Raw genomic sequence first — 72089 nt, 5'->3', positions numbered from 1 at the left:
GATTTCATCCGAGGGCAAGGATGAAGAAAAATTTTCATTGGATGGAAAGGCAAAGAAGGGAAAAGGGAAGAAATCCCAATCCAAACTAGAATCCATAAAGGGGGCAAGAAGAAATATTTGTCAAAAATTAAATGCTTCCATCGTCATGAAGTGGGGCACAATGCCATGAAGTGTCCACACAAGAAGGAAAGTAAGAAGATCTCAAGATGAGAAATAGGTGAAGCCTTGGCTTCATAGCTCGAGCTCGACTTTACCCTCATTTCATGCATGGCCAACATAGTGATGGGGAGCATGTGGTACTCGGACTCAGGTGCATCACTCCACATGATGGGAAATAGATATTGTTTTAGTGACCTAGAGTTGAAATATTTGCAAATGCATATCGAGATGGGGGATGACAAAAGGTAAATCACGACCGCGATTGGCACAATCACCTTTAAAAGGGAGTTAGGCTCCGCCCTCAGGCTCAAGGATGTCATGCTCATTCTGGGCCTAAATAAAAGTATTGTCTTTGTTGCAGTTTTGGAAGACATTGGTTATGATGTGATCTTCAACAAAGGAAAGGAATTCCTAAGAAACATAGCCATGAGACAGGTGAAGAAGATATTCGTGTGAAAACCTATATAAGCTAGATGTGGAGGATTGTGTTTCCTTGAGCACAAAGGTAGAGAAGGTGTAGAGCTACGATGTCGGTGAAATTGGCATAGAAGACTTGGCGATTTGCATCGTGACACTTTGAAGATCATGCAGTAATAACAACAGGCCTCCCAAAGGAGCACTTGAGCAACATGATGTATGCAAAGGATGTACTTTGGGGAAGTACACAAAAGCCACATTCCATTATGGGGACAACAAAGCACATGCAATGCTTGAAAATAGCCACTTTGATGTCAATGGTCCTTTCTCAACAACCTGTGACTGCTAGGAAAAAATATTTTGTCATTTTTATTGATGACTTCTCACAGAAGTGATAGATCTTCTTCATGCGGAAGAAGGAAGGGTCATTTTCCAATTTCATAGAATTCAAGGCACTGGTTGAGAAAGAAATAAGAAATGAGGTGAAGGATCTTAGGAGCGATGATGGAAATGAGTATGTGTCGAATGAATTTAAAAATTTCTATGCAAAAGAAGGCATTCGATGAGAGTTGAAAACACCCCACAACCCACAACAGAATGGGGTGGTTGAGAGGAAGAACCATAATAGTTTGGGAGTAGTGAGGGAGATGTTGCGTGATCGAGGCCTACCTATGCATTTGTGGGCCGAGGCATGAAGCACAACAATCTATTTGTAGAACTAGAGTCCTCATAAGATTCTTGTCTTGATTACACTAGAGGAGGCTTTCTCGGGAAGAAAGCCAGATGTGTTTCACTTCATGATTTTTTGAGCCCCTGTTTACTTCCATGCCTCCAAAGAATCAAGGAAGAAGCTAGAGCCAAAAAGATAATTGGAGTTATTTGTGGGTTACATATAAATTCCCCACAAATACCATGTGTACCTTCCATCCATCAGAATGACAATCATGTGAAGGGATGTAAAATTTGATGAAGACAAAGCCATGTAATGCTCTCTTGAGAGGGAGCTTCAGATCCCACCAGAAGAGGATATTTTAGCTCCAAAAGAGGAACCTCAAGAAGTTGTGGAGGAGCCACAAGTTAAGGAGCAAAGAGTGGAGTCATCCACTCAAGTAGAACCATCTAGAGAAGGCAGAAAAAGGACTAGGGAAGTTGAGAGACTCATGGAGGATGTGAGGGAGAATGTGGACGCTCCTTCAAATCAACGCAGGAAGAGAAGGTCACCATATTAGTTCGCTAGCTACATGGATCTAATGAATGATATTATAGAGACTGAGCCATCCTATTTTGAAAAAGTAGTAGAGAAACCTATATGGGTTGATGTAATGGTTGAGGAATATGAGTCCATTGTAAAGAATAGTGTTTGGGAAGTGGTCCCAAGACTAATAGATAAATCAATTGTGGGTTTGAGATGGATCTTATAGGTAAAGCATGCAGTAGACAGAAGCGTAGTAAAGTGCAAGGACTAATTTGTGGCCAAGTGGTACTCTCAAGTTGAGGGGATTAACTATGAGGATACCTTTGCTCCTGTAGTGAGGTACTCATCCATCATATTAATTCTTTCTCTGGTTGCACAGATGGGGTGGAAGATCCACCAAATGGACGTGAAAACAACATTCCTCAATGGATTTATTGAGGAGGAGCTGGATATCGAGTAATCATAAGGCTTTGAGAATTTTGATTGGGATCCTCATGTGTGTAGACTCAAGCGAGTGTTGTACGGTCTCAAGCAATCACCATGTGCTTGGTACACCAAGATCGATAACTATCTCACTAGTTTGGGCTTCACCAAAAATGAAGTGGATGCAAAAATCTATCATAACGTGGTAGAAGGTAAATTTTTTATTATTGTCTTATATGTTGATGAATTGATTTTAACTGGTGATGAGAAGCTGATAAGATCATGCAAGGAGGACCTTGCAAGATAGTTTGAAATGAAGGACATGGGTCTCATGCCCTACTTCCTTAAATTGGAAGTATGGAAAGTTGATGGGGAACTGTTTGTCTCTCAGGGAAAGTATGCCAACGAGATACTTCAGAGGTTCTATATGGACAATTACAAACCCAGGGACACACCTCTAGCGACCAACTAGAGGAAAGAGGATGACACTTCAGGTGAGGAAGCGGATGCTACTATTTACTGGTAGTTGGTGGGTTCACTAATGTATCTTGTGAATACACGACCATATATGTGCTATACAATCAACCAACGGAGCCAAGCTATGGTTAGTGTGGTAGTTGTGGAGCACCTGGAAGGTATGCTTTTTGATAAGTAATCTAGTGGTTTTTCAATACTATTTCTAATCTTTTCTGCATATTGAGCCTAAAAACATAAGGGTTTTGGTAAATTGTGTGAAAATGGACAAACGAAGCTCAATCACTAATAATCGATGTTTTCTATGCAGAAGGAGCGGAAATAGGGGATTATCGAGTAAAAACGAGAAGCGCAAGGAAAGTAACTGCTGCCCCGTCGACAGGGAACCGGATGCGGACAAGATCAAGCAAAATTGGAGCCGAATAATCCAGGAAAAGAACGCAGGATATCATGACGGAGAACGCAAGAAGGAAAGAGGAGACCCGAACGATTAGCGAATCCCTCAGGATCTTCGATCCTGAGGGATCGCTGCTTTAAGTTTATCTTTTGTATCTAGACATCTCCGTCATTTATGTTATATAAAGGTACCACGCCATCGAGCGTGGGGGGATGAATGTTATTATAATTAAAAACTCAGAACGATTTTGATCACTGAGCTTTTGTAAGATCTGATTTTGTATACTTTTGTTAATGCAATCAATATAAAGGACTTGGTGTTCACTTCGTCTCTGTATCTGAAGTAACTCTAAGCAGTGTACCATCGTAGCCAAGGGCCCAGCTCCGACGGTCACTCGCTGTTGTATCATACGGTGATTTGTGTGGTTTGCTTATTTCTTTCATTACAGTAATCCGATATATCTTTGCTATGATAGACTATGCTTCTTAATTAATATTTGAATCTGAATAAGTTCTTTAATTCATGTCTCTGTATTACACAAACTGAATCTATTCGAATTGCATTCATTTCTACAGCAAGTTATGGGTATGAATGTTATCATTATTGGATTCATATGAAATAAGTACTTGTGAGACTTGAAGATAATATCACTTTGTTCAGAAACATAGTCGCATCATACATTGCTCTCGGATCGCTACAGTAGTATAGACCGTGTACATACTTCGGGGTTGCTGTTCCATTTGGATTTGCTGTTCCATTTGGAGTTGCTGTTCCATTTGGATTTGCTGTTCCTTTTGGGTTTGCTGTTCCATTTGGGTTTGCTGTTCCATTTGGGTTTGCTGTTCCATTTTATATGATTGACGTTTCCTGTTTATGATAGTTTGTTGTTCCATTTCTTTACTGCTGTTCCATTTCATTACTGCTGTTCCATTTTAAGAATTGCTGTTCCAGTTTACTTTCACCAATCTGCCTTTATTGCTTTCGCGTGATAGCAGGCCTAAGGCTGTCGTGAGCCCAGCAAGACGCTGCCTAGCTCCCTGACCTATAAGCCCATGCTTTGGTTTTCTTTCTTTATCAGTTTCTAAAGGGAAGGGTTATTGGTTCCGTACCCTTGACTGATCATTTGCCTTGTGTGATTTCATTTCTTGAATTGGTTTATTTACAGCTTAGTGTTTGTTTCCTTTCAAGTCATTAGAACGCTATACTACCGAGCACTACTTGGACAGAACAACCTCTGATTGAGTTACTCCTTGAAAGAACAAAACGATCCCGGATTGACTTAATAATGTGGAATAATTGGTGGTGTGAGAGACCCTAGTTATAGCTCTACATTTTGGCGCCGTTGCCGGGGAAGGGGTAATAGCCATTTGTCCTTTATAAGAGTAGTGCGCAAATCTGCTAGGAGGGAGTTGGATTTTAAAAAAGGAAGGTAAGAACCTGCGTACGGAGCATGTAAAAGCCCTGCTCCACCGTTCGCTCTCTTAGTAGAATTGCTGGTTAAATAGGATTTAGCAGTTTAATTGGAGTGCATGACTAAGCAGAAAAAGTTAGAAAAAGATCAAAAGCCTCCATCCAAAGCCAAGGGGCCGGTGACCCTTGGACGAACGACCTTTATAGACGAAATCTACAAGAAAGCCGACTCTCAGCCATCAGTAGGATATAAGAAAGCTAATTCTAAGCAGCCTACTAGTTCCCTTCAGGCCTCGGGATCACCATCCGAAGCTTTTGCTGAGGTGCACAGTCGAACAGAGGAGCAGGATTTTCAAGAAATTGAAAATTTGACTCCTGGACCATTGCACGAAGGGACTCAAAGTAACCTTTGTGAAGGAGAAGGAGAAACAGGGGAAATTGAGGAACCTAGATCTCCTATTGTATTAAACCAGCCTTTGAATAGCCCGGACAAGGGAAGTGCTGTGAAAATCCTTGTTGAAGGAATTCATTCACCGCAGACAGTTGGGGCCATTATCATCCCTGATCAAGGGAGTGGTGTCAAGACAATCCCTGTTAAGACTACCCCTCCTCAACCAAGGAACACTCTCTTGGAAATTCCTGAAGATTACTGGCATATATTTGATCCCATGGCGCAGAATCAGCCAAACACCCAGACCTCCACATTGCAATATCCGATAGTAGATTCTGCAGCAAATGCGCCCATGAAAGCCATCCCTCTCTAGCATATTCCCACATTTCATGGCCTCACATCAGAAGATCCGGACGCCTTCTTGTTCGAATTTGATGTATTATGTAGAGGATACGACTACACCACCGATCCCCAGAAACTGAAACTGTTCCCCTCTACATTAAAAGGGGCTGCGTTGAGATGGTTTATGGGCTTAGGTGGTGGGGTTATTAACAATTGGGATCAAATGAAAGAAGCCTTTTTAAAGAAATACCAAGATTATTGTAGGTCAAGGGAACTAAAAGATGAAATCTTTCAAATGTCAGCTAGACCAAACGAAACCTTAGAAGAATATGTGGAACGTTTCCAATATAACTTGCAAAGATCCCCTTATGCATCACTACCTCTGCCAGATAACGTGTTGAAAACTGCATTAATTAGAGGTATGAGAGAGCAATGGATCGAAACGTTAAACATCATGGGGAAAGGAGACATTTATCAGGAAAATTTTGCTAATATCATTGATCTGTGTATCAGGAGCTCAAGAGGCAGCACGAGGATAAAACCAGCGGAATATGATCGCTTCCCCAGAGATAACAAAACATTAACAGAGGGAGTAACACGGGTAGAACTTGGAAATTTGCTAGAAAATTTTAAAACTGATATCCTGGGAACACTAACTACACAACTTGACATTGTGCAGGCTAAACAAAAGCAAGCCGAGGCAGAGCAGAATCTAGCCATCTTTTGCCCACGATGCAGGAAGAAACACAGCCACAAAGAATGCCCGCTGGATACAGTCCAAACATGTGCTATCTGTACCAAGGACCACCTGACCGAAAGCTGCCCTTCACTGCCTGGTTTGAAGGCAGTATACAAAGAAGCAGAAGAGGAGTCAGAACCAGCATATTTTGTTAACCAGCGTCGTCAATGGCAGCCTAGGCAACCAGGTATGTTTTCAGACCCCTCCTCTTCTTTTCAACCCACGCAGTTCAGTACTCAGCAACAGAACATGTGGCAAAATCAGTCCCAACCCCCGTTTTCAAATTGGTCACCTCAAATGTTTCCTACTCCAAATCCTTGGATGTCCCAATTTGGTTGGCCAAACTGCCCTTATCCTCCACCATATTGGCAGAATAGTTCCTATCCTCCACAGTGGACCCCTTCCACTTCGCAAAGCTCATCCTGGCAGACAAGCTGGCCAAGATCGACATATCAGCCAGCAGGATCAATACCACTCCCTCAACCAACTCTGCCAGCTTTACCACAAAATCCCCAGTCTAATCTGAGACCGCAACTCCCAACCCAACCCAATCCCAACCCTAATAATAGGCCAGTCCAATCTATTCAAATCATAGACACATCAGAGATTGAGTCTGACCTAAGGGAGTGCAACGATCTTCAGTTAAGATCGGGACGAATAGTAGAAACAGAGGGAGACAAAATGGTTCATATTGAAAATCAGTTACCTGTAGAACAACCCCCACAACGGGAGGATGAAAACAAAGAACAAAATAATAAACAAGCAAGCACATCCTCCCCTCCTTTCCCAGAACGATTAGTCATATCTCGACCTATACAACCTCCAGACTTTGACATTCTGGGAGAATTACAAAATCTGTATATAAAGATTCCATTCCTCCAAGCTATACAAGATATTCCTATATATGCGAAAACCATAAAGGAATTATGTATCAAGAAATCAAGGAGGAATACAAATACTAACCCTAGAGTCCAAGTAGTTGGTACTTTATCCGACCTATTATCAAGAAAGGAGACACCTATCAAATATGAAGATCCCGGGAACCCAATTGTGACCGTTCAAATCTATGGCCAAACCCTGACTAACGCTCTAGTCGACCTGGGAGCTGCAATCAACATTTTGACAACCTCCACTTGCCAAAAGCTTGGCATTACGTCAGTAGAACCTACCTCTACTCTGTTAGAATTGGCAGATTGATCTGTAGTTCGACCAGAAGGTACTCTGAATGATGTCATGGTTTCCGTAGATTCATGGGAGTATCCCACAGATTTCCTGATAATTAATCCTAAAACCCGACTAGATGGACATCCGTTAATCCTAGGCAGACCCTGGCTTGCTACTGCCGATGCCTACATTGGCTGCTGGCAGGGAAACATGACTATAGCTAAAGGACCCGATGTCAAAAATTTAATTTTGTACCCTCCAGCTCAGCCAAGCCTGCCAATGATTAAAACTAACCCTTATCCTGTATCATATCTCGCTAACAACATCAGATCTCCATTAACCATACAGAAGGCGTTAGACTTCAAGGATCAAACAGAAGATGACGCCATTAACAATTTTATTAGTCAAACTGAAGCTAGAAAACATATGCAGTGTCTTATGATAGAGGCAGCATTTGACAATGAGCTAGAAGAAGATCCCTTAAAAGATCCGCATGATCAGACAATACCAGTAACTGCTGTTGCTAATACTAAAGTAGTGGAAATTGAACCTGGTAAAACTCTGAATATTAACGCCAATCTTACACCAGATCAAGAGATAAAACTTGTTAATCTGTTACAAAAATACAAATATGCATTTGCGTGGGATTACCCCGACATGAAGGGGATTGATCCTCAATTATACACCCATCACATCTATATAGAGAAAGACGCAAGACCTGTCCGTCAGCCACAAAGGAGACTCAACCCGCACCTAAAAGAGATAGTGAAAGATGAACTTCAGAAGCTCTTAGATGTTAACTTTATTTACCCTATCTCTGACAGTAAATGGGTCTCTCCCCTTGTGGTGGTACCAAAGAAAAACGGAAAATGGAGGATTTGCGTCGATTACAGGGAGCTAAACAAGGCTACACAAAAGGATCACTTTCCCCTCCCATTTATAGATCAAGTATTGGACACGTTAGCAGGGAAGAAATTTTTCTCCTTTTTGGATGGCTTCAGTGGATATAACCAAATCCAAATTGCCCCTGAAGACCAGGATAAAACTACCTTTACGTGCCCTTGGGGAACGTTTGCCTATCGTGTATTACCCTTCGGCCTATGTAACACCCCTGCTACATTTCAAAGGGCTATTCTCAGTATTTTTGCAGATCTAATAAACGATGGACTTGAGGTGTATATGGACGACTTCACACCGTATAGGGATGAATTTGATCCAGCTCTGGATACCCTGGAAAAAGTTTTACAACGCTGCATTGCTACCAGACTCTGCCTGAGCCACGAGAAGTGCTACATGATGATGACGGAAGGAATCATCCTAGGGCACTACATTTCAGCAGCTGGTATCCAGGTAGACCCTGCTAAAATTCAGATTCTTTTGCTCATCCCTACCCCCACTACTCAAACAGAGGTACGTAGTTTCCTTGGATTTTCCGGATATTACAGACGCTTTATAGAACATTATTCACGAATTGCAGCACCTCTATATGCTTTGACAGGTAATGTCGATTTTTTGTGGACAGATAAATGCGACCAGGCTTTTAGAGAATTGAAAAAGTTGTTGTCAATAGCGCCAGTCCTTCGAGGACCAAACTGGAATCTGCCATTCCAGATCTCATCGGACGCCTCGGATACAGCAATCGGTGCAGTCCTAGGACAAGAAGAGGATAAGAAGCCATACGCTATTTACTATATTAGCAAGAATTTATCCTCTGCCGAACTCAATTATACTGTTACTGAAAAGGAATTTCTGGCTGTAATTCATGCTGTTAATAAATTTAGGCATTATATTACAGGTTACCCTGTTGTGTTATATACAGATCATTCTGCTATTAAATATCTAGCAAACAAACCTGTCACGAATGCTAGAGTAACTCGATGGTTGATCCTGTTGCAGGAGTTTGACATCACAATTAAGGATCGACCCGGCAAGGAGAACCCTGTAGCCGACTTCCTCTCAAGAATACCCAAATCAAGCGAAGCAGCAGCCGTGGAAGATCAATTCCCTGATGAACATCTGTTTGCCATTGCCCTTCGCACACCCTGGTATGCTGACGTTGCCAATTACCTTGCAGTGGGTAAGTTACCAAAACACCTAACCCCTCAGGAACGAAAACAAATTGTTCAAAAAAGCACACGATTTTCGTGGATTGGAGACCATTTATTCCATACAGGGGCAGACATGCAAATCAGAAGGTGTATTCGAGAGGATGAGATCCTAGACATCTTAAAGGCTTGTCACAGTGGACCAGGCGGGGGGCACTTTGCCGACAAGAGAACAGCACATAAGATACTACAGGCAGGGTACTATTGGCCTACAATCTTTAAGGACGCGAAAAAATTTGTGCAGGCCTGTGATAGCTGCCAGCGAGCAGGAAAACCTGGTCAAGCTGATGAAATGCCTCTGAGACCACAACTGGTTATTGAGCCATTTGAACGATGGGCTCTCGATTTTGTCGGACCCATTAATCCACCTTCAAACCAAAGGACATACATCTTGGTAGCAACAGACTATGTTACTAAATGGGTTGAGGCTGAATCATTAAATAGGGCTACAGAAGATTCGGTAATACAATTTTTGTTCCATTTGTTTGTACGTTATGGACTTCCAAGAGAAGTGAATACAGATGGTGGACCACAATTTGTTGGAAACAAACTAGCTGCAACACTTAACAATTATCATATCCAACATAAGATTACTACCCCCTACCATCCGCAGGCAAATGGACAAGTAGAAAACAGTAACAAGATAATTGAGTCAATCTTAACAAAGACCATCACATCACACAGGCGTGATTGGGCTGCTCGGCTACCTGAAGCACTGTGGGCTTATAGAACCACATGGAGAAGTACGACAGGCTATTCACCTTATCAATTGGTGTTTGGGAAACAACCAATCTTTCCTATCGAATTTGAGATCCAAACACTACGAACTGCACAAGAGGTCGGCCTAGATCTGAATGAGGCACAGATCAATCGACTACGACAAATCAACGAATTGGATGAGATTAGGCTCTCTGCATTACAAAACACAGCATTAATCCAACAGCAGCGAGCTAAGTGGCACGATGCACTTATAAAGAATAAAGTCTTCCATGAAGGAGACTGGGCTCTGTTATACGATTCTCGATTCCAGGACTTCCCGGGGAAACTCCAGACTCGCTGGCTAGGACCATATGAGATCCAGAAGGTGCACGACAATGGGACCCTCACTCTGATCACGATTGACGGTTCTGGACATACGTTCAAAGTAAATGGCCACCGAGTTCGTCTCTATCGAAGACCCCTTACTCGGGAATCCTTTTGTCAACAGCTTCAGCAAGATACTGATTTGGAGATCCTAGGAGAGGAAGTGAAATCTTCCTCACCCATAACTTAAGCAATTTGTTTTTCGTAATTTGTACATAACATCCTGTATATATGTTCTTTTCATCTTTCGTTTGCAGTATTTTGATTACCTTATTTCGCACAGCACTGGTTTGATTTTGCTGTTCCTTTTTAAAAGGAACAGCACCCGTTTGATTTTGCTGTTCCTTTTTAAAAGGAACAGCACTTTTGGTGTTTTGCTGGTCCTTTGTAAAAAGGAACAGCACTTGTTGTTTTTGATGTTCCTTTGCGAAAAGGAACAGCACTTTTTGCTTTGTTGTTCCTTTGCGAAAAGGAACAACACTTTTTATTTTGCCGTTCCTTTGCGAAAAGGAACAGCACGTTTGTCTTTTCGAATTTTTGCTGTTCCTTTGTGAAAAGGAACAGCACGTTTGTGTTTTGGAATTTTTGCTGTTCCTTTGCAAAAAGGAACAGCACTTTGGCGTTTTGGAATTTTTTGTTGTTCCTTTGCGAAAAGGAACAACACTTTTTGTTCTGCTGTTCCTTTGCGAAAAGGAACAGCACTTTTTGGCTTTGTTGTTCCTTTGCGAAAAGGAACAGCCCGTGTGGATTGTTGCTGTTCCTTTGCGAAAAGGAACAGCCCGTGTGAATTTTTGTTGTTCCTTTGCGAAAAGGAACAGCCCGTGTGGATTTTTGCTGTTCCTTTGCGAAAAGGAACAGCCCGTGTGGATTTTTGCTGTTCCTTTGCGAAAAGGAACAACCCGTGTTGATTTTTGCTGTTCCTTTGCGAAAAGGAACAGCCTGTGTGGATTTTTGCTGTTCCTTTGCGAAAAGGAACAGCACTCTTTGTGCTTTGCTGTTCCTTTGCGAAAAGGAACAACACTCGCATATTTCTTTTTTCAAGATGCAGAATGTGGTTAATTCTGCTATTTTCCGCAAGACGAGTCATCCACATGCTCAGTGTAGAGAAGACACCATCAGAACCTTTCTGCTTCTATTTGGACGTTTTGCGATTATGCTCTCCTAAATCCTTTAGATATAGCAATGACATTATGCAATGAACATAAAAGCATGTTATACCGAAACCTGCATATCATAAATCGCTATTGTTTTAAACAGTCAGCAGATATAAGAAGACAAGAGGAGCGACATTAACTTTCGTCTTTACTGTCATTATCTTGTTCCCGAACCATGGTTTGGCAATTTTTATCATGTCGATTTCCCTAAAAACTTTCTTGATCATCAATGAGGAATATGAGCAAACATTTATATCTGTCTGTTGGGATTGTAAGACTTCTTCCACCATTCCCCGCTCTTAAGGAGTGCGGAACCACCCTTATGTGTAATTGAACAAAGAAAAAAGAAGTGTGCTGCAAAAGAAGAACAAAAGAAAAAAATAAAAATAAAGATATGAAATCGTCAAATGCAGGATAGGGGGTCTCATTCAGAGCCAGCCTACCATGATCATAAGGATGGAAGCGAAGTGGCATACCCATTACGGCCACCACACCAGGGATATGGTCCAAAGGTAAAATAACAAGCAAACCTTGGAACAGGAGGTCTCATCACGAGCCGGCCTGACCACGTTTCGTGCCTACCTTGTGAATGGCATTATGGTTATCTCGTCACCAAGCCAGCATAATGGCCTGCATTTTGACAAAGCACTCTTCAGTAGATACACAAAGGATAATGGTTCCGGAGGGTGAGATAAACAACTTTGCCAAGGTTATGAACACCTGTTGGCAGCAGAGCTCTGTTAATGGCATTGGAGTCGTAATATTTACACCAACAGGTATGATATTAAGTCTGTTTGTCTTTTATTTCCTTCGCATGTATCATATGTCACACCCTGATATAATTATCGCATGAGCATTATCACCAATCATGGCAACGGAATTGACAATGACTACTGGAGACTTGGTACAGTTGACAGACGTCCAACCCTCGGTTCCTCATTATATCACACTGGCTTATCTTAAAAGCGATCCATTTTTCTGCCTCAGTTTCGGTACTTCATTGTCCTTTACAACATGGCATAATTTCCACCTACTGTACTTTATGATTTGACTCCCGACTGGCTGCTGCTCCTCTCTTTGACGGCTGGGGGCAGCCTATCAGATCGCGGGGGGGGAGGTGACCTCATTACTCCAATGGTTACGTGGCTGCACATCATTCGGGCAAAATAATAACACGATTTAACGGTATGATGATCTCATTCTACGGACTGCCATCCACGATCTTTCTCTTTGCTGCATGCTCTGCGAAAATCCTTCCTAAAATAGCATCGAGTATCCTCTCTATTCGGTAAATACTGCGGACAGTTGTTGTTCCATTCCCGAGTTCATTTCTGAGAATAAGCTATGGGCGGGAAAACAATCCGAAGTGAACCGCACAAGCTGATTGCGTCTGATGCTGCCCGCGAAATTCTGGAAAATGCAGGATGGTTGAATTACTTCAACCGCCTGCAAGAATCGAACAAGGCTGTAGCGTTGGAATTCCTGCAAAATCTGCAAGAAAACCACTCTATAGTCGGAGGGAAGCAGATAGAAGTCACGGAGGACATCATTGCAGAAACCTCAGGATTACCAGCTGTTGGACCCAGATGGGAGCTGAAGAAGGAAAGACTGCAGAAAGCAATGGAAATTTTCCAAAGCGAAGGCCAAAGTTTGACAGTCAAAGGGAAAGGAGTTCTGCCGACGACACTGGGGGAACCCTGGACCGAGCTGGAAAAAATAGTGCAGAGCTATATCACCTGCGAGGGGAGAAAAGATGTGGTAAGGGCTCGTCACTTAAAACTTCTAGCTGTTTTGAAGGGAAAATGCTCTGTAAATCTCCCTGCCTTTTTAAATTCATTATTACATGATGCGGCCCGAAGTTTGAAGAAGGCTCAGCACACAGAGACGGTTGTTAGCCACCACGGACTGATTCGGCTAATAATAAGCCACAGTCTTGCCCAACAGCAAGACACCTGGGAGGAATTGGTCGAAACAGTCAAAATGGGACTGGCTTTACCTCGAACCTCCAGCACACCGGAACGTTCAGAAGAACACAAGGAGCCAGCAGCAGAAAAGCAGGCTGTTTCAAAACGAAAACAGTCCTCTAGCACGCCGGAACAATCAGAGAAACGTAAGAAGTCGGCGGCAGAAAAACATGCTGTGTCGAAACGAAAGCAATCCTCCGATACGCCGGAACGACCAGAGGAACCTAGAGAACCTGTTGGCACTCCCAACCTGCCTGAAAGACCCAGGAAGTCAGCTCGATTGGTTTGAATACGGGGAAGGTTGGAAAAGATTCAGAAAACTGCGACCCAACCAATCGAAATCGAGGATGAACCTTCGGAAGAGGAAGGTGAATTACCCGAAGGAAATGCTGAGCAACTAGAGGTTGGAACTAACCAGCCAGAAGAAGGAATTGAAGAAGAAAATGCACAATCCATGGGTAGCCCGTTGCAAGACCATCCAGGAGAAGAGGAATTGGCAGCAGTTCTGGCCAATATGGGAGAATACGGCCAAGCCTCCAGTCCAGGAGGCATCCCTGATGGTCCCGCAGAAGAAGAATTACCTGGGGAAGGGCATGCAGAAGAAGCAGGGGAAGCAAACCTGCCTGGTAATGAAGCAGAAGACATCAATTCAGGACAATCTGTCCCCAGGGCACCGGAAGATGTTCCAGGAGAGGAAGAAGAAGTAAAATTAAAGGCCAAACCCTCTGCCGAGGCTAGGGAAATTGCATAATTGAAGAAGAAGCACCAGAGGATGCTGGACACGATAGCCAGACTTCGGCAACAAATCAGAATGTTGAAAGCCAGTCTGAGAATACAAAAAACTGCAAGGCAAAAGAAAAGGACCATGGCAGCGAGGACCCCGAGGGTTAAGGTTCGTTTTGAAGGACGAAACCCCATCAGGAGACCTACTGTTGAGGAACAGTCCGCTGTTCCGAATGTTAATGAGGAACAGGGTGCTGTTCCAATGGAAACTGCTGTTCCATTTGGCCCGGAGGAACGAATGGACATTCCAATGGAACAGCAAGAGGCTCCGGTGGTAGGAAGACCACACCAACCCTTTGTTCGCATCAAAAAGGAGACGGATAGCAAAGAGGTTCAAACGGAAACACCCCCCTCGGGTGTAATTCGGGTCCTAAATTCCAAGCAACGCAATAGGAAGGTCCAGGTTAAACTTCCAGCTTCTACGGCTCTTTGGAAGAAAGACCCGAAGACCAGGACCTTGCATAAAATGATGAAGGAAGCCCAGCAGGAGGCCGAGCAGTTGCGAGAACAGACGGTCCCCAAGGAAAGATACGAGGAGCTCCAACAGCAACTTCGAAACATCAGTCAGTCTGAGAGCCAGGCCTTTGAAGGATGGCAGAAGGAGCAGGAAAAGGTTGCTAAGGTAACTCGTCGACTAGATAGTGTTGTTAAGCAGATGGACACCTTGTGTTCCTTATATACTGATGTTTTGACTTGTAGAGCTCCTGCTAAAAATTATGCTTTGTTTTTGCTTGAACGTTATTTGAGATTAAAAATAAAAGTTGTTAGGGCAGGAGCACCTATCCATATCAACACTGTTAATGATTTTATAGATTGCTGCAAGCACTATGGAGTTAAAGTTCAAAGATTGTTATGTGAATTCTACTTGCACAATCTTGTCTTAGACCAGGAAACTGATTTGAATCCTGGCCCTTTCGTTGGCGATATACAATTTCAAGCCTTTATCTCATTTGGGGTGAATCAGTTAAAATGGTTTAAAGCTTACAACATCTTTCAGAGGCAAGAAAATAGTTTAGACCTTTGGGTACGAGCTGAACCTAGGGCCCAGCAGCATTATGGAGAGAGCAAAGGAGTATGATGAGGATCCCAAGTGTCATGAAGATATTAGGTCCCATGCATGGAGACTTGATCCGAAATGGTCTGGAGTATTTCCTGACTATTAAAGACCAAGCCTTCCATGCTGCAAAGTTTCGATACCGAACCTCTAACCCAAACATCCAGCTCAGGGAACCCTTTAACTTTGAGAATTTTGAATTGGCTGCCAGTCGATTGAGTCTCTATGGGGAACGGATTCTGCGAGCAGGCCCATTTTGGTTGGGGTATCGGTTTCGCAGCCCAATTGTTTGGCATCCTGCACCTGGATATCAGGCTCTATATGAGATGCCTGCAGATCAGTTAGACCAGTTCTTTGGCCATCTAGTTGCTAATCATGGTTGTCGGCCTCTTCGAGAGATCCCTTCTCCGGCCTACTCTCTCACAGCCCTGCATGTCAATTACAACGTTTTCATGAGGACATGAAACAGGGTAAGCAGGGGGGTGTGTGGAGCACCTGGAAGGTATGCTTTTTGATAAGTAATCTAGTGGTTTTTCAATACTATTTCTAATCTTTTCTGCATATTGAGCCTAAAAACATAAGGGTTTTGGTAAATTGTGTGAAAATGGACAAACGAAGCTCAATCACTAATAATCGATGTTTTCTATGCAGAAGGACGCGGAAATAGGGGATTATCGAGTAAAAACGAGAAGCGCAAGGAAAGTAACTGCTGCCCCGTCGACAGGGAACCGGATGCGGACAAGATCAAGCAAAATTGGAGCCGAATAATCCAGGAAAAGAACGCAGGATATCGTGACGGAGAACGCAAGAAGGAAAGAGGAGACCCGAACGATTAGCGAATCCCTCAGGATCTTCGATCCTGAGGGATCGCTGCTTTAAGTTTATCTTTTGTATCTAGACATCTTCGTCATTTATGTTATATAAAGGTACCACGCCATCGAGCGTGGGGGGATGACTGTTATTATAATTAAAAACTCAGAACGATTTTGATCACTGAGCTTTTGTAAGATCTGATTTTGTATACTTTTGTTAATGCAATCAATATAAAGGACTTGGTGTTCACTTCGTCTCTGTATCTGAAGTAACTCTAAGCAGTGTACCATCGTAGCCAAGGGCCCAGCTCCGACGGTCACTCGCTGTTGTATCATACGGTGATTTGTGTGGTTTGCTTATTTCTTTCATTACAGTAATCCGATATATCTTTGCTATGATAGACTATGCTTCTTAATTAATATTTGAATCTGAATAAGTTCTTTAATTCACGTCTCTGTATTACACAAACTGAATCTATTCGAATTGCATTCATTTCTACAGCAAGTTATGGGTATGAATGTTATCATTATTGGATTCATATGAAATAAGTACTTGTGAGACTTGAAGATAATATCACTTTGTTCAGAAACATAGTCGCATCATACATTGCTCTCGGATCGCTACAGTAGTATAGACCGTGTACATACTTCGGGGTTGCTGTTCCATTTGGATTTGCTGTTCCATTTGGAGTTGCTGTTCCATTTGGGTTTGCTGTTCCTTTTGGGTTTGCTGTTCCATTTGGGTTTGCTGTTCCATTTGGGTTGTTGTTCCATTTGGGTTTGCAGTTCCATTTTATATGATTGACGTTTCCTGTTTATGATAGTTTGCTGTTCCATTTCTTTACTGCTGTTCCATTTCATTACTGTTGTTCCATTTTAAGAATTGTTGTTCCAGTTTACTTTCGCCAATCTGCCTTTATTGCTTTCGCGTGATAGCAGGCCTAAGGCTGTCGTGAGCCCAGCAAGACGCTACCTAGCTCCCTGACCTATAAGCCCATGCTTTGGTTTTCTTTCTTTATCAGTTTCTAAAGGGAAGGGTTATTGGTTCCGTACCCTTGACTGATCATTTGCCTTGTGTGATTTCATTTCCTGAATTGGTTTATTTACAGCTTAGTGTTTGTTTCCTTTCAAGTCATTAGAACGCTATACTACCGAGCACTACTTGGACAGAACAGCCTCGGATTGGGTTACTCCTTGAAAGAACAAAACGATCCCGGATTGACTTAATAATGTGGAATAATTGGTGGTGCGAGAGACCCTAGTTATAGCTCTACAATAGTTTTTTTGTTGCAATGGTGTACCAAAAGAAACCTCCTTAACAATTGATTGTTCCCTGCAAAGTATCACAGACATGGTGTTGTTAGTGGAAAAACTAAGATAAACAAAGCATTGTAAATAGTGAAAGTAATGCATACACAAAAATAAACTAAAATAACGAGGTAAATACGCAAACAATGTTCAATGGAGAAAATAAGTCAACAAAATAATGGAAAAATATCCCTTTAAAGATTGTTGGTAGTAGAAGTTGAATGCAATAGATGAATCTTAGACACTTGAAGAGAATTGTTTGAGCTATGGTATTCAAAAATCCTCAGCAAGGGTGGTTCTTTTCCTTAATCTCTTTGCAAGTTTCTCCTCTCTCTCAAAGAAGTATGAAGACTCTCCAATGGTGGATTCCTCTTCTCTCACTAAGATAATGGATTTCATAGAAGAAATATGGCCAACATGCTAGTGCTCTTAATTTCTTTGGCTTCAATAATGGAATGTTGGTGTTCTCTAATAGCAATTTGGCCAACATAACAATGTCTCATATTTTGGTTCTCCCCTGGCCTATTTATATAGAATTTTTTGAATTTGTCTTCCCTCTCTTGGTTCACGCATGACAATGAATCATGAGTAGGACAAGATGATTCCATTGAGGGCTACATATCTGTAGGGTGACTCAAATTCGGTTGTCCTGGACTGAGATCCTATCATGGAATTGGCTCCAAGTGTGTGGTGATGTCCTAAATTCGCTGAGTCATCTATTTCTTCAACCGTGTAAATTTCGAAGGATATTCCGTGCACACATGACTATCGAAGAAATAGACACAACATTCTCAATTTTTTATCCTTATAAACTTTGGACCTTATGAGAAATTAATTTTTTTAAATTTCATGATGGCTTTAGCTAGAAAATTTTCACTTGTGCATTCTGCTGGATGTCTTTTAGCATCTTCTAGATTGTTAAAACCCGTGTACGATTTTCTGGTGTTAACATATTCCCCTTGATGTATGAGGTTAGGAGAAAATGTATAGTCAAAATACATCATATTTTCTATTTTGATGGAGAATTTGATCAACTCTTTTCGAGAGAGAGGATAACTTGTTATGGAGATGAGTAGGAAACCCCTTGACTGAGTATAAAGGATAACAATGCTTTGAATAAAACCTAAAGAGTTAAAATGTCTATACAAGGTGGGCATGTCCCATGCTTGTAATGATGATTAGTGATGAATTATTACAATCATATAGGGAATAGTCCTTCCCATTCAATGTTAGGGTGGATGATGTGTTGATGGCTGATGATGATAACTACTGACAACCTCAAGGGTGCTTATTGAACAAATAGAATGAATTTGGTTCCCCCATGCATAACAAAGGTGAAGCAATTCTGAATGTGGTGCTGAGGTATGCATGGGTCTTTGAGTTTGGGTACCTCCCCCGTATCATGATGTGAGAAATGTTGAATGAGGTGTTTAGTGATGTGGGGGTCTTTAAATAAATGAAAGAACTGCAATGGTCATTAAGTATGGTACCACCTTGACATGAAAACTTATGTTGGTGTCGAATTTCTAGTGGGTAGATGACATCAGTGGGCAATAGTGATTCCCACTGTGCCACCCAAGGATATCCCTTAAAGGGGGGATTATCCAAGGTACTGCCTCCATCCTGGAATATGAGTGTTGAAGGTTACAGGAAAGAAGAATCAACTGCCCGACATGATATTTCGGGGAATGGATATAAGGTGTAACCATACTGTAATAGTGTGGGTCAGATAAGGCATGATAATGAGAACTAACGATATGAGTGGATATGGACAGCTGACCCGAGGTCGGAGATGGTATGCAAATGGTGATAGTCAAAACACATTTGTTGATAGGGATGGACCTAGAGTTGGTAGGATTTCTAGGGTGGGTGTAAGTATGTTCTGACTGATGTGAAGATTGTAAATGATTGTGGGTGATGTGTGAGCTCCGACTGAGGGTGACTAGAAACTGTCACCGGGTAAAAGACATGATAATATGGATGGGATTATTTTTCCAAAAAAAAAAACCCTTTGTACACATGCCAAAAGAATATGAAGGTGATTTGGATGTACAAACACAAAGATAGGTGCCCCATGATAATGGTGTCCCGTATGGAGGTGTGATGCTTTTGTTGAGGGCGGGGCCCCATTGGTTGGTCTCTGTGTTGGTTTGGTGAGGCGGATGAAGTGATGCAGATGGTCTATGTAATATGGGTGGATGATAGGCCAAATGTACGACGTGGTGGTGAATCTGTATAAATCTGCCATAAAGTATCAAGGATGGACTGGGAATGAGGTGGATGGGTGATGAATGCAACAGAATGATGCTAATCTTCAAGTCATGTAAGTGGAGTGATTCTTGGGCCTGAGTCGGTGGTCATGGCTCCTGATAGTGAATAGGGGTATATAAACATGAAGTGAGCTATGAGTGGGAGGCTCTATCGACCATCGTGGATTTTTGTCATATGCAAGATGAGGTGGTGATAAATATGGTCAAGATGATGGACTTTATGGTGCATTTTGGAGAAATTATGTCAGGATATGCAAATCATAAGAGGAAGCCTATCATGCTAAGTGGTGAATGATACCTTCTCTATTATTTTCCTATTGGGGTATTGGTCGAAGCAGGTTGTTCATGATGTACCTACCATATCCATGACCAAGACCCCAAGTGAAAGCATCTTTATAAAAAATATACATAATTTATGATAGACTAAATCATATGAATTAAAGTGCAAGAGAATGTGCACCTGAAATGATTTTTTGAGCATGCAGCATGTCCAAAAAATGAGTTTTGGAATTCACTAGAACATAGAGTTCCATGATGGAGATGGTGTGGTACTCATTCGTGTGTCTCTCTTGCAACATTGATTTTCCAAATGGTTGGGTTTATCACATAAAGCACATGTGAGGGGTGATCTTTTTTTCTAGGTGGCTTTAGATCATTTTTTGCCCGATCTAGATTGATGATGGCGAGGGCAGTCATGATGATGGGGGCCTTGCTACACTGTTGGCGACCGTTTCTTCTCAAACACACATAAAATGGGCCTAGATGCTTCATTCCCTGATGGCGGGGTATGATTTGATGGTTCGGTATCTGATTTGACTAAATACGAATTCTCAGTGATAAATCACCGCATGAATCCTAACAATGAATGAAATTGAGAAAGGTAGTGACAATGTCACACATGATGATTTCTTGCACAAATATGGCAAGTGTGACATTTGTGCCTGGGTCTGGTGCTCTGAGCAGCATGAGGAACTGGATATAATCGGTTAAAGGCCCTTAATTCATGGCATTGGCTGATCAAATGATCTGGTATGTCGCATAAAGTGAAAGTGGGTGCTAGTAGGGGTGTTTTTGGTTTAGTTTTCCTCTGATCATGGTAGGAGGTTGATGGACCCGACAAGGGATAGGAGCAAGAAGCTTCTTCCCTTATGATGTAAAAAATGCTTTTTGATCCATGCTCTGTTGGGAGTACTGGGTATTGGCTTAGGTGAGTGCACCTAACCCATCTCGATATCGAGGGATTTCGGGGAAATCATGAGTGTAATGCTCGTACTCTGTGCATATGGCACATGCGTAGTTGGTGCGCAATGCCTTATGACATGTAGATGTGTTCTTTTCACCGGTAGGGAGAGGAGGGTTCACTGGCACTTTTTGGGCATGAAAAAGAAATTTGAGCTTGTTTAAATCAGGGCATCTATTGGTGGGGCGCCCCATAGTTTTACATAATGTACAAGGTTAAGGGAACCTAGAGGAGGAATTGTTTGAAACTTCCACCTTTTTACCTTTTATCTTATCCCTTGTTCTTGCACCAACTAGTGTTAATGCATGCACTTCTTGTGGTGTAGGTGGTACCTGAGTAAGCGTTGCTTGTAGTGTCATGCTATCCTGAGGAGGAGTAGGACTGATGCCTATTGCAATGATTCATATGCTTATTGACATGGCCTGAGGTGCTTCCATTTGCGCATAGATTTAGCAGTAGCTTTAGAGAGATAAAGGAATACCAAAAAGGTTGATAGCATGTGGATTTTGCCTCACTCCTCCCTTTAGGGACCATGGTTTGAGGAAAAAAAATCCTATTCATCCTTGAAAAGATAGAATTATGATTTCTTATGAAATTTAGGGTTTTCTGCTAATTAGGCCAGCATGCTTTCAATTTCCAAGAATAGGTTTTAGTTGTTATTTCTGATATATCCAGCTTTGTATTATATATGATGGTGTTTAACAATATGCTGCAAATATTCCCACACATGAACTAGGCAACTAAATGATGGAATTTTGTTTTCTTATGTTGATTATAAATCTTTCTTGTTTTAGAGAAAGATTTCGGCGAAAATCACATGGAATGACATTTGTCGACGTGTTTCGAACCAACCAGTGTGGTTCATCGTCAGGACAACACTGGTTGGTTCGAAACGCGTCGACAAATGTCATTCCATGTGATTTTCGCCGAAATCTTTCTCTAAATTAATATGGATCACAGAAGCCTAAACTCTAAATCTTTCTTGTTTTGACATGATTCATGGGTAAATGCCAATGATGTGTGTATTGCAGGAGTTTCAATAGTGCAAGAACATCTCATGTCAGTAGCCCTAGCCTAACCTCGTCCATCCATGATCACCAAAAACCATTAAGTCCATCAATCGATTTATCATTCCATAAGAAAAGCTTTCCATGTTTGTTGATCAAATCCAACCATCTTACAAAGTTTGGTTTGATTTCTTAGGAAGTCTTAGCCAGTCCCTTCCCTTATTTCTTCCATCATTCACCTTCCCTAAGCCATATACCACCTTCCAAATCCCTCCTTATGCTTTCGGCCGGATCCTGTAGGAATACACAACATCCTGTAGGAGCATTAGGAAATCCTGTAGGTGCATTAGGACATCCTGTAGAATGATCTGTAGTGGCCTGTTTTGAGGTCAATGTGTGGAAAATGCATCCAGAAAGATAGGATAATACCACTGCTTGCCTCCCAAGGCATTGGACCCTTCACAACAATCTCTCTCCACACTTAACCCACTTGCCATTCAACCAAGAAGAATTAGCATTCATATTTTCACAAAAAAGCCAAAAAGGAAAAAAATGTAATTGTGTTCATTCCTATGCACAACAGTAAAGTGTTTGATTATCTCAGATTACATGCCTAGGATAGTTAGGATTACACATATGTTAGCTTAGAATTATTTTGAAGCAATATCTCTTAACAAATAGTTAGATGAGTGGTGTGTTTAAAGCATTTATTTCAGTCTTTCATTCCTGCAGTAGACACCATTTCAATTCTCTCAATTAGGGTAAAATTCCCCTTTGTCCATTGGTAATCAAACTTCTTCTAAATCAATAGAACGTTGATTTGAGAAACCCTAGTGGTCTATCGCTAGTTGAGCAGTGACAAAGAGTGGGCCCATTGCATCTACTTCTGTATACAACACTATCACCTCCAAGTTTGTACGAACCTCGGGTTGATAAAGTAAAGTTGGTAGCCCCAGGAGTTGCAGCATTCTTTCTGCAATACTGGTGCTCATCAGAGCCATTCTTGCAATATTCTATATCCCTAAAATTTTGATTTGATGCCTGGAACTATCTCTTGAAGGTTTCAGACCCCAAACCTCCAAACTGGGAGTTTCCACTAAAATGGGCCTTGCAATCCAAGTAATCCATTTTTTCCCCTCAAAACATATCAACATAGATAAAAAAAAATATACAATGGTCCATTCCAGATAAATTATTAAGAAATTATGGATTATACCACCATATATAAGTGTACTCCCATGTTATCAAGAAGGGGCATTGTGATCATTGTTTCTTATTGGAACATGAATATAAAAGAGTGAATAACATGAACATGAAAAAGGTATGCAAGTGAGAATCCGCAACTATGTGGGAAGAATTGAGAAGTGACTTGGCACACAATGAGGTTGACTCATTAAAAAATTTCCTACATCTATAGAGAGATAGTAGCGAAGAGAAAAACCAGAATGTGTTATGGGGAATTTTATGATGTTCTAACGTCACAAGTAAGATAAAAAAAATGGGATCTTGTATATTAAGAATATTGGTATGGGAGTGATTTTCTAACATATATAATAACAAATTCTTAGTTGATTGTTGTAGTGTGTCTTCCAAGTGTGCAAGAATTGTGCTCTTTTGTTTCTAGTGCATACACTAAGAGAGAGTAATGATGAGTGAGTTGTGGAGGTTCTATGCTTGTGAGAGTGCACATTGGCCTTGTTTGTCCATATAATCAACTCAAGGTTGACAATTGAACGTGGAATGCACATAGTTTTGGAAAACCAATCCTCCATAGCAAATCCATATGTTTGAAAATTCCTTGAAAATAACATGTTGTACTTCATTTATAGTTATAAATACTTACAAGTTGTACCTTTAAGTTCTTATGCTCTCAAAAAATATTTATTCAACAATTACCTCTATATTGTTAATCTATAATTCTAAGTTAATACGCTTTTAAATTACATTCCTAGCTATACTTTCTAGGTGTACAAGGGCATGCTAGTGAAATAAGGGTGAACATTATGAATTCATGGAAAAAAATGATCAATAAATTTCTAAGAAACACTTCTGCGTATATAATTTCAACTAATTAGAGAAACGTAGTTACAAATCAAATGAGGACTTGACCGAGTTCTCAATTTTTTAGAGGCAACAAAAAATCATCCGATTTTGAAAACCGTTGATTCAAAATACTCCTTTCTTTTTGGAGCATATTTTCGAGACTTTAAATTTTCTTTATGCACTTTTTTTTAAATGTTAGTGATTTTCATGAAAATTTTGAAAAGTGTTAAGGAAACATCAACCCTTTTTTTTGGGGCTTAATTTTGACACTTCAAATTTTTTGATATATTAACTATAGATAAAAAAAATTAAATGATAGTGATTTTCATGCAGATTTTGAAAAGTATTGACTTATTTTTAGGCATATTTTTGACACTTTAAATTTTCTTATGTCCTAGGTATGTACAATTTGTTTTTTAAATGTTGATTATTCAACCATTTTTCAAGTTTTCTTATTCATTTTCTTGTTTTTCATCCAAAAATATTTATTTTTTAAGGGTTTTCCAAACTTGTGCTTTTGATTTCTTTGCAATATTTTTTTATAATGAAAATTTTAATTTCTTTTGCAAAGTTAAAAAAATAATAAAATTAATATTTTGAAGTTGGGATTTTTATATATTTATATATCGTTAATTAATACTTTAGTACACAAAAAATACTTGTCACTAAAAAATAATAATTTTAAACTCTGGACAAAAAATCCACATTTTGCATATAGAAGTAACTAAAAAAATAAGTATTTCCAAACCTTTTCTCTAAAAATGTCAAGTTAAATAAAATATTTTTATGAAAATTTTGAATAAAAAAAGCTGGAAAATTAGCAAATTATATAATTTTTATTTTTATTTTTTTTTAAATAGGAAAAAAAACAATTCCTCGAGAGCATTGGAAGGTCACTGTAAAGTCGACAAACTTGCATTGAACGTCGCTACACCGGCCTTGCGACGACATTTTCACCCCAGTTAAGAGCCGAAAGGCTGATGAAGTGGCTTTGAATTTTATTTTAATAATTTTTTTTTTCTAATATTTTATTTTAATTTTATTTTAATGTGATTTTTTAATTTTTGTTTTAAATTTTTTATTTTAATGTTTTAATTTTAATTTTAAATTTTTTTGGTTAAATTCATATATATATTAATTTATTTTAATTTGCTTTCTCTAATTATCTAATTTGTTTTTTATTTTTTGCTCTTAAACTTTTAAAATTTTCTTAAAAATATGTTTTGCTTATTTTTTTTCATTTATTTTTTTAATATTTATATTTTTTATTTTTTTATCTTTTATGAGTTAATTTTAGTTTTTTTGATTTTTTTTAATGTTTTAATATATATATTTTTTATTAAGTATTTATTATTATTATTATATTTGTGGTAGGCATGGTATTACTCATTCAATTTTGCTTTTGAAAAAATATTATGCTGCTTATCCATAGTTTAACTTTGGGAATTCATTTTGTTATTTTTATTATTATTTAAATTGATTTATTTGTAAGGTGATTGGTTGAGGTCTTTTTATGGACAATTTAGTAACTTCCATTTCTATTATCTACTAATTTTTTATTTTTAGTTCTATTTCTTTTTTATTTAACCTTTTGATTTTTTTTTCCTTTTCTCTATTATTTCGATTTTCATGAATTATAGTTTTTATCCATATTTTCAATTTAAGATGACAAATTTTAAAGAGGAAAAAATAATTAATTAATTTTTTTCAAATAATTAGTTATATTACTTTTTCTTTTATTTTTTATGGTTTTTTTTATTTTTTCCTGTTGTCTTTTTTTTAAAATGACAACTTTTAAAGAGGAAAAAATAATTAAAAAAATATTCTCTCTCTCTCTCTCTCTCTCTCTCTCTCTCTCTCTATATATATATATATATATATAAGTTTTATCACTTTTTAATTTGACTTTTACTTTCTTTTTTTTCTATTTTTTTTCTATCTTCAATTCCAATTACATTATTCATTTAAAAAAAAAAAACTTGTTACACATAGTTTTTATAATTAATAACTATTATGATAATTAGTTATTAGTTTTTAGTTTTTAGAATCTTGAGTATTTCCTTTCTAATTTTATTAAGAAAGATTTATTGATTTATAGTTACTAAGTTATAGGATCACGTGCATTTTTTTCCTAAGTATATCAAGAATTCAAGAAATTGATCTCATAACAAGGAATGAAATTCAAGAATTCAAGATTTTTTTTTTATCCTTTCATGTGTTTGTGATTAATGTTTGTTGTTCTTGCATGTCAAAGGATTTGAAACTCTTGCTAGGTATTACTAGGATCCCACTTTGAAGTTCCATATTGTGCTTCAAGTCGCTGGAGATTGCTCAAAATTTATTGGGAGATTAGCCTTCAATTTGTGATGTATTTCAATTGGTTTGTTAAATTTGTTTTATTTTCTTTCCTTGAACCAAACATAGAAGACTCATCTCAATTACCATGCAAAATGTTAGTGTGAATTTTGTTAAAGCAGTTCAATGTACTACAACCTTATTCTAAATTTTATTCAAAGTGACTATGTCAAATTCATCTATTTTAATACTAAATCATAAATCATAGACAAAATTATAATATTTAGAAAATATTTGAAAAGCACCAGTGATATATTTTAATAATTACATTTTTAATGTTTTTTTTAGTTGTTAAATTAATAGTAAAACAATTGTTATTATGAATTACTCACAAATATTAATTAACATGTCTTTACAATTCAATTTAAAAATTAATTTAATATTAAATCACAAATTATAGATCATCCAAACTCTATTTTCCTTTGCAGGAAGAAGTTTTGTTTAAAATGGGACGCCATTTGAGAGATAACATTAAAAAAATTGTTCCATATTCCCATGCCTTCACTACCACAAACACGTTTGCATTCAACTCTATATTGATCACGTACAATTCCCATGAACTTTGTAGGAGATAATTAGTTGTATAAAATAAGTTTCTTGGAATTGAAATCTCAATGAGATAAAACTAAGTTTCTCAATATCAATTTGAATCAAACATGGCCAAAGAAATAAAGTTACAAAGTTTCATTACAACCAATGGCGTAGGGCACTCGCCAAAAAGAAACATTTTAGCACAACATTTTCATTTTCATTTCTATTTTTTATGAAGGCTTTAATTGATCATATCACATCTTGTCAACAGTTCATACTCAAATTAGGTATATTTAAACTTTAGCTATATTTAAACTAAGCGGCAGGTTCTAGCTACTACATAGCACTTGTTATTTTTTGAGTTTTCGTTTTAATTTTTTTCAATCTTTTAATTTTTGTTTTATTTTATATTTTTCATTTTTTTTTTATTTTTCTATTTATTATTACTATTTTGCATAGTCCATGTAGATCCTCAACTAGCATCTTGATCTCATTATGTGTTGTTTTGATATTTGATTTTAAAGTTTTCGTTATAATGGATCAAGTCTGCCTTTAAAATGTGTCAATTTCATGGTTGATTTCTAAGTTTTCAATGTAATAGGTCAAGTTCACCTCCACTGTGTGTTAATTTGATGGTTGAATTTTAAAGTTTCGTTGCAATGTGTCAAGTTGTCTTAGGCTAATATTTTAAAATAGCTATACTTTTAACATTTAAAAAAGAAATTACTCTTGATATAATGACTCTTTTATTGACGTGTTCATTTTTAAATTTATTTTTAGTCATACAGTTTTCCATAATGTCATGGTTGAAATATGTAGAAAACTTAAGGTTGTAGTCATTATATTTGGTTTTAATTCCATGGTTGAAAAAATGTCAAAATTTTAAAGCTTTTTGGAGTCATGATATTTTATCTTTGAAATTGTTGGAATTTTAAGGCTTTTTAGAGATGTGATATTTAATCTTTAATGCCATGCCTGAAAATAGATTTTAAGGTTTTTCGAAGTCGTGATATTTACCTTTAATATCATTACTAAAAAATGTTGAAAATTTACCTTGAAAAAAAAAATGTTGTTCTAACATTAGCATTTTTTGTTTTAGGGTGTTTTTTCATGTTTTTTGGGGTTTTTTTTGTTCAAATTCTCGTTTTGAGGTCACAATTCCCGTTTAATTGGTTACTTTGTTGGGACCCCTCTACTGAATGAGAAAATATTTTCAAATGACATTTTGAGTTTCTTAAAAATGAAATTATTAAAATTTATTATAAAGATTAAAAAAATATAAATTTATCTAAGTCCTATTCTATCCTGAAAGAAGAATACCATTCTATATAATAAAGGATTTGACATGTAATTCCATCCCATGACAATGAAAGCACTAACATTACCTTTCAGATGAAGAAAGAATTATTAAATATTCCCGAGTATTATTCAATCCCATGAAGTAAAACAAATATTGAATGAGCACAAAAGAAATCCTAAGACCCATTATGTATAATGAATGCATTAAGGCATATCTGCTAAAGAATATGAACTCATTAAATAAGTTTAAAGCTAAATGATTAGAAATTCAATTAACCAATTTACTAAAGAAAATGAAGTGATTAAATAAGTGTAGATATAAATGATTAGAAAATAAAGTTAACCCCTATACTAAATAAAATTAAGTGAATAAATAAGATATCAAGTGCATAAAAATTTCTCCAAGTCTCATTGACTATATTATGAAAGATAAAGAGAAAACCTATGTCAATTGTTGTGGACACTAGTGGAAAAGTATAAATCGCTATGGTGAAATAAAAAATATCATAAAGGTAAAGCGGAGAAATTAAAGATTAAAGAAACTATACAATACTTCTACTCTTATAATCCATTGGGCATTTTCATGAAAGTGAAAAGAGAAGTAGACACAATCAGATGTTATCCAAAAGAAAATAAAAAAGGAAAAGTCGTTTACCTTTGATAGAGACGTGAAAACTATAAAAGTAGAGGTCTATTTGCTAAGAATACATAAATACTTCCAATTGAATTGTGTAAATACATAGGAAGCCATCCTGAAAAATTAACAGATTATGAAAATTCACCCAAAAAAGTCAATATATTTTGTGTAAACAATGATTTATGGATGAAAGCCCATGAAATTTTTGAAATACATCTCCTAATCATGTATGAACAATGGGAGGTGAATTGTTTTTTTACCAGGAAGCCAAATGCATCAATTTTAGTTTTTGAAAAATCCACTCTAAAGATAAGCAAGTTTTACATACGAAATGGAAATTTTCGGAAATATGAAAAAGGGCGTTGAACCTTGTTCAACACTAAGTAGAGTATTCCACATCCAAATCAACTATCGCAACACAAACACATTGCAAATACAAATGAAAGAAGGTTGGGAACTATACGCTGAGAAAGAGTCATTATTCTACAAACTACTTTGGAAGAGAGATAAAATACAAAGTATCATCAATGTGCGGAATAATTTATTTTATGAAATAATGCTACTGTGCCTCACATTTATGCAACTCTTAAAGATTGACAAGTAGATGATCCAATTGTCATGTTAGAGATTCTATGTAAGATTTAGAATTAATACTAGCATTTGCACCACATGTTGCAAAGGAAACGCCGTAAGGCAATGATATAAAAAACAACAACATAGAAGAAAGAAGTCAAAATTTTATGCAAATGACATAAGAAACAACAGTATAGAAGAAAGAAGTCAATTTTTTATGCAATTTTGTTTCTTTACCGGTGTTTATTTTTCATCATCAACAAATGGCTAGATCATCTATTCATATTACCAAGAACCTTCGTGTTTCAGGGCGTTGCCACAATGCCACAAAGCTCATTCTGATGATCACCGGGAAGCGAATTGTTGTGGGAGATGCAAATTGTTTCCATTGTTTCTCGAATGGACTTTGTTCTTGCACTGATTATTGTAATGCTAATTGCAAATCGTCTCATAAAAAATAGTGTGACTGCAAGCATAAGCAATTACTTGCCTTTTGTGACAAGCATATGTTTGATAGAGAAAAATGGAAAAATGCAAAAGAGGGGATTAGTAAAATATTTGATGTCTAATCTAGGGTGCATACATAGCATCAGTGTAACCTATGGTGCATACATAGCAAAAACATACCTGGATAGTTAGTGACATTTCCATAAGACAGATTGAATTTCTACCTGATTCATTTCTTCATATCGGCCATAATTTTACAAAAAATGTCGAATAGGGGTTACATTGAGTATAGTATTGCTAGAAATTTGCATAATGCAGTGTTGTTGGGTGGTATGCCAATGGTGACACGTCATGTGATCATATTTCATTGATATAGATGGTATTTCGAGCATAATTATTTAAGGTTATGTGTAGAAGATTTCAAGAGAAGATATGCATGGCAGGTTCTAACTGCCCTAACATAATTCACCCAAAAGATACAAAATTTATCTGAAAAACTGAATTATCTTGGACAATGTGATTGTTACATGAGAAGGCGTGCATTGGGCTTAAGATTGTAAAATATCTCATAACCTTTTCCAATATACTATAAATCAAGGCCAAGGAACACTAATGTAAGGAATGAAACATGCGTAGAAGCTAGGACATTCATAACATAGTAAGAAGAGCATTCCCTATGGGGTTCTCTAGGTCAAACCCATTTCTAATTAAATGGCCATGCACCTCGTTTCCTTGCTGCGGAGCTTCTAGGCCAGCACACGCACCAAGTACACTGGAAAAGGTAACATGATCCGCCTCTATAGCTGTCCATTGCATCCAGCCATAAAGCCTTAATGCCTCCTGACAATACCCATTTTTAGTATATCCAACAATCATAGTATTCCATGACACCACATCCCGTTCAGGCATTTTGTCAAACACTGTCCATGCATCCGCTACATATCAATATTGACTTGTTCGACTTACTCAGAACTAGTCATTGAAGCTGATCATATAGTGCAAGAACCCAACCCTTACTACTCTTAACATAATATTAGTTGTTACTCCTCTGAAGAGGGCATGGATGCCCTCTTGGCGCACAATCTGTTGAAAAGCATGGACGGTGTTGCTATAACTTGTTTCTAGAAAAACAGCTTGACAGAAAATTTTATGTGAGATCCATCATAGTTGCTAGAAGTAACATCACAAGCTCAGAACATGAGCAAGAATGTAGAAATAAAATTGAATCTATAACCAGACATCTCTTTAACACAACCCATTCATATTTATGTTATCTAATGAAATTAGATTCTTATTTGCCTCTTCTTTTTCTATGTAGAAAAACATGTTAATGATCCAGAATCGACACTAATCGAACATGAGCAAAAAATACTCACCTTAGAAGCACTCACAGAAGCAATGGATAATTTTCATGAAAACATGAAGCTTGGAGAGGGAGGCTTTGGCCCTGTATACAAGGTATTTACCTACCCACTATTGTTTGCAAGTTTAACGCTATCACTTTACATCATCTTCCACATAGAGGAACAGGAACAGGGATTTTTAGGGATGTCTTTCTCAGAGGGAACGCCTTACGGCGTAAATATAAGAAATTCAAATTTGACGAAAAAAAATATGTATACAAATTTTGAGTTGTGTTATTTCAATTGTTTTTTTTGGATTTTACAAGGGTTTGGTATTTTGGAAAATTTTAGAAATGTGTAATTTTAATAAAAAATTTGAGTATTTGTGATTTTTTGTGATTTCAATAAATTTTTATGAGATTTTTTTTTTTAATCTCAAAAAACAACTCTTTAAATTAGTTAGATAATAAAATTATAATAAATTTACCAGTTAGAATCAAGATCCTCTCAAAAAAATAAAAGTTCTTTAAAGCAAAATCACTAAATTTTTGATGCAGGAGCATCAAGACCTTTTTCTCCATTTGTAAATATGGGGTGTGATAATATTAATTTGTAAATATGGGGTGTGATGATTTTTAATATTTTATTAATTAATTTGAATTAAATAGGAGAAGGTGAGGATTTATGTAAATATCTTTTTATTAATAAAAGGATATGAGTAAATTTAATAAATTGAAGGATTTTAGGGATAAAAACCTATCCTTTAGGGATGTTGAGAAATTTAGGGGTTTGTTGAGGATTTTAAGAGATTGAGCATTTAATTAAATGATTTTTTTAAATTGTATAAATAGGAGGGATTTTTGTGACAAAAAGACATTAGAGATTGTGAGAGAGGTTAATTGAGAACAGGCTTGATCAGCAAAGCTTTAAGCCTTCAGCAGTTTGTAAAAGGGCCATGGATTTGCATATCTGGCCATGAATGTACAACTCTTGTGAATATTTGTTTTATGTGAATATAAGTATGATTTGCATGGACATGATTGTGAAATTTGTGTTTATACAATGTTGAAATCAATGTGTGCTGATGGATCCTAATTTTAATGAGCAACTGTGGTTTATATGCTCATATGTTGATCGATTGCTTGAACGAATAGATGCTGACGGGTCTCAACAGTTAAATTAGGTGAATGTACACAGTTATTATTCCGTGAAGATCTCCGCCCTTAACGGAAAAGAGACTAATGGTTGATGGCGTAACTGGTGCTTTGATTCTTATTTTGCGGTGGCGCTTGTAGTTTCATTAAGTAGCGGTGGACAGCAAATTCTAATGCTGTGTATGCACGGTTAATTGTTGAGGATGTGTGTTGTGCCTGCGCTCTGAGTGGTATATTCACTGGCGCACTGTATGGAGGGCGTATATATCTACAGCCATCAGCGTTGAATCATAGCCTTGGGGTGAATATATTTATTAATCGGAATAAGTTCCGTGTTGGTAATATATCTATGCGAATCTGGAGGTTATAATTGTTATCCTCTGCGTTAACAATGACATTCGAGTCCATAGTTGAATCATCGCCGAGCCAGTGTGTGGTAATTGGTGTGTTAACATACAGCGCGTGGCGTAAGGGAAATATATTCTCTACGTATTTCATGTTTAAATTCCTTTTGAATATTCGTATACTTGCGGTTAGATTTTATGATTGCAGAGGCATATGTCCATCATAATCAATCCTTGCAGCGCCGTTATATAATGCTGGTAGAGATTGCAATCAACGCATCTGCGTTGACCTTTGAAGGCCCGTCGTATCCATTAAAGGTAGAGAACGGTGGAAGGATGGCATAAGTGGAGAACTTGGCGAACATATAACCCGTGGGAAAAGTGTATGCAGACAGCCGTGGGTTGAGCTATCCGAACTGCGGGCGAATTACCTATATGCGTTGACCGAAATTGTGTGCGGGAATAGAAGTGTATATACGCATTATAGATGGTAAGCAATACCTGTGTTCCGATGCCCATATTTTGTTTAACGTAAAGGCAATATAAATATACCTTGAGCTTTTGTTTATAAGCCAGATCTTAACCGGCGCGGTACCAAAGAATTCTTATGGATGTAGTAAGTGGGTATGCGCATGACATATTGTATGTTTCTGTTAAGAATTGGAGAAGAATGCCGTAGGTTATAAAGTATGGGTTCCATGGCGTTGCGAGTTAACAATTATGGGTTTTATAGCTGGTATGACAAACAATCTCGGTTTGTTGTGTAATCATGAGATTACAAGCCATGAATCAAGCTTTATATGCATGACTAGAGAACGATCCTGGTAGTTGGATCCTGGGAGCGGCCTGGGTTTCATCAATTTTTTTCTCTGCTGTATCGCATCACTGCATGGACAATAATTTAGCTCAAACAATACCATGCTCTCAAATGATTTCAATTTTTCTGAAGTGTTTCATTTACAAATCTTTCAAACTTGGCACCGAGAAATGGCATCGTGTACTTACCAGCTGGTAAATGGCTTTGGGAAAAAGCTTGTGGTGGCGGCCATGGATCTTCATGAGAGGCAAGCTGTTAGTGAAGTGGAAGTGGGCCAAAACTTTGCGGTCTGGCAGGGGTTTCAACAGCAATTCCTCGGTGAATTCTTACTCTGTGTGTATGCACCGTACTGAAGTGCACTGAAAGATGGCTGCTATTGTCTTGAAACCCCCATCGCTGCTAACCTTAAACTGCATTCTCTGTAATTTGTAACGTTTTGTTCACCGATTACAAGAATCTGTAACGTTTTTTTTTATCCTAATTATTTATCGAACGGTATGCAATTATCGATAGAACAGTCTGTAACTTTTCAATCGTCTAACATAGGATCGAATGGTTCAGAGAAGTACAAGGTGGCAATTAAGGAAGTTGATCTCAGAGGGAACGCCTTAAGGCGTAAAAATAGAATGGATACACATGCCCATCAATTATAGTTGTCTCTTTGACCTCCATATAGACGAGCACAAATGTAATAAGCCAGATAACACAAAAAATAAATCGCAACAAAGCAAAATAATGTGACACGCTATACCTTCAAATTTATTGGAAGACCCTCATTGTCTTTGTTTCCTTGGTGGACCCTGCTTGTAACTGCCGGAATGTAGTGTCCAGCATATGACTCTCCGGTGATAAAGAAGTCATTCTTTGCATACTCTGGGTGTTTTTCAAAAAATGCCTAGCAGATATCGGTAAAACTTATTAAAGTCAGAAGTCTGCATTCGTTGACAAGCAACTACAAGTTTGTACAAAACTCATTAAAGTATCTGCATTCGTTGACAAACAACTACAAGTTTTTTTTACTTACAAACTGAAATTTTTGAACTTGTACATGGGCCATCCACAAAATGGTTAAACAGCTAATTGGGAAAAAACCATTTTCCAACTCTACACTAAGTACTTATCAAATACATCATTTGTGGAAGAAATGAAACATACCTGTAAAAAGTCATACATATCATTACTAACACCCTTCTCATCGTAACGGAGGTCACGTACATCAGTGCTATAACTAAATCCGGTTCCAGTAGGTTGATCCACAAAAATGATATTTGATGCCTGCCAAGTCACCAACATATTATATTCAAGATCTTGAGTCTTCACAACACAAAATGATCCTTTTCAAGTTATACGAAAGGGTACATAAATTGAAAATAGTTATAACAAATAATTTATACACGTACATCAGTGTTGTAACTAAATCCGGTTCCAGTAGGTTGATCCACAAAAATGATATTTGATGCCTGCCAAGTCACCAACATATTATATTCAAGATCTTGAGTCTTCACAACACAAAATGATCCTTTTCAAGTTATACGAAAGGGTACATAAATTGAAAATAGTTATAACAAATAATTTATACAAAATAACATAGAAACACGGTGATCATACAAAACAGTTCAGACTTTAGGTGAACCACTACATTCATCATCAATGAGTGATAATAGGACAGAAATCCAGATATTATACAATTCAGAAAAGTACATATCTATGATGCGGTTTAACAAAATATCTAAAAAGCATGGTGCACAATATGTCATTCCCAGGCCAATATCATTTGAGCCATTCACAGCACAATCCCATTCTGCAGGACAAGATACATCAACCTTGACCTCACTATATTAGGTTTTTAAAGCATGAGAAATGTGACTTCTTCCCTCCTTTGGGATAATTAAAAAGCCAACCGTGCTTAGTTACAAAACTTCTGCATTCAAAATTTCAAACAAATTTAGCCATTGATTTTGAAGTAAGTTTTCTGCACCTGATTTTCCCCTGGTTATATATTATAAATTTATCATAGGTAGCATTGCTTTTTGGCTGCAATCTTCATTTATAATCCGCGTGTTTCCATTGAAACTCCCCACAATAACATGCATTACAAGAATCTTATATCAAGCAATCAAGAGACTTAGACCCAATACCGAAGTCGAAAGTGTCTCTCTATGGAACCATGACACATTCTGCCAATGTCTTATCCTTCAATCTTCATATATAATCCGCATGTTTCCATTGAAACTCTCAACAATGAAATGCATTACAAGAATCTTATAATAGCAAGCATCAAGAGACTTAGGCCCAATACCCTACTCAAAAGTGTCTCTGTTTGGTACCGTGACACATTTTGTCAGTGTCTTATATTAAGGTCATTCATTAGGAACCCCGAGATGGTTATTAGACGCACAATATCTGCATCAGTATGCAGGAGAATTTCCCATGCATAATCGCGGTATATATTATTCAGCAACATTTTTCAGCCTTCATCATAAAATATGAATATATCCTACAAAGTCACAAACATAATAGCATAATACCTTGAAACACACATGTCTAGAATCTACAGTAACCAGATTTCTAAAACGTCAAACACCGCATTTTCAAATGCAAATTTTCAAATTTAATAGAATAGTGAACCATACTCATAATAGTCCATTTTCAAGAAGGCAAAAACTAAAACTTGATGAATCACAGAATCAATATGGAGAGATTGAAAGCCATGACTAATTCGATCACTGGTAACTGCTTGGGCAAATTGCAAGTAAATATTGTCATAAGTTCTATGGTGTTCTAAATGGCGGTTTCTCTATCAAACCAGCCTTTGAGTCCATTCACATTCATGACATTAATAGTAGCAAAAATCAGTGGGTTGGCTAAGAAGTGTTTTTCAATTTTTCTCTTTTCCCATTAACATGATTATTTCTTTGACCATAGATTTCACAAATTGTAAATTAAATAAAATCTAAAATAGTCTCTTGAATGCTTGCCCTAGGCATTCTCAATGAATTAAATTGTGGTTTCCTCTGCTAAGACTATCCGTTGAGACTTCAAATTTCAAATATATGACAAATTTCTAAAGTTTTCCTCTATCATGATTACCTAGTGCAAATATAACACAGTACCCCATAAGCAAAAAAATCAAACAATGCAGAAATGCCATACTCTTTTTAACCACTAATCAAAGCATTATTTTAAGACAAATTTCAAATACATCAAAATACGTTCTACTCATTAACCTGTAAGAAACCATGATTGGCAGATAAAATACTCAAGTGGATCCAATCTTATATTCAGGAATAGGGCTGAAAATGGAATCGATCTTGTGCACAAAAACGTTTAAAACTTGTAATACTATCTCAAACATTAAAAAAATAACAAAAAACACTTGAAACTAACACAAAAGACAGAATACCTTGTCCCATCCATACTCATTCCAGACCAGAGTTAAATTGTCTGTAATCTTGAAAGGCCCATTTTCATAGAAGACAGCCAATTCACTGCTACAACCAGGGCCTCCAGTCATCCAAAGAACAACAGGGTCATCCGCTTTGCTTTCCCGTGACTCGAAGAAGAAGTAGAACATCCTAGACATAACAAATGTGTCAGTGTAACCATTTGTCACAAACCTGTTGCTAGTTCACTCAATTAATACCTTCTAATGCCTTTTGATTTAGGAAAGAAAAGGATATAAATACTTAAATTCAATTAACAGTAAATACTTCCCTACCTCGAGCTCTCTCTCACCCACACATTGAAATGCATTTTCTCATTGCAAAGAGCGTTTTTCACATTTTTCTACTTTGCTGACTACAGGATAGAGGATTATTCTTTAGATGCACTCTACATGATCGTTTCCATTCTAGCAATGTTATTTCTAAACTATAGGTAGTGAGGAAAGATGTAGGAATAAAAACATGCATCCCTTGTCACTGATATCTTGAAAAGTTGTCACTGATATCTTGAAAAGTTCATGCATCGAAAACCATAAATAAAGGGGCAAGCTCACATAGCCTATTCAATAAAAAAGGATGGTATCCAGGATGAAATAAACAGCCACAACTGGGTAAGAATTAAGCGGGTCAGTTTACTCACGGTATGAAGCCTCACATGTATAATGTATCTACTTGCCTAGATAAGTTGCATAACTTGCATAACGTAAAGCTATAAGGGGCAAGCTCACGTCAGCTATTCAATATTAAAATAGATTTGCACAGAATCAAATGAACAACCACAACTGGGTAAGCACGATAAAAAATCAGAACGATAAAAATTCTCTTCTCATGAGAAATTTTGGAAATAGGGATAACATACCTCTACAATGGCTTTTTCGTGGAGAGAATCATCTTAAAAGCAATTAGCTTTAGACATTATCCCTATCTCCATTGAGGTTGAGGTTGCAAGCAGCTGATATATATAAATACTAAGGCCGTGTTGATGCAAAAGCACATAGACATTTAGCATCACTTTGTGAGAGAAAAGGTTGCTTGAGAAGACGTTTACCTTCATTTTTGTACTTCATAAAGCATGCATGTCGGCAGACAGTTTTACTACAGCACTTGTTTGGTTTAAGTTTCAGTATCATGAATAGGATACCCATGATTATATTAATATTCAGGAATTATCAAAATAAAATATCAATAAAACTCAGAAGCACAATCAGAAAAATATATCAATGAAACTCAAAGCACAATCAGAAAAATAATATGTTGCAGAAGAGAAATCCTTAAACACCATGCAGAATCCCGATGATTGCCAGATTGGTGCCCGGAAATAAGGCAGAACCAAGGAGTAATAATCAAAAGTCTGTATGGTGTATGATGTTTTCCTGTAAGAGTGCCAAGGCTACTCCTGAAAAGCTATAATAAAATGGGTAAAAGTTAATTCCCAATAAACGCATTCTTGTTCAGTGGATAGGAGCGTATATTTGACACCAACGTGGACATGAACTTGGCATTAATTAGGATAAGTAGAATGGAAATGTTAATTGTGTTTTGAGCCAGAGCAGTCTTGGGATAAGCAGATTGGAAATCTTGGAAATGTTAATTGTGTTTGAGCCAGAGCACTCTTGGAACGAATGGCCTTACAGAAAATCCTGATTACCCAGTGAAACCATGGATCTAATGATATGCTATGCGACTCATACTCTGGTTTCAACCAGCAATCAATACCGTGAACATCACTCAATGCACCCCTTTTTTTATCCCATTTCAGCACATCAAGTTGGGAATATTTGATAAACATATTATAAAAGGTAGAGTCGAATTGAACAGATTTAAATTGAAGAGAATATTTAAAGAAACAAAAAGAAAAGAACACTCGCATAATCCCAGCTAAGCAACGACCTAAAGGGATCTATCAGACACATAATGAAGCTAATAATTATTTTGTTCATTATCTAACGTCCATCAACGCCGTTACAGAACACCAGACCTTTGCGCCTTTCGAATTCGATTAAACCCAAGATTTTCCCCAAATTTTATCCAATAAACAAAGTTTACATTAATGGTATTTTAAACTACCAAAACATTATAGTTCTAAAGATGGATGTGTTCTGGTTCTAAAGACGGATAGTTAGGTGACCAGGTTTGGTCCCTACGAGTTTTGTCTTATATCCAGAAGACGACTTTATAGACTTCAGAGCAGAGCTGCTCCAAACAAATTTCTTCGATTAAAAAAAAAACTACGAAACCATTATATCGATTAATTATTTAATCATTTTCCTCACAGACCCAATCTAAACAAATGCCTCTGTATAGTTTCTCAAAAATCTTCCTAACACTTACTTCGCAGCGTGCGAGTGTTCGAGGCGAAAATATCCGACATGATGACCGAGTTCTTCTAGACTGGCATTCTTTTCCGAGTCCCCATTAATATCCAAATTGAGACTGCTTTCAACCAAACGAGGGCCGACGTCGTATTCCTCTTCTGGTTCTGCGATTCCCGGAGTCAAATTCAGCTCTTCAATCAGCGGTTCGGCCTGAGCTTGGAAATCTTGGAAATGTTAATTGTGTTTGTGTTATTTTGTTCATTATCTAACGTCCATCAACGCCGTTACAGAACACCAGACCTTTGCGCCTTTCGAATTCGATTAAACCCAAGATTTTCCCCAAATTTTATCCAATAAACAAAGTTTACATTAATGGTATTTTAAACTACCAAAACATTATAGTTCTAAAGATGGATGTGTTCTGGTTCTAAAGATGGATAGTTAGGTGACCAGGTTTGGTCCCTACGAGTTTTGTCTTATATCCAGAAGACGACTTTATAGACTTCAGAGCAGAGCTGCTCCAAACAAATTTCTTCGATTAAAAAAAAAACTACGAAACCATTATATCGATTAATTATTTAATCGTTTTCCTCATAGACCCAATCTAAATAAATGCCTCTGTATAGTTTCTCAAAAATCTTCCTAACACTTACTTCGCAGCGTGCGAGTGTTCGAGGCGAAAATATCCGACATGATGACCGAGTTCTTCTAGACTGGTGTTCTTTTCCGAGTCCCATTAATATCCAAATTGAGACTGCTTTCAACCAAACGAGGGTCGACGTCGTATTCCTCTTCCGGTTCTGCGATTCCCGGAGTCAAATTCAGCTCTTCAATCAGCGGTTCGGCCTGAGCTTGAGGGAACCTGGCGGTAAAAATCCATGAAAATTAAGACTTACCATCCCACAAACGATCGATTAATGTCTGAGTATGCTGCTGTGTGTAATTTATTCCACCAGGCTCTGTTAAGCCATCGAAACTGGGGACATCTGAAACTTGCACTGCAATATCCGCACAAACACCATAAAGCAGAGGACAATAACAAAATTAAACAGGGAAAAATAACATTTTCAAATTTAGACCTAAAACCTACAGGAAAAATTAAAATAACAAAAATAAATCCTTACATGCTCTGACTGCCATGTCTGGTTTAGGGCAAGAATCAAGATCCTCTCAAAAAAATAAAAGTTCTTTAAAGCAAAATCACTAAATTTTTTTATCTGTTGTATCGCATCACTGCATGGACAATAATTTAGCTCGAACAATACCATGCTCTCAAATGATTTCAATTTTTCTGAAGTGTTTCATTTACAAATCTTTCAAACTTGGCACCCAGAAATGGCATCGTGTACTTACCAGCTGGTAAATGGCTTTGGGAAAAAGCTTGTGGTGACGGCCATGGATCTTCGGGAGAGGCAAGCTGTTAGTGAAGTGGAAGTGGGCCAAAACTTTGCGGTCTGGCAGGGGTTTCAGCAGCAATTCCTCGGTGAATTCTTCCTCTGTGTGTATGCACCGGACTGAAGTGCACTGAAAGATGGCTGCTATTGTCTTGAAACCCCCATCGCTGCTAACTTTAAACTGCATTCTTTGTAATTTGTAACGTTTTGTTCACCGATTACAAATCTCTCTCCTTGCACTAGGAAGCGCAAGACCCTCCGGACCTTCTCTCAGGAGCATCTCTCTGGTTCAGAAATGACATATGCCCATATCTGGAATCTGTAACGTTTTTTTTATCCTAATTATTTATCGAACGGTATGCAATTATTGATCGAACGGTCTGTAACTTTTCAATTGTCTAACATAGGATCGAATGGTTCAGAGAATTACACCGTGGCAATTAAGGAAGAGGATTCGATCGTTCTATATCTTAGAACTCAAATTACGCCATTTTTTACCTTTCTGAAGGACTTGGGAGCTCCTCCCGTCACTCAACCAGGATCACTCAGTGAATCTGCCTCGAAGATAGTTACATGGAGAGTTCCATGAATCAATAGCCGAGCCATTACTGATCACAGCCCATTTAGAGAAATTTATAAGCCTATCTAAAGATAATCCTTGCAAAAATGGAGCCTTTGTTCCATACACAGGAAAAGGAGCCTCCATAGTTATTAGCAGGTGGGTTACAAAGTCTTCCTCTATCACCACCATTGCTGGTCTACTGAAGCCCTCCTTTACTTATTTTGTGGTTTCTTTACCGTTACAGCTGCTTGGCAGTTAATAAACTCATGGATCTGTCGAGAGTTCAACCAGCACTGATTAAAATTCCAACTATAATGATTTGATCCAAGGGCACAATCTCTTTTAATCGTCTAACACGTCAGATCAATGGTCGAAAATAAGACACGGTGGCATATAAGGGAGTATACTTTGCCTTCTGCTTATATATACCATTCATCCGTACTGGATCTCTCATGCAATGTTTCAGTTCCCATCTAACTACGTGTTTTGCGGAATATCATCAATTTTCCTTGCAAATCTCGCCTCGATCTGGTGCGGTTGTTATATAATTCCATGATGTCTAACGCCAACAGATTGGCCGTTATCGGTTTGTTTCTTGCACGATATCGAAAACTGAACGATATAGCGGGCAGAGTTATAGTGGTAGCCAAGGAAAAGGGCAATGGCGATTTTACAACAGTGCAGGACGCCATCAATGCAGTTCCAGCCAACAACACGAACTCGATCTTAATTCTGGTCAAACCCGGCATTTATAAGTAAGTAACTGATGAACCCGCTGAGTTTCTTTGAAAAATATGACTCGAAATGTTATAGATTTACCAGATAACGGATGCTTGTATGCGGCATACATTTAAGCAGTCATTTGGGTTCCAATTTCATTTTATCTGTAGTTGATTTTTCTATATTTTAGATTTTTTTTTCAAAAACACTCATTTTAAATCACCATAAATCACCATCTACTTACGCCGTAATGCGTTTCCATTTGAAATGGACTCTTCCCTGGCTTTGATGATGGCAGCAGAGGCAAAAACCAGTGAGCATAATAGCAAACCTATGACCAGAACCAGCTTTACAGTGAAAGAAATCAAAGAACCCTTAACATGAGCATGCGGCGAATTGGGCTGAACTATGCAAGGTCCCAGATACAGCCCACACAATCCAGGGTTCCCAACGAAGGAAGTTGCATTGAAGAAAATGAATTGGCCACCCTTCGGTACAACAGCAGACTATATATGTACATGTTAAAATATATATGTATGTTGAAAAACTATAAAAACATGCATATATCTAACCAATATAAAGTTATAAACCCTTCGGAATTGTATAGCACCTCAAATCATGGTAAGAGAGAGAACAAACAACGATGGCAATTGCACTTTTGTTGGACTTGTACTAGATGGAAATATAGAATTCCATTTTTCAACTTGATACACAGGAAAATCCCATTTATATTTTATTTCTAATTTAGTTTATAAATCAAAGTCTCTATGCTCTATGATCTTCATAGCAAAGCGCTCCTGGTTGTTTGCAAATCAAACTATGCTTTATATAAATATAAATTACTGAAAACCACAAATACAAGTTGATGATGACTATCCGTTGAGACTTCAAATTTCAAATATATGACAAATTTCTAAAGTTTTCCTCTATCATGATTACCTAGTGCAAATATAACACAGTACCCCATAAGCAAAAAAATCAAACAATGCAGAAATGCCATACTCTTTTTAACCACTAATCAAAGCATTATTTTAAGACAAATTTCAAATACATCAAAATACGTTCTACTCATTAACCTGTAAGAAACCATGATTGGCAGATAAAATACTCAAGTGGATCCAATCTTATATTCAAGAATAGGGCTGAAAATGGAATCGATCTTGTGCACAAAAACGTTTAAAACTTGTAATACTATCTCAAACATTAAAAAAATAACAAAAAACACTTGAAACTAACACAAAAGACAGAATACCTTGTCCCATCCATACTCATTCCAGACCAGAGTTAAATTGTCTGTAATCTTGAAAGGCCCATTTTCATAGAAGACAACCAATTCACTGCTACAACCAGGGCCTCCAGTCATCCAAAGAACAACAGGGTCATCCGCTTTGCTTCCCCGTGACTCGAAGAAGAAGTAGAACATCCTAGACATAACAAATGTGTCAGTGTAACCATTTGTCACAAACCTGTTGCTAGTTCACTCAATTAATACCTTCTAATGCCTTCTGCTTTAGGAAAGAAAAGGATATAAATACTTAAATTCAATTAACAGTAAATACTTCCCTACCTCGAGCTCTCTCTCACCCACACATTGAAATGCATTTTCTCATTGCAAAGAGCGTTTTTCACATTTTTCTACTTTGCTGACTACAGGATAGAGGATTATTCTTTAGATGCACTCTACATGATCGTTTCCATTCTAGCAATGTTATTTCTAAACTATAGGTAGTGAGGAAAGATGTAGGAATAAAAACATGCATCCCTTGTCACTGATATCTTGAAAAGTTGTCACTGATATCTTGAAAAGTTCATGCATCGAAAACCATAAATAAAGGGGCAAGCTCACATAGCCTATTCAATAAAAAAGGATGGTATCCAAGATGAAATAAACAGCCACAACTGGGCAAGAATTAAGCGGGTCAGTTTACTCACGGTATGAAGCCTCACATGTATAATGTATCTACTTGCCTAGATAAGTTGCATAACTTGCATAACGTAAAGCTATAAGGGGCAAGCTCACGTCAGCTATTCAATATTAAAATAGATTTGCACAGAATCAAATGAACAACCACAGCTGGGTAAGCACGATAAAAAATCAGAACGATAAAAATTCTCTTCTCATGAGAAATTTTGAAATAGGGATAACATACCTCTACAATGGCTTTTTCGTGGAGAGAATCATCTTAAAAGAAATTAGCTTTAGACATTATCCCTATCTCCATTGAGGTTGAGGTTGCAAGCAGCTGATATATATAAATACTTAGGCCGTGTTGATGCAAAAGCACATAGACATTTAGCATCAGTTTGTGAGAGAAAAGGTTGCTTGAGAAGACGTTTACCTTCATTTTTGTACTTCATAAAGCATGCATGTCGGCAGACAGTTTTACTACAGCACTTCTTTGGTTGAAGTTTCAGTCTCATGAATAGGATACCCATGATTATATTAATATTCAGGAATTATCAAAATAAAATATCAATAAAACTCAGAAGCACAATCAGAAAAATATATCAATGAAACTCAAAGCACAATCAGAAAAATAATATGTTGCAGAAGAGAAATCCTTAAACACCATGCAGAATCCCGATGATTGCCAGATTGGTGCCCGGAAATAAGGCAGAACCAAGGAGTAATAATCAAAAGTCTGTATGGTGTATGATGTTTTCCTGTAAGAGTGCCAAGGCTACTCCTGAAAAGCTATAATAAAATGGGTAAAAGTTAATTCCCAATAAACGCATTCTTGTTCAGTGGATAGGAGCGTATATTTGACACCAACGTGGACATGAACTTGGCATTAATTAGGATAAGTAGAATGGAAATGTTAATTGTGTTTTGAGCCAGAGCAGTCTTGGGATAAGCAGATTGGAAATCTTGGAAATGTTAATTGTGTTTGAGCCAGAGCACTCTTGGAACGAATGGCCTTACAGAAAATCCTAATTACCCAGTGAAACCATGGATCTAATGATATGCTATGCGACTCATACTCTGGTTTCAACCAGCAATCAATACCGTGAACATCACTCAATGCACCCCTTTTTTTATCCCATTTCAGCACATCAAGTTGGGAATATTTGATAAACATATTATAAAAGGTAGAGTCGAATTGAACAGATTTAAATTGAAGAGAATATTTAAAGAAACAAAAAGAAAAGAACACTCGCATAATCCCAGCTAAGCAACGACCTAAAGGGATCTATCAGACACATAATGAAGCTAATAATTATTTTGTTCATTATCTAACATCCATCAACGCCGTTACAGAACACCAGACCTTTGCGCCTTTCGAATTCGATTAAACCCAAGATTTTCCCCAAATTTTATCCAATAAACAAAGTTTACATTAATGGTATTTTAAACTACCAAAACATTATAGTTCTAAAGATGGATGTGTTCTGGTTCTAAAGACGGATAGTTAGGTGACTAGGTTTGGTCCGTACGAGTTTTGTCTTATATCCAGAAGACGACTTTATAGACTTCAGAGCAGAGCTGCTCCAAACAAATTTCTTCGATTAAAAAAAAAACTACGAAACCATTATATCGATTAATTATTTAATCGTTTTCCTCACAGACCCAATCTAAATAAATGCCTCTATATAGTTTCTCAAAAATCTTCCTAACACTTACTTCGCAGCGTGCGAGTGTTCGAGGCGAAAATATCCGACATGATGACCGAGTTCTTCTAGACTGGCGTTCTTTTCCGAGTCCCATTAATATCCAAATTGAGACTGCTTTCAACCAAACGAGGGCCGACGTCGTATTCCTCTTCCGGTTCTGCGATTCCCGGAGTCAAATTCAGCTCTTCAATCAGCGGTTCGGCCTGAGCTTGAGGGAACCTGGCGGTAAAAATCCATGAAAATTAAGACTTACCATCCCACAAACGATCGATTAATGTCTGAGTATGCTGCTGTGTATAATTTATTCCACCAGGCTCTGTTAAGCCATCGAAACTGGGGACATCTGAAACTTGCACTGCAATATCCGCACAAACACCATAAAGCAGAGGACAATAACAAAATTAAACAGGGAAAAATAACATTTTCAAATTTAGACCTAAAACCTACAGGAAAAATTAAAATAACAAAAATAAATCCTTACATGCTCTGACTGCCATGTCTGGTTTAGGGCAAGAATCAAGATCCTCTCAAAAAAATAAAAGTTCTTTAAAGCAAAATCACTAAATTTTTTTATCTGTTGTATCGCATCACTGCATGGACAATAATTTAGCTCGAACAATACCATGCTCTCAAATGATTTCAATTTTTCTGAAGTGTTTCATTTACAAATCTTTCAAACTTGGCACCCAGAAATGGCATCGTGTACTTACCAGCTGGTAAATGGCTTTGGGAAAAAGCTTGTGGTGACGGCCATGGATCTTCGGGAGAGGCAAGCTGTTAGTGAAGTGGAAGTGGGCCAAAACTTTGCGGTCTGGCAGGGGTTTCAGCAGCAATTCCTCGGTGAATTCTTCCTCTGTGTGTATGCACCGGACTGAAGTGCACTGAAAGATGGCTGCTATTGTCTTGAAACCCCCATCGCTGCTAACTTTAAACTGCATTCTCTGTAATTTGTAACGTTTTGTTCACCGATTACAAGAATCTGTAACGTTTTTTTTATCCTAATTATTTATCGAATGGTATGCAATTATTGATCGAACGGTCTGTAACTTTTCAATCGTCTAACATAGGATCGAATGGTTCAGAGAATTACACCGTGGCAATTAAGGAAGTTGATCTCAGAGGGAACGCCTTACGGCGTAATTATTTTATTTAGTCTTATTTATGTTGACCCTAAGTTAAAGCAAGTTGAGCATAACAAGTTGTAATTAGATTTATTAGTTATTGACTTGAAGAGGCATATAAATGAAATAGTTATGGATATGTTTATTGGATAAAATTTCTCAGTCACGATGGACTAATTGAATCCATAGAGTCAAAATCCATTGCTATAGAAAATATTTTGGTTGCAACAATGATGAAAAGTATGTGAGGACTATTCATGGCATTCCTAGGATTATATGGAAGATAGGATTTATGCCATTTAAGAAGTGGTTTAGAAAGTGTTGACGATTGGTTGTATTGTGTGTTAAACCCTTGTGATGAAGCCCCTATGATTGAAGACTTTTCAATATTGCAAGAATTTGAGGACGCGTTTATATAAGATAAGCACAAGGAGCACTTACGGCCTCTGTTAAAGATGTTTAGGAAACATAAGATACATGCAAAGATAATCAAGAGTGAAATTTATCAAAAAATTTCAATTGTATGCCCAAAAAATATGTTAGCCATATGTTAGCCCAAAAATGGTAAGTGTAATCATGGACTTCTCTTTTAGAAGTATGTCATGTTATATCATATATATAAAGAACTTGGCAATGATGGTAGACAAATAAATTGTAATCAATAATCTTTAGAATCTAGTATGGATTTTCTTTTGAAAAATATTGGCATTCGTTTGTTTGATAACAATATGTATATATTGGGGTGGCAGGAGCAGGAGGGGTATTATTTTCCTTGACGAACATGTTGAAATAAAATATTCATGGTGTTTAGGGGTTGCAACAAGCAATAAAGCTGAATTGTTAGCAATATGGAAAGGGTTAGATCTAGCACTATCTCTGAGGATAAAGAAAATCAAAGTGGTAGGAGATTCCTTAATATCCATAAGGATGTTTACTCTTATTAATGCAAAACAAAAGGAACAAAAATATGCTCTTGTGTTAAGAATTGAATACCAATTTGAATTTTTTGAGCAATATTAATTGTTTTATATTCTTCGTCACCTTAAGTTCATCATTGATTGTTTAGTGAACCGCGGGGTACATCTGGGTGAGGGTGAGTGCGAGGAAAATGGGAGGTCAATTGGCCTCATTCCAATTCCATAGGAAAATGTTGGACAAAGAAGTTAATGTCTCCTTTGATTGGGCTAAGGGTTAGAAAATGTGTGAAATCATGGTAGGACATATGGTGTAAGGAAGGAATGTTATTAATGCATAGTGCCTCCAAGGATCCCAAGGAAATTCTCTTTGTTTGTTTGCATAAGGAATCATTTAATTTCATAAAGAGACCAACAACCCTGTCATTTCAGCAAGGAATTTAGCCTTTGTATTACAAAGGTGCTTTTATGGTGAAACGATGGCTAACATCTTGATCACCGACGAATTGGTTTCAGGGGTGGTTCAAAAGATCCATCAGATTACAGGAATATTTAATGGGCCTTTAGATCTAGGATTTACAAGCGATCATGGCACGATCAAAGGTGATGGAGGAGAAGGAAAATGTGGTTTATAAATGAAGGAAATCCCCTTTGGATTCAATTATTGTAGTAAGTGGAGAGCGTTAGTGTGAAAATAGTATAAATCTTGGAAGATATAGTGATGGAGTTTCGAAAAATGCAGGTTGAGAAACCCCTAGTGGAGGAACTAGCTTGGTGGAAAAGGGTTGTTGATTTTTTGTTCAAGTTGCTTGTGGGCAGGATGGACCTTCTCACCCATCGTGTAGATCTCCTAGAGAAATATCAGGCAGCAAATGTCGAGCGCTTAAATTCCAAGTTTGAAGTCATGGAAGCCGCATTAGTAAGAAAAATTGTGAAGTTGGAAACAGATCTATTGACCTCCAATTCAAATTTGATAAGCGACAACATCTTTAGTGAGGTGAAGGATATTATTGTAGGGTTTCCTAAAGAGGTCATCATCCATTTGTAGTCTCGGGCAAGAGAAGAAGATGCAGGTGTCGGGCCGAGTGGACATAAAAGGAGGAATGTGACGAAGCTCGGAAGTCCAATTATTTTAATGTTTGTCATATGTTATGTTGTTTTGTGTTTATATTAGTCATTTTCTTTATAAACTATGGGAATTATCAATGTATTTTAATAGTGGCAAAGGCATGTAGAAGGAATAAATTAGTAATATGGATGTATTACGGCCTCGAAATAGATGCACAAATTGTTGCTAATTTTGCTAAAGTTTTGTAAAAGCGGTTATGGCTACGTAATTTCAAATTTTAAATATAAAAATAAAGTATCCTTTCTATTAAAAAAACAATATGTATATAAAGTATGGATTTATTTTTGGTAGTTATCGATTTCAAAGATAATAGATGCCTAAATACTCCATTGATGTAATTTCCACTTGATTTATTAAACAACAACAATAATAATAAAATTTTAAAAAGAAAGGAAAGGTCCCTTCTAAGATCCTCTAGAATGTTTTAATTCTAGAAAGGAAATGGTCATACGTGAATGACTTACTTAACGCAGTTGAATCCCAAAAATGATCTAATATATATTTTATGTGTTTAATTTTGAATTTTCATAATGAAGCTTAATTTAGAAGCACAATATAAAGTGAAAATTTGTTAATATAAATACTCGAGGCACTTCAATCTCCAAATTATTTTGTACAAATGAATATGGAGGGAACTATAAATCACAAAATTTGATTTTACAATTTATCCAATGTTTCTTATAAAATGAATAATTACACACAAAATTATATTTTATACTCTATTAAACATCAATAATTGTACACATATAACTAAAATCAATTTTATTCATTATCTCAACCAAACACTAAAATAGGAGCTATTTTAGTTGGACTAAATCTCTCAAGTCCAACTAACTAACAATCTCCTAAATAATACAAAAAATACAAGCAAACAAATCATGTATGGTGAGGATATCAAATATTAAGTACAAGAAAAGTAGGAGTTAATACCTCTAACACTCTCCCTTAACAGGTACTTGTCTTGTTCTTCATCAGCTTCTCTAACCATTTAGAAATATTGTAGATTATGAACTCCATATGTTGTCTCGTAACCCTCGTAATGGTGTATTTCCAAGTTGAATTATCAAGTTCCATTCTTTCTCCCAAATCATGGATCTCTTGAATTTAATTGCTAAACATCATCCACAAATTGTTGCATAAATTCACTAGCATACCATTCTCATGTCTTCAACAACTAATGAGGGATCCTTCTGTAGATCCACAACTTTCGAACTAATTGGACAACCATCCATGTTGAGCTTTACTTCCACTTGATCTTTTGAGATGTAGTTGCTTCAAGCTACTAAATCAATTCCCCATTTGTAATCATTGAACTACTAGCCATTCTATGGATATACTTCCATCTATCGAGATACAAGGGTGTTTTCCATTGTACTATTCAATTATATAGGAAAGAAATCTAGTTATTGAATATGCATGAGTCGGCTTACATCGTGACCTTTGAATCTAATTTTGGAAATATTCATCATTATTTATTTATTTATTTAATGAATAAATCTAGCACATAACTAAAGAAAAATTGTTAATCTAGTAAAATGAAACTAGTATAGTTGCCCCCTATTTCCAAGAAATAACACAGTTCAGAAAACATATTGTATTCTAGCATGAGCTACAATATCTATATATCATTCCTTTCCATGACCTTTACATACTCTTCCAAATCAAACTGGTTTTCCCAAGAAATTTGTTGTTATTGTAGTTGTCATCATAGTAGAAGAAATAGTCGTTGTACTTGAATTCATATGATTATGTTTGAGCATCACTACAGCTCCTTTTGTGTGGTGTGTCACCATACTAGTGGTTGAGATCTTTGTGAAATTATACTCTTTGAATAATTTTCTATCTACAATGGTTGGGTTCCAGGCTCTCATGTCAAATCTTGCCAATGTTGAAAGAGTCAAACACTAAAGGCTTAGTGTGGCATGGCCACAAGAACAACATGAATTTAGAGCATCAGTATCTGATTTTGAGGTTGTATAATTGCTAGAAGAATCCCTCTACTAATATGATCTAGAGAACAATGACAATTGTGTTTTGATTATAGAGAATTGGTTATCAATACTCTTACATGTCTATGGTCCCTCCCATGAGGGGGTGACACTTTACGAACAATTACACGCACAAATTATATTTTTTTGCTTTATTAAAGATAAATAATTATTCACATATAAATATAATCACTATCTTAACCACACAATGAACTACTTGAGAGAATATCTTAGCCAAACATTGAGATAAAAAAGATTTTGTCTCAAATCCAAATAACTAACTACCTCTTAAATATTAGAAGCAAATCACATGTAATAAGAATTATCAAATACTAAACACTATCTATATATAGATATGAAAAGTAAAATTTAATATCTTTAACACTTTTAATGAGAAATATTTCGGCGTAAATCACATTGTAATAAAACTGTGGATGCGTTTTGAACCAACGAGTGTGGTTCATCGTGAGGACAAGTTGAAGAACTAGATCATGGCTACAGGTTAAATAGGGAGAGCAGATCTTCCAACGACTATATTTGACTAGGAAACAACTATATTGGACCAGGCAATTTGATTGAGAAATAATTTGACTGAGAAACAACTAAATTTCATTGGTCAACTAGACTGGACCGAGGGAGAGGAAAAGTTATTAATGTTATTGTTATATTCGTTACTAACATTTAATAAAAGTAAAGTTTGTAAAATAGTTGTTACTATTATAATTAAATAAATAAAAGGTTAACATAGAGGGTTTTTTTTTTTTACACCACCAAAAACATTACTTCAATAATATGTAAATATATGTAAATATATGCATTCTGAATTTAGTGTAAATATATAAATAAATAGTTATAGTTTCTTTTATTATATTATTAATATCATAGACGGAAATTGTAAGAAATATACCTATAAAAAACAAAATCAAGGATATAATAAGGATTAATATATAGGTCTCTTTCTTACAATTTCCATCTATGATATTTATAATAAAAGAAACTATATTGCATAATAATTTATTAACTATTTATTTATATCTTTACACTAAAATGCATATTTTTACATATTATTGATGTAATGTTTTTGATTTCATAAGATACATATTCATTTAATTAGTATTCCATATTAGCTATTTTTAGGTTATTAATGAGTGATGTCTGGTGGTGTAAAAAAAAACAAAAAAAAACCTCCATGTTAAACTTTTATTTATTTAATTATAATAGTAACAACTATTTTACAAACTTTACTTTTATTCAAATGTTAGTAATGAACATAACAATAACATTAATAACTTTTCCTCTCCCTCAGTTCAGTTGAGTTGACCAATCAAATTTAGTCAAATTGCTGGGTCCAATATAGTTGTTTCCTAGTCAAATATAGTTGTTGGAAGATCTGCCCTCCCTATTTAACCTGTAGCCATGATTTGGTTCTTCAACTTGTCCTAATGATAAACCACACTTTTTGGTTCCAAAAACGTCCACAAAAATATTACTATGTGATTTTCGCCGAAATATTTCTCATTAAACTTGATATGGATAACAGAGGCTTAAATTCAACAATCTTTAACACTTATTAGATTTGAAATCCAAATATTAATAATTATAAAACACATTTTAAACCTTATAATAAAAACTAAAATATCTTATAAAAAATAATTATTTCACATCAAATTTTAATGTATAATTGTTTTAATTAAAACTCTAAAGCTCGTGTATACAAACCAACACACCAAAAAGGAAAGTGAAAAATAAATCATTTGACATTAAAAAAAAAAAAAAACTCACCTATACATTTTTTAAATCAAAATAATAAAACATAAATTAATAAAATATCTTTCACCATACTTTGTCATTTACAATCAATCAATAATATTTTTGAAAATATCTCATCTTCTCATAAATATATAGATAAAATGTAACCGTTTCAAAAAAAATAATAGCAATGAGAAAGCACGATATCACTCTTTATATGTGCTCTCTAAGCTATTGCATTTAATACACTAAAAATATAAAATCACATCTAAAATAAAATTGTGGTATACTTGTCGAGATTTTAAAATAAAATTGTGATATACTTTTCCATATAAGATTTATGATTTGATTTTTTAGGGATTAAAAATTGATTTTAAAAATAATATGATAGGCTGGTTTTAAAATAAGTTTTTTAGAATTTTAATTTAATTATTAATAATTATAATGTAGATAATAAAGATTTAATTTTATAAAATATTCTAAAATATGTTTAATATTTTTAATAATAGTCACATATTAAAAATTAAAATTTATTATGATTTTTTTAATTTTAATTAAAAGAAATAATTAATATATATATATATATATATTTTGAATGTAAATATATTTAAGTCATATATTAATAATAATAATAATTTAAAATAAAGTTTTCATTTAGTTATTATAAACACTAATTGGTATATGAGAATCTCTTGTTCCTGGGATAAGAGACCTATTTTCAGGTAGTAGTCTATGAAGACATACATACTTTAACCTTTTTGGTTTTGAACCTGTGATGTCTTATAAGAAAACACATATTCTTAACCATTAGACCCCCTCACACACTATATATATATATATAAAACAATGTGAAATATATCACAAGATAAATAATTTTGATATTTAGATTTTCATGTATAAATATCAATATTTTCTAATCATTAAATCACATAATTATACTATACTGATAGATTATATAAATCTCAGAAATAAAAACATAAAAAATGTTTAACCAAAATACATTAAATAAAAAGTAATAATCCCTATCATTACGAGGGATTTGATTTATAATAATGTTTTTATAATCATTACTCAATCACATAGTTATAGTTGGAGACTATATCAATATAGAAATGAGGACATAAAAACAACTATAATATTTTTGTAACTCTAGATCACATTATATCACGAGATAAATATTTTGATATTTAGACTTTTACCCATCATTTATATCTGTATGAATAACAATATTTTCTAATAATTACTCAATCACATAATTATAACTATCTGTATGAATAACAATATTTTCTAATAATTACTCAATCACATAATTATAACTATGTATAAATGTATGAATAACAATATTTTCTAATAATTACTCAATCACATAATTATAATTATACACATAGCTGTAGTTGGAGACTATATCAATATAGAAATGAGCACATAAAAACAACTATAATAATTTTGTAACTCTAGAACACATGCAGATGTAGAGATTTTGAAAATATGTTAAAGAATCCTTTGGATAATATATGTTGCTGTATGTAGTAGAAACAAAATTATTCACAATTACAAAATCACACAAACGGGCCACGTAATTTGCGATTTCTGTTGAAGCTCCCACATTTTTTCCCGTGAATCTCTCTCCACCTGTTCTCGTGCAGACTGCTCTGCCGTCAACCGCTCTTCAAATTTCTGTTCAAGCAGACGGATTTTTTCACGTGAATCTCTCTCAATCTGTTCTCGTGCAGACTGCTCGGCTTCCAAGTGCTGTTCAAATTTCTTGTCAAGGATACTCATTTTTTCACGTGAATCTCTCTCAATCTGTTCTCGTGCAGACTGCTCGGCTTCCAAGTGCTGTTCAAATTTCTTGTTAAGCATACTTGTTTTTTCACGTGAATCTCTCTCAACCTCTTCTCGCGCAGACTGCTCGGCTTCCAAGCGCTGTTCCAATTTATGTTCAAGCAAACTGACTTTTTCACGTGAATCTCTCTCAACCTCTTCTCGTGCGCACTGCTCGGCTTCCAAGTGCTGTTCAAATTTGAACTGCTCTGATTCCAAGTGCTGTTCAAATTTGTTGTTAAGCATACTTATTTTTTCACGTGAATCTCTCTCAACCTCTTCTCGCGCAGACTGCTCGGCTTCCAAGCGCTGTTCCAATTTATGTTCAAGCAAACTGATTTTTTCACGTGAATCTCTCTCAACCTCTTCTCGTGCACACTGCTCGGCTTCCAAGTGCTGTTCAAATTTGGACTGCTCTGATTCCAAGTGCTGTTCAAATTTCTTGTTAAGCATACTTATTTTTTCACGTGAATCTCTCTCAACCTCTTCTCGCGCACACTGCTCGGCCTCCAAGCGCTGTTCCAATTTTTGATCAAGCAAACTGATTTTTTCACGTGAATCTCTCCCAACCTCTTCTCGCGCACACTGCTCGGCTTCCAAGTGCTGTTCAAATTTGAACTGCTCGGATTCCAAGTGCCGTTCAAATTTGAACTGCTCGGCTTCCAAGCGCTGTTCAAATTTCTGCTCAAGCAAACTGATTTTTTCACGTGAATCTCTCTCAACCTGTTCTTCAAATTCTAATCTCTACAATATTTATATCAAGAAAACATCATCAATATTTCGTCTAAATAATAACTAGTATAGATCTATTTTAAGTATAGTTCTAACCATAGTTACCAAGTTCGAATTCGAATTCGATTCGGTAGGGAAAAAATTCGGTTACTTAAAATTTAATACGAGAAAAATTCGGCAGTATACTTCTTATTCCAATATTTTAAATAATTTAAATATACAATTATAACATTGAAAACAACAAAAACTCTTTTAAAATTGTTTAAATTATAAATATTACAAATAAAATTATATATTGAACCAATTAGCTTAGTTTTATATTTAAAATAGCAAGTAAAATGGTAAGATTTAAGAATTTTTGTATTGATTCATTCACCCACTTGGACCACAAATTATGACATTTAATATAGAGTGAATTTTCAAGAAATAATATATTACAATGAACCACATAAATTCCACATTATTAAGTATTTTATGTTCATAATGAAATGGTATATTAAGTGTGTGCAAACAGTCTTTAAAAATATATGCTTATATTATCAATTGCTAATTATTTATTTTTCAAACCAAACTCACCTCTACTTTATAAGGTATAGTAACAACATCTATTATTTAGTATAATACAAAATGTTAATCTATATAATTTAATACTTAATACTAACTCAAAATAATAAAAAATATTAATATGTATACTTTAATACTTACTCAAAATCTTAATTAAAAAAATCCACTTTAAAAATAAAATCCATTTACTAATATAATTCAAGCAATATTTCTGCTTTTTACTAATATAATTCAAGTAGTATTTCTGCTTTTTACTAATATAATTCATGCAATATTTCTATTTTTAAAATATATCTGTTTAAATTTAATAAATCTACAAATTTACAAATTATATATATCATATATATTTTTTGTTTTACTCTATAAACACATAATTATCGTAAAAATTATAAATTTTTACATATTTCATTACAAACTTGCAAAATTTACTGTAAACTTTTTATTGCATAAACTGACAGGTAACATTATCATTTAGTAACCATATTCTTATACTATTTCCTAAATCTGAAAAAAGTTTTGAAATATAAATTGGAAACTGAAATCTCAATTAGAAATGTATAATAACATTAACTCATTAAACCACTCATTGATTGATTGCATGTAAAAAGTTATTTGGACGAGGCCTTTCACGAAGTTAAGTTATGTAAGTGTGAGCTCATGTAAGTGTGAGCTAAGAACCGAAGGACCACCCCTTTCTCTGCCTCAATAAGTTGGCCGCCTATACTATATTATATAAGTAATAGCGCTAGGGCATATCACCCAAGCTAGCGAGACGAGAGAAAGGGATCTATCGCAAGAACTATCACGAGGTCCGTGAAAAGGGCATCATCCGCTGCGGCATCACTGCCCGAAGGTATCATCTCTGCCCCAAGGTGGGTTAGGGGCAACGCTGCTCAGCCAAGCACCAACCGTAGGATAAGCGTTGGAAGCCTGCCAAGGTCAGAGAAGGCGTACATAGAGAAAGACCGAATCGAACCCGAATTTTCGAATTAATTCGCAAATCGAATCGAATAAACGAATTTTCGAATTTTTTTCGGCAGTACGGCCGAATTTGGTAACTATGGTTCTAACATGAGCTGACAAGTTTTTCATTTGTAATTTTTTTTTATAATTTCATATTATTTAAATGTTTTGTATAACTTTTTTTTAGATTTTTAAAAAGATTTATTTTGATTCACATAAATAAAAATTCAACTTTGATGACTGACCGACAAGCTGTAGAATAAATCTCTAGACTCAATAAAATAATAAAAACTAATTAAATTATAACTTTATTTTAAATAATTTTTATTATTACTAATTATAAAATTAATTAATATATAAGTTAAATATATATACGTTTAAAAAAGGATTCTTACCTATAGAGATTTATGCCCCTTTACTATGAAGATTTTAATTAGTAAATATGCAAATACCATGATCCAATATTTTGACTTATTAATACTACATGCTCAAAAAAATACTTACATGACATTTTTTTAATTAATCATTTTAATTAAAAGGACAAAAAAAGCATAACTACCTTTACACATAAATCTCAATTTTTGAATTGCTTATACTACTAAAAATAACATGTCATATTGGTCAACCTTATCCATTGCATATTCACAAAATCATTATTATGATTGTCCATTGTTAAACATTACTAGTTTTGAGAAAATTATTTAAGAAAACTTTTGTAGAATGACCTTATTCATCATAATTGATTCTAATGGTAGCTAAAATAAATTTTATTTTGTTATATTTAAATTTATTGAAATGTTTAAAAAAATCATTAATTAATTCTAATTAGTTTTTTGAATTTATTCATTAATAATAAAAATGGTAAAATAATATTATACTTAAATTTATAAAAATATAAAATATTTATTAAAGAAGTTAATCTAAATTTAATAAAAATACTAATTAATTTAATAAATAATAGAAAAATATAATATTTTTATAATAATTAAAATTATAAATATAAAAAATAAAATCAAAACCATTCATTTTATCCAATGTGCTCTTTTTGGTTTAAACAATAATATATTCTCATCCATTTTAACAATAATACAAAAAGGGGTAAGAAATTAGTTTCAATTGGATTTTTAATAACATAAAATGAATTATTTTACCATAGATATAAGAAAACATATATTTAATGTAAAAATTTAAATAGTTTTTAGATTTAAGTTTTTTCTTTTAATTAATGTATAGAATTTATAGTTGGTTAGAATGTTTGATGTAGTCTATTTATTAATTGGGTAGAATTTGGGTATTTTTATGGGTTAAATATGTCTATAATATTAGGATATGTTGAATTATTTACTAAAAGAAATAGTTTATTTATTATAAGTTTTGAAGATTTTTTTGGGTATATTTTGTGGTTAAATTTGTTTAGAAAGGATTTGTTGGAATCACAAGTTTGAGTTGTGAATCCATATATAAAGTCAAAAACACATTTTAAACAACATTTTTCTACGAGTAGTTTGCAGAATCAACATATGATAGAGATGAATATGAATATGAAAAAACTAATATCATTGTAGTGGAAGAATAAATAAAGAAAATGAAGGTAGACGTCATAGTTATTGAAGCTATTTTAGTAGTAGAAGAAAAGATGAAAGAAAATGAAGATATTGTTTTCAATCTTACAGAGGTTGATAGAAAAGTTCAAGGTTGATAGAAAATTTCAATCAAAAGTAGCTAGGTACAAGCAAATGTAGAAGAAAAACCAAATAAAGATGACATTAATATAAGGAAATATTGAAGAAGAATATCAAAATAGATTGACACTGGATAAGAAGAAAAAAAAATACATAAAATATAAAGTTTGGAGCAAAAGGAAGAATTTTTTGTTTTATTATGGAGTTAAGAACAACTTTCAATGTCACACAGAAGTAAAACAAGATTTTTAACTGATCTCAAGTATTATAAGTTGAACTTAGAATTAAGAAAAAATGTTAGAATCTATAGATTTCTTCCATATTGAATATAGTTTTTGGTCTTTACCTACAGCTTAAATTTAGAACAAATTAACATCCATGAAATAACTAAAATTAATCTTTATTAACATTCTAAAATAATTTTAGGAGATCTCTCCCCACTATTATTATCTCTGTTGGTTATTCCATTTTAACCAATTCGAATTCAAGAATGGCAACTCTATTATGTTCTTCTATTGTGAGTTATTTGTAAGTGATTAACTGCTCTAACACACTAGTTTGCGAAAAATATCTTATACATCCTTAACCAAAAGAAAATGGGGAAAACTCCTTAAATCCATTTTTCACCAACGATTAAGTATCTTTTGGAAACTCCCTAAATCCGTTTTTCACCTTCAACTAGTAGTTTCTAACTCAAAATTTGACCCCTCTCGACCAACTCAATCTAGGATATCCGTAGATCCTTATTACTTGTAGGAGGGAACTAAGAAGGGAATGCCATAACAAGTTACGCACATTTTTCCAATTTAAAAAGTATTAAAGTTTTGCATCTAAAGTAGGAGAATTTGACGATTTACATAGCTTTCAATCAATTTAAATGGTCTAGTAATGGAACAATGAAGGCATGAAACAAATTTATGTTATTTAGGGACATGAATAATCTATACAAAGAATTTGACATTACAATATCCAAATATGGACTAGTTTGCCACGAATTATAAAAGGAAACACACAATCTTGAGGCTACGAATAAAATTATTACCGCTTTTTCCGATTTCTTAAGTTGTTCAGCGTGTTGTTGTTTTTCCATATTTTCTAGTAAAATTTGATTTTGTTCCTTGCGCATCCTTGACGATTCCTGTACAAATAAAACAAAATGAGAAAACAGATTTATATATATATATATATATATATATATATATATATATATATATATATATATCTTTGAATTCTGAAAAGTACACCCATACCTGAGCTTCGCGGAACATCTCATTAGAGTAAGGACGTCCTCCATTCTCGGAAATTACAATGTCTATCTGCTTCAGCAATTCGGTTACTTGTCTTTCCTTCACTATTTTTGATTTGCTTTTATTGTTGAAAAGGACCTTTCGATTATTGCACTGGGGTAAAAGCTCCTGCATAGGTGTATGCTTCATTTTAGTAGCTAATACATCATAATGAAATCTTATTAAAAAAAATAATAAATAATAATGACAAAATTATATTTCAAAGGATATGTATACTTTTTTTTAGTTAATATGGAAGTGATACTATACGTTTTTCTACATTTTTCTACATTTCAGAATGAAAGAGATGTGTAGTTATGTGACAACTTTTTTTTGTTAATTGCTATGAATTGTAATTCATGTAAATGATGTGCAAATGTAGCACATTGATTGGTTGAAGGAAGTGGAAATGAATTCAAAGGATTGAGAAAGAAAACTTTCTTATAAATGCAGCACAGTATTTATTTCATCTCCTATCTCCCTCACGGATTTATGACATTGTTGGTGCAACATTAAATTGAGGTAATGGGCTCCCTCAGTGAAAGGAGAGACATATGGCTTTGGTTCTTGTATTGACATGGGCGTGATCAACACACGTGGAAAGGTACGAGAGGAAAGGCCCAATGGGAAACACGGTGTGGAAAAGGAGAGACATTTGCGCATTATGGAGGCATTCATTCAAACAAGTGAGCAAACGAATGCAAGGACCCGAGCAAGAGAGAGCGCTTGCTGGAAAGGAGAACACAGAGCGTGAGTTGGCAGCAAATGTGAATATGTAAGGAAGAGGTAACTTGTGGTAGCCTGTGTTCTTCTTTGGGATGGTATTCTTTGTGTTTGATAAGGCCTGTGAATGTGCCTATGAATTGATTGGCCATAGAGAGCTCAATGGAGTTGAGACACTCAGGTGCTAGCCAAGGCTAATAAACTATTTAAGTACTTGCTCAGAGAGTTGATAAACACCTAGGTGGTGGCTAGCCTTAGAGTTGATAAATCACTGGGATACTAGTTGGGGTTGAAAAACTACTTGATATGATAAGACACCCAAGAATTAGTTGAAAGATTTGATAAACCCCTAAGTGGCTTGCCTTTGAACTGATAAACCACTTCTGTACTTTCTTAGAAGCTGATAAATATCCTAGAAGTGGACTCTTACTCCTGTAGTACTAATCTAGTTGCTAAACCTCCATATATATATATATATATATATATATATATATAGATATATTCCTTCTCACTGCGCTAAAACTCATTGATCTTTGGATGAACCCTTATGGTTGTTTTCTATCGAACGAAGAGTCATTGTGGTGTTACAACAGGGGGTTGTTGAGAAATCACCAGAGAAATGGACTATGCTTCTTACGATCTTTTGATTGGTTGTTGGTGAGAGAACTCATAAGCAATTAAATCCTCGAATCTAGCTTACCGATAGTTAGTTGCAAGAAATATTGTACTGTATCTAACCTACAATTAGGTGGTGAGTTGAAGTCCATCAGTTTTCATCTATCAAGTTATACAGATAAGTGTATCTACTTATACTTTTGTTGTGTTGTGAATGTTAAATTTTATTATTATGGGTTACAATAATGAATGTATCAATATTGCTCATGGGGAATAAAGTATTCCTGGTTTCCTATGATGATCTTTTTGTATGATTATTCTCATGGTTTGACAGGGGATTGCAGATCCCTGTGACTGTCAATAATCTCCTGAATGCATGGATACTTATCTAGCATGTATGATGGTTGTTGAATTCAATTAACTGTCACTATGGGTGACTTCTATTATTTGTTATTCCATGAATAATATGGACTACATATATATACATATATATATATATATATATATATATATATATATATATATATATATATATATATATATATAGATATATATATATAGATTGGTGAAGGTCTATGGTCAATGTGTATATGGTACTCCATATTAGCAAATATGATAATTCTTGTTGTTGGTCATGCAGATAGTTTTAATTCAGTTGTGGTGATATTGAACACCTGAGATGTTAGTGAGGGAATGAGATACCTATTGTTGTCATATTAATGGTTCAGATTATTGCTTATCACCTAGATTGGCTCACAACATCATTGAAGTCTTTAAGACTTCTAAGTTGCTCATCGTAGAATGATTAATCACTGTTGTTGGATACGTTTACATCCAGAGGAATTGAGATGTACCTTCATGGGATGAGAAATTGGTGTTTAATGACCAAGTTGTAAACAAACAAAAGGCACAGAGTGACGAAGGTTCATAATCATAAGGTTTTAGTCATCTGTCATAGATAATCATGTCACACCATGCCAAGGTTGCTAACGGACTTGGGAAGAAGTGGTCAAGGTTGACAGGAGGCAAGGGATGAGAAAATTCCTATTGCCTGTTGCCAAAACTTTCTTCCATGCCACAGAGGAAGATGAGGGTTCACCCCTTTTGTGAGTGCATTGGAACTATTGATGAAGGTTGAGATAGAATTTCCTTTTGTCGTTAATTGGAAAAGTACTATTTTCATGATGATCCGGGACCTAGTGGGCTTGAGGCTTTAACTGAGGTGGTGAATGCCACGTAGTACATGAACGATGTATACGTTTGATGTGGCATAGTTTCCAACATGGAATATTATCAACATGACACATGGACGGCATATATGGCCTTTTTGGATGACCAAGTGGTTAGTTTTTGAATGACACATGGCACCATTGGACGATGCCACGTGGATGGGTGGCATCACCCTGATGTCATCTTGATGGCCACATGGCATTGTGCAATTGGGTGATGTGGGGGTTGAGTTGATGTGTCATTAAAAGACACATGGTGGAGGTAGAGAGTAGTCCCAATTGATCCAACAATTGAGATTGCATGGAAGTGACAAGGGTGCAAAATCAAAAGGTTTCAATCATATTTCATATATATTTGTGTCGCATCATGCCAAGGTTGCTAAGTGACTAAGGAAGAAGTGGCCATGGTTGACTGGAGGCGCGAGATGCAAAAATGCTTGTTAACTGCCGCTAAAACTTTATGTCATGCCACAGAGGAAGATGAGGGTTCACCCATTTTATGAGTGCATTGGCACTATTAACGGAGGCTGAGATATAATTTCCTTCTGTCGTTAAATAGGAAAGTACTATTTGCGAAATGATCTGGGACCTAGTGGGTCCAAGGTTTTAGTTGAGGCGATGAATTCCACATAGGAAATTAACGGTGTGTACCTTTGACGTGGCACAGTTTCCAACATGGCATGTTGTCAGCATGACACATGGAAGGTGGATATGGCCCTTTTGGATGGCCAAGTGACTAGCTTTTGAATGACACATGACACCACCAGAGGTGCCATGTGGATGGGTGTCATCACCCTGATGTCATCTTCATGGTAGCATGGCTCTGTGCAATTGGGTAAAGTGGTGGTTGAGTTTATGCACCAATAAAAGACACATTTTGGAGGTAGAGAGTAATTCGTGTTGATCCAATGGTTGAGATTGTGTATCACATTCAAACTTGTACAGGGGTTAAGTAGGACATTACAATATGATATGATCTAATAGTGGCCATCCACTAGATTTGATGGTTGTATATTATGTCGAGTGAAAAATTGACCAATGTTTAAGCCATGAATATTTTCCCGATGCATCCAACGATATGTATCACTTTCATCAAATGGATGATATTCAAGTGGTGCATTCCTACCATGGGTTCGAGGTAGATAGAAGCTGCAAGATGACAATTCTTCTTTGTTAGTTGAAGCCAAAATGTGTGGCATGCCACAAAGGATTAAATGGGTTCCATTCTTGAGAAATAGCATAGGACGTGGTGGTGCTAAATATTTATGACGTGGTGGGTGCCACGATGGGCTTCACCTGAGGTAGAAGTGCCACATGGAAATCATTGCTAATGTGGTATGGTTATGGGGCTCAAAATTCAAATGGGCATAAATTTCAATCCAGAGGTTAGATTGAGGAAAAGATTATATCATTGGAAATCTATCGACGAGATGACACGATGGTTTTATCCAATGTGAGTTCTACACACTTTTGGTGAGAAGAAATTTTGTAACCCCATATTCATGATCCAACCATGATGGTCGGGTTAATTGAAAATAACACCTCCCACTAGGCTTGGAAAGTCTAAGGAGGTGGGAGGAATAAGTACAAAGTGGTATTAGAGCATATACTTTCAACACTTGTAATCGATGGTCGCAAGACAAATGAAATGAAAATGTGAAGGTTCTACATTGGACCTTTGGGGATAAAAGTTTGGAACTTTGTTATAGAGTACAACATTTTCTAGTAATTGTTTGTTGTGTGCAAGTGGGCTTCTCATTGTAGCACTATGACTATGATTATGTGTTGATTTTAGACAATGTGTTGTATGCATATCAATGTTGATATCAAAATTGTGAAAGGATAAGAATTATAATTTCTAATATGTTAGTTTTCTTGCTAATTAACTTTTAAGCTTGTAATTATTTTGGCTACTAGTCTTGGTAAAAGGATGATTTCAAACTTAGTGATGATATGAATATAAACATACTAATATGCACTTTGGATTCCTAGAATATGTGGTTGCATGAATTCAAGATGTGTGAAAAACAATAGATTGGCATGCTTTAGATCAACAAGCTTAGTGTTGGCATGGCAAGGTAACAAGTCAATTTGCTTATGCTGGTATAACTAAAAACTATGTGTATGTGATAGCACATAATAAGATCCATTTGCAACAAGAAATAAAATCGTGGACAACGATATGATGCAACATAGCATGGACCAAGTCCATCATGAAAAAGAAATGGAAAGTTCCCTTGATAGAGAAGAAACCTTAAGGAGCTTGAAAGCTGAGTTGGAGAGTTGCAATACAAAAAATAAAAGGTTTACTAGAAAGGAAAAAGAGTAGGAAAGTCTAAATAAAATTATAGTAAAACACCTATCATACATGTAAGATTTGTTGCATAAAGCATAATCCTATAAGGACATAGAGGAAAGCCATGATGAGAAGGTTAGAGAGAAACCTCGTGAGGTTGGACAAAAAAGAAAAATAGTTTCATGTTGGAACTATGGAGAGGAATAATTGAGAAGAGTTTGTCCTGATAGACAACGGAAGAAGAAGAATAATTGTTCATCTGAGCCTCAAGCAATGAACCTACAAATTGTAATAAAAAAAGAGAGGAGGGAGCATCCCCTCAAGCTCTCTGAGATTCTAAAAGGCCCCTTCTTGGATTATTTAGAGGGGCACTGAAATTTTTAGGTTGCTACAAATTTTGGAAAATGCTTGGTCTAATATATATATATATCTATATATATATATATATATATATATATATATATATATATATATATATATATATATATATAGTGGTGAAGGACACATCGAACACCATAACTCAAGGGACTAAGTTATTGTGGGCTAATGAATGATGGGAATGTTTTACATGTTTTGTTATTATTTTTGGCTTCATACTTTCTTTGTTGTTTTGACTATTAACTTTGAGCATGGCCATGATACCTTGTGTTGTCATTATGTATTGTTTTTGTGCTCTTTTCATTGTGTCTCATTTCTTCTTTGTTCTTGAATTTTGTGGTTTGTTCTTGGCTAGTTTGATTGGGTTTAGGAAAGGAAATAAAAGGATCTATATTGAAGAGCTGAATAAAACCCAAGTGGAAGTGTAAGACCCTAATTAAGCCCTACATATAAGTTAAATGATAATGGAAGGCATAAGAAGATGATATGACAACTAGGTGGATTGGCTGAGTCCACAAGAATAAAAATGACAGTGACATGACAACTATGAAAATAGCATGAGAAATCATAGTTCCCATAACTAGGAAACATGCATGACTAGTATACATATGTGTATTTCGTCTTTTATAAACACAAGAAATATGGGAAAGTGAAATAAGGTTGTGAGGATGCTAATCGGTCCGCATGGGGGCTTCACTCAATGAAACTCTGACATATCACGTGCATTCGTGGCATACTAAACAATACCCTTAATTTGACTACGTATTGGAAAATACCTATAAAAATCACATTATTTAACCCCCTACCAATACAAACGCAATACACCTTCTTAATTTAAAAAACCACTACTTTCACTAGATATTGTAAGTGTCCATTTTTTAATTAACATTTTTTATACCCATTTATATTTTTTCATTACTTTGAGGTCCTTTTTTATACCTATCAATATAAAAGCCCTTTACCCTCTATTATATGCTCAATCTATTATGTTATTTTTTCCTCAATATATATCCCCCGATATGAATGCATATGGTATGATATTTCTCTCCTAGTGAAGCCCCCACGTTGATTGAAAAGGTCATTAGTTGAGAACCATCGTATTCATAAAATAATTTATTAATATTTGAAAATATGGTGATTGAGTGAATGATATGTGTTACCCACCATTTTATGGGTAATATCCCTAGGATAAACTTTTTCTCCAAAATGGTCCTCAGTCGACATCCAAAAGCCCCTTGCAGCCATCAACTAGCTCATTGTACCATTTCTCTGCCACCTGAGCCAACCATTTAGTCCCTCGCCCATCTACCATGATCGTATGTTTGAAGGTGGGGTTCCTGAATCTGAAGGTATGCCTTGTCATTTTGAATTGAGTATTGTAGTTTGCTTATCATGGACACTTTTGGGCATGGATTAATGGGGGGATTCAGTGGAAAGAATGGGTTAGGTCTGTGCTTCTGTCCCTTAGACCCCTTTAGGAATTAACCTTGCATTCTAGTCCCATGGGATCTGTTTTACTGGCCATCTAGTTTAAGGGATGGTATTTCATGGGAAACCTCGATATTGATTGTGTGATCTTGCTCCCTTATCTGACTATAGTACCCTCTTTCCACTCATTATTACCACGCCCATCATTTCTCCCACTTGGGTCCACATTCCTCCATCACGCCCACATAGGGTTAGCTCGCCCCTTCCCCTTGCCAACACCTTGGGCCATGGCTTGGAATGAAACCTGGAGGTTGATGCAGCTAAAAGTAAATTTAAAAGCATATATGGCCACATTCAACAGGAAAAGTACCAAAAAATGAAAAATATGGTTGGGACAAAAACATTTAGCACATGGGAAAAATCCATTACATGAATCTCTACCCCATCATCATGGTCATCACCCTGGTTCCAATAGGTTCTATGAACCTTCCTCATTATATAGGAACCCATGATTGTCCCAACCCCTAGTGGGCAATGAACCACCCCACCTTAAAGGGGGGAATTCAATATTATATATTATATATCATTCTCTAACCCCTTGAGCCCCGAGTAGTTAATCTTAGAAAATCAAAAAAAGGAAAAAGGCATATAAAGAGGGGTGGAAAAATCAAGGTCGGGGCACCTCATGTACCACGATTTCTCCCTCAAAAACCTTATAAACTCATGTGTGGGATTCCTTATTATTAGCTACCCTTGTGCCCTAGCATATGACCTAGGGCTTCCCCCTCTCATTCCCTACCTCATTCACCTATCTTACACATGCCACCACCTTTTGATGGATGTACATTCACTATATTATCCCTTATAGAGGCAGGAACCACCTAATAGGGAACTTGGTTAACCCCATGGGAGTTTAGGAGACATTGGCACATCCCGAAGCACATTATGGAAGGGTAGGCCATTATGAAGTCCTCGCCTATAGTCCATGATTAGGTAAGCTTATTTTCTCGATTTCTTTAATGAATCGTTGTACTGGAAGCCTAGGGGACGCATTAGATCTTATACGGGATTGGAGATGGTTTCCATTTGGGGTTTTGTCTCCCTATACAGGGTCCTAATCCTCTAGAGGGATACACTGGCACATATAGGGTGATCATTGATAGACACAGGCCTCCATAGTAGTAGATTACACTTCATGGATCCCCATAACCATTTAGAGATTTCTCGTGGTTCACTTATTAGACAAGGAGGATGCACTTGATCTATCATGCCTAATGGGCCATAGATCTGGACCATACACTTGGCATATGATCTAGGGCTTATATGATTATGTGGCAACTCCTACATTATCATCCTAGCCCTTGAGGCAAACCTACAGGAATCTTCAATTTGTTTGGAGACCCATGAGGACACTTATGTGCCCCCACAGTCATTTGGAGCACCATAGGTTATTACAAGAGGCCAACCCCTTGTCCATTCTTTTTAGGGTCTTCTTCATTGTGGAACCCATGGACCCCATTAGGCTTCTTAGAGGGCCCTATGTCAGGCAGAGATTATTATTTGTCCTCTTGAGAGGCTTACCTTTTCATTTGTGAGCTAGTTTGGTGGGCTTGTCACCAAAGTTACGTCATTTTCACATTATTTTATTTTTAGGGGATAATGTAGGCTCATTTGCTAAATTGAACTCCTAATTAGTGTATAAAGAGGAGTTAGTTGGGTTCATTTGTATCATCACTTGCCTTTGGATCTCTCTATTTTTAGAGAACTTCACACTTTTTCCTTGGAGGATTATTTTGGATGGTGGATGAATTTTGATGTATGGATTTGGGATATTTCTTTCTTGGAGCTTCTTATTTACAAATGTGATGCTAGTTGGATATAATTTCTAACATTGTAAGTGAAACTTTAACGTTATTTTTCTTGTTGTTGCATACATTTTAATTTTGCTATGATTAGGGCTAATTGGTGCATGTACAAAATGTGGAGTTATGTGTCTATTTAGCTTATTATTTGTATGGGCCATTGTTAGATTAATGAAATGTCCTAGAGATCATGCTATCTTGATAATATTGCACTATTTGTATGAATTATAAATGATTGAAATTCACTTTTCTTCTCTTTCCTCTAACATTGGATGAAGTTGAATTTTGGAGCATCCTTGTACAAGAAACTAAATCCTTCTTCATTATTATCCATGACTCCATATCCCCAAATGAATTAGGCATTGGTCCCTCAAAAAGGGTGATCATTTTAACCCTCTTTCTACCTTTTCCCATTTTTTCCTAGGTCTAGCTTGATTAGGTCACCTAGGGAATCAATTTACCAGGAAACTAGCCACAAGAAAACTTTGATCTCCTACATACAACTATGCTGGTTGGTCCCCTTGCTATCCTCCAAATTTGAAGCAATTCCAATGGTGGAATCTCTAGATACCCAAGCCCGAGCTCTAGGATCAATTATTTCCAGGGTGTTCCGAAGGCTAGAACCTAGTAGGATCAATTTGACATCTTCGAAAGAAAATTCTTGTTTGATCCTTTTCCCTCACCTTGGCCAGGTTAAGAGCACCATTGGTTGCCAAAATACATCCCCTAACTTGGATTGGGTCCACTTAGCCCCGTGTGGTCCCATTCTTCACCAAATCCTATTTATCAAGGACTACTTGAGAATCCATGTTCTCAAAAGGATTTTAGGAATTGAGAACATCGTTTATAGGTCTTATCCTTCTACCTCAACCCTCCATTCCTCGTCCCCTACCCATACAAGATTAAGTCCCTTGCTTAACAAGTGAGCAAGTTCCACTCTTCATTCTATCCTAGGGAAAGGGTTTGTAAGGTCACTTCATGCCTATTCATTGATCTATACTTTATAAGTGACTTCCTAACTACTGTGTCTCCTCCCATCAATCAAAGTCCATAAAGAGCAGGGAGTCTTAGCTGAGGTGACAGTGGGCTAAGACTCCATTTGTTTCCCTTGGCCTAGCATTTTCCCTTTAGGGGTTCCCCTTAGGTCCCCTGCTAGTTTGAGCGGTAACATTTTGGCACCATTTCTGGGGACACAAGGCATGTGTTTTGTTCCTTGAATGACATACCAGCATATCATTATTGGCAACTCCAGTGGAAGAACGAAGCCCTAGTTCTTCATTGAACTTTAAAGTTAATGCTTGTAGGGTGAAGAAAGCATCTATCAAGGCACTTTAATTCACCCTGGTGACTCCATTATAATATTAATATGAAAATCATAGAAAATGGAGATTTCTCTTGGTCCTATGCTTGAAAAAAATCAATAACCAAGAGATTTAGGAACTCCAAAATAAAACAATGGAATATGCAAAAACGTTTCAAAATATGTTGGAGAGCATGGGTGTGGAACTCATGATCATGTTTTATAGGTCATAAGAAGTACAACTCGACATAGTAAGGTGTTCTTATAAAGAGGATCCTAGTCGTCTCCTTGACCTTGCTCACATAACTTGTGTAGTGAAGATTCTAGATAACCTCATCAATAACAATGCAAAAGGGAGTACCTCCTATGATGATGATGAAGAATTGGATCCGCGAGCCTCCAAGTAATGCTGGAAATAATGGATGAATATACTAAGTCATGCAGGGAGATAGTGAAGGAATATAATTCTAATGAATTTTTCTCCTTCTTATATGATGAAGAAGTGAAGCTTCATACGATGAAATGTGAATATAAAGAGAACCCCACTTATGCTCTCCTCCTAGAAGCATACTGCTAGAATCATCCAACAAATACCTTAGCTATTGTTCTTCAAGAGAAGGGAGAAGAAGAAAGGTCCTCTTGGTTGACCAACCAAGATGAGTATGAACTTGAGGGCCTCGGTGATGAGTAGAAAGATGAATCCTTGTTGGGGCTATAGGACGAGCAGGATAATTTTCAAGAGCACATGTGTTGAGGAAAATGAAGTTATGGAAAGTAAGGTTGGGACTGACCTTACCTTTCTCAAGGATACCACTCCTGATGACTTTCCTTTTGAAAACCTTGAGGAAGGTGATCCCATGAGCTCCTTGGAGAATGACGTTGGAGATTATTTCCACATTGAAAAGGAGAAATGGGAGATCATTAGGTCCCAAGTTGATTGTACTCCCATTTTTTATACTGACAAGGAAGATGAGATTGAGATTGGTTCTTCCTTTATCCCGAACATTGCTAATGATGACATATCCATTGATACCTTTGGGAAGGAGAATTATTATTTTCCCTTGCATGAAGAAGAACAATTGGGAGTGCTTGATTCTCCTTTTAATGACAGCCCAATCTTTGATGCTTATAATGAGGCTCCCACCTACCCACCTTATGAATATGAATTCAAATCACTCGAGCCTTTAAATTGTGAGGAAGGAAATGTTGTCAAATATGACACTTCTCCCTCCCCTTTTCGTTTCCCTCATGTTAATAACCTTGAGTATTCCTAAATTAATTCCCTCATCTATTTTGATATGAGCTCTAGTGACAATGCCCCTTTTCCTGTTCTTGAATATGGTGTCAAGGAAGTCCCCTTTTTTAATATACTTTATCCCCTTTGACCCATCCTTAGGATTATGATCACTCCGCGAACTCCCCTCCCTGCTGTGACCATCAAATTGAGAAACCTATTTGTTTCATTCCTTGTTCCTCTCACTCTTCATTCCCCTCTCATCACAACCATGTGACATCCTCAAAGCATGATACTACAAGCAGTAATGGTGATGAAGATTTAATGAGAGTGATCATTCATTCCTCCATTTTGTACCTAGAAGGAGAGCTCTGGACCTCTAGAATGACCATTTTTATTTCTCCTAAGACCTCATTCTACCTTGAATGGAGATCATATTTTCCCACCTCCCACCCACTTCATCTGCCATATGACTATGTCCACATTCGATTTGGGGGTTGCTACATGAGTAATCATGCTAGCAAACATATGTACAATGATATGATGATAGGTTGGTTGCACTAGATTTATGATTATACTTATTATTAGCCTTACTATATGGATGTTAGGCTAGGATGCATTGCATGTTCATTTTCTCATTAGAACTAACATCATATGATATTTCTCATGGTAGATTAGATGCATCTGAATTAAAATCTATGTAGTTTATTTTCTGTTGATTTTATGGCCTAACATATTAACATGTGTGATCATGAGATGTCACAAAAGCATGTTGCCCCATGTTTTTCCATCTATTATATGTGTAGGTGATAGGTCTACGGTAACCAGGATATTGTTGGAGTTCTCGTGACCTCTCATTTGAGTAGCTTCGCTCACTTCTTCGAGAGATCACATCCTAGTTGGAGCGAGATGTTACCCACCATTTTATGGGTAATATCCCTAGGAGATATGTTTTTCTCCAAAATTGTCCTCAGTTAGTAGCCAACAACCCCTTGTAGCCATCAACTATATCATTGTTCCATTTCTCCACCACAATAGACAGCCATGTGGTCCCTCACCCATTTGCCATGATCATATTTTTGAAGGTGGGCCTCCCGAATATGAAGGTATGCCTTGTCATTTTGAAATTGAGTATTGTAGTTTGTTTATCATGGACACTTCTCAGCATGGATTAATGGGGGGATTCAGTGGAAAGAATGGGCTAGGTCTATGCTTCTGTCCCCTAGACACCTTTAGGAATTAACCTTGTATTCTAGTCCCGTGGGATCTCTTTTAATGGCCATCTAGTTTCAGGGATGGTATTGCATAGGAAACCTCGATTTTGGTTGTGTGGTCCTTCTCCCTTATCAGCTTATATTACCCTCTTTCCACTCATTACTACACTGTCCATCATTTCTCCCACCTAGGTCCACATTCCTCCATCTGGTCCACATAAGGTCAGCTTGCCCCTTCCCCTTGCATACACCTTGGGCCATGGCTTGGAATGAAGCCTGGAGGTTGATGCAGCTAAAAGGAAAGTTAAAAGCATATATTGCTACATTCAATAGGAAAAGTACCACAAAATGAAAAATATGGTTGGGACAAAAAAATTT

At 36.2% G+C, this 72089-nt stretch overlaps 1 protein-coding gene and 1 long non-coding RNA gene across 3 annotated transcripts; both read right to left on the bottom strand.

Moving 5' to 3' along the window:
* Nucleotides 1–31701: 31701 nt before the first annotated feature.
* LOC149263161 (serine carboxypeptidase 3-like) lies at nt 31702–39330 on the bottom strand. Its single transcript, XM_089425844.1, has 5 exons — nt 39209–39330; nt 36838–37009; nt 34835–34894; nt 34590–34709; nt 31702–34329 (listed from the first exon to the last, which is right to left on the bottom strand). Exons 2-5 carry the CDS (start codon nt 37006–37008, stop codon nt 34180–34182), a joined length of 501 nt encoding a protein of 166 aa, XP_089281970.1. The 5' UTR covers nt 37009; nt 39209–39330; the 3' UTR covers nt 31702–34179.
* Nucleotides 39331–43039: 3709 nt separating this feature from the next.
* LOC149263160 (uncharacterized) lies at nt 43040–46499 on the bottom strand. 2 transcript variants are annotated; one of them, XR_016259227.1, is made up of 4 exons: nt 46191–46499; nt 45734–45835; nt 45491–45637; nt 43040–43292 (listed from the first exon to the last, which is right to left on the bottom strand). It is a non-coding gene; the product is annotated as an uncharacterized LOC149263160 (long non-coding RNA). The 2 variants fall into 2 exon arrangements; XR_016259226.1 differs by having other exon boundaries at nt 45491–45835.
* Between the last annotated feature and the right edge of the window lie 25590 nt (nt 46500–72089).

The sequence above is a fragment of the Pinus tabuliformis genome, chromosome 6 (genome assembly GCF_031772625.1).
Source record: "Pinus tabuliformis cultivar Carrire ecotype Pingquan chromosome 6, CPIR1, whole genome shotgun sequence".
Classification (NCBI taxonomy): Eukaryota; Viridiplantae; Streptophyta; class Pinopsida; order Pinales; family Pinaceae; genus Pinus; species Pinus tabuliformis.
This window is presented reverse-complemented; position numbering and strand designations above follow the sequence as displayed.

Bases quoted from the DNA above. Each gene is read 5' to 3' on its own strand.
- LOC149263161 (XM_089425844.1), bottom strand. From the start codon at position 37,008: ATGTTCTACTTCTTCTTCGAGTCACGGGAAAGCAAAGCGGATGACCCT. The intron at 34,710-34,834 runs GTACGTGTATAA...GTGACTTGGCAG, and splicing joins GATTTAGTTACAACACTGAT to GCATCAAATATCATTTTTGT. The intron at 34,330-34,589 runs GTATGTTTCATT...GATATCTGCTAG, and splicing joins ATATGTATGACTTTTTACAG to GCATTTTTTGAAAAACACCC.